This window comes from Squalius cephalus, assembly GCF_949319135.1.
Source record: "Squalius cephalus genome assembly, chromosome: 15".
NCBI classification, from domain to species: Eukaryota; Metazoa; Chordata; class Actinopteri; order Cypriniformes; family Leuciscidae; genus Squalius; species Squalius cephalus.
Genome location: NC_137136.1, coordinates 37,361,148 through 37,425,335, shown reverse-complemented (window position 1 = coordinate 37,425,335; position 64,188 = coordinate 37,361,148). Strand labels below are relative to the sequence as shown.

The window sequence follows — 64,188 nt, the reverse complement described above, 5'->3', positions numbered from 1 at the left end:
TAAAGTGGTGAGTGTTATGGAACCAGAAGCAGGAAATAGAACTATGGAGCAAGATCTATTTCAGTATGAAAAGAACCATCAGCTGATCATTTTCAGAGCACCTCATTAAATACTTGCATGGTCAGTTGCAATCGTGGACAATTCTTGAAGTGGTTGAAAAATGAGTCCGTTGGTGGGTCTGTGAGGGTCAAAAGTCATGGTGCAAGTTGCCATTGTGTGGTTCCGACGCTGTTGTGGGTCGGAGCTTACATGGTGGCTTCGAGCACATGGCTGTGGTGAGTCGAAGCCTGCTGTCCTGGCCTGCTGAGTGCACGCTGGACGGTGCGGCCTCCTGAAGTGCCGAGAAGGCAAGGAGTTGATCGTTGGACGGCGCGGTGATGGTAGGTTTGCAGTTTTGCAGTCTCCCTTTTTGGAGCATGAAAGCATGGCAGGCATTGCTTAGGCCTGTTGGATCCAGGGCCCTGGGCCCCAGTGGGGGCCACCGTGAGGAGTACAGTGGAGGCCAGCAGCACAAAACACAAAAAAGTGGGCTGATCTAGTGAAAAGGCCTTTTTAAAGCTTGACAAAGGATAGCCCTATGCAGGCTGGTTCACCCAATGAGAAGGGTAGAATTTCTGGCGGGAGTTTCCTCTGTCACCAGGATTTACAAGCCTTTGTACTAAGCGTGCTCATTTGCAATGGCACACTGGGTTGGTTTCTGAAGGTGAAACTAAGATAGATTCTTGTAATTCTAATATGTTGTACAGCTATCGTCATATCATGTACACAATCATTTCGATCTTCAAATTACCAATTTATAGAAACCAAACATGGTATACGTGGGGTTACATGGGCAGTGGGTCCCATAATAGATATATAGTATCAACAGATAGCAGTATTATAAGAAACAACACAAGACAATCCTTTACCAATGTAACTCATTCACAAAATGTTCTGGAATGCATGTTCATTTCATGTTAGTCAGTTCATCAATAAATGAATGCAGGAGAGCCTGTTCTAATGTGTTCTGTGGGTTTTGTAGCAGAGGCTCTGTCCGCATTGCTAAAAGTCATAAAACTCCTTATCTGATCGTTGTCCGGGTAACTAGGACCGTCTTGTCCTGTGTGGGGGATGGGACGCAGATCCCAGAGAAGTTTGAAAGTTTTTATGGTACATGTACCAAATGTGTGTCTGATTTGGTCTTATTCGTTACAACTGTTAAATCTTGAGTAATGATGAATTGCTTTGACTTGTGAAAGTGAAAACTGATAAACTTATGTTAATGTAAAAATATTTTGCCATGAGTTATTGACCACATTTTTCCCGAGTGTAGTTCATTGTGATGACATTGTGTTTTCCTCTTTTGTGCACTTTTACATAATACACACTTGTATCTGTTCCCAAGAAAGTGGTGGCTGAAATATGTGCAGTAAGTGGACATTTTCTAACTTTCCAAAGGAAAGAAAGTATAAGACTTTGTAATGTCCATTTGTTTCCATTGCACTGGACAGTGAATAAACCCTCTCAGATAACTGTCATATGGAGGAACTAGCCTACCTGCAAGTGCATAAATAACTTTACTTCATTTATACTTGTATGCTTTATGGCTGCAATATAAGTTGCAGGATTCCACATCTACAGAAAGGCCTACAGAAGAGTCTGCACAGACAGAGGAGACATAGGCCTACAGGTGGGCAATGTATAGACAACTTTTCCTTTTTATTTGTTGCATGAGGCATATGTCTAATATCTGTTGTTGCAGGCACTTGACCACTGGCTTTTCTTTACAAAGAACAATTGAAATAAAACTCAAGGAACTAAGCATATTTGTCTTTTATTAAACATTTAATGAAAAGTGTTTTTTTTTTTTTTTGGCAATGTTGTGTAATATGGCACATGCAACAATGTCACAGGCCCTGTCAGGTGTGCAACCCTCAGACTTTTCAGACACTGAAATCTTCCCTTTAGTTAGCCAAAGTTCATTTCATTGTGTGCCCTTGTCCAGGCTAGAGCTGCATTGTAACTGGTTTGGGTCAGGGAATGGGGTCATAAAACACCTGTCTGCAGGCAGGAACATGTCATTATCACCTATGAAAAAATGCAGTTCTGTTAGGATCAGCATAAGTGTATGTAATACAGTGAGCTTGATATTTAATTGTGGAACTTTCCTTACCACTTTCAAATAATGTGCATAAATGTGAATCTCTGAAAATGCTTAAGTCATGTACAGATCCTGGCCATTTTGCTTTCAACTGCCTTTTTTTATTTGATATAATATTACTAATCTGGAATATTAAGAATCACAATAGTAACTGGGCTGCACATTTACATTGTGAACCCCCTTTCTGTTCACATAATCCCCTTCATTAAGGCCTTGATGGCAGTCTATGGTAGCCTATAGTCTATGGTACCAGTCACGCTAGTGAAGCCTGAGTGACATACTATAATCGGCATGGTCATGATTGCATGATCTTCATAAAAAATTATGATAGCCTAAAAAAAAAAAACTGTTTTAAAAAAAAACTGCTTTACAACATTGGGTCTTAAGTGGCTTGGAAATGCCACAAAAAACCTAAAACTGTTTTTTAAACCTAAAAGCGCCAGGTAAACTACGAATGACACGACAGACAGCACTTTCCATCAAGTTCTCCGCATCTCCAATAGTGTAAAGGAAAGAGCCACTCGCAAATAATCTTAGGGCAATGCAAACAGTTTGTGCTGTAGTTAAAGCCCGACTCCGACAAGTCGAAAATAAATGTGCGTTTCCAACAAATTAATAATGTAAACGACAATCTCACGAGTCACGAGAAAAAATATATATCTCAGAAAGTGCACTATCGCGCTGCGCTGGACTTCCCGTATCAGCTCCGCTTATGAAGCCGCAGTCTAATCCTGTTAACATGAAATAAGCTGCTCCCGCGCAGGTTTAAGTTTGCGCACATGTTGCTATGACAGCAAGTCCAGGATGAGCGTCGAAGAACCAAACAATCCAAGATCATGCCAAATCGCCAACAATCAAATCCAGCTAACTGAGTTAGCGCCGTACGAAGAATGGGTCCCAGATGTTGGACCTGCGCCTAGACACGACCACAACACATGATGTAGTCAGCAGAGACAGTGTTAGCTAGACTCTCTCCTATGAAGGCCTCATCGACACGACAGGCATCGGCACTGATCCTCAGCAGAGACACAAGAACCAGACCTGTCCTCTGCACAGACCCTATTTTCTTCAAGAGCTGCTTTACAGCTTTACTGACTCAGAATGTGTATTCATGTATGAGCTAAATAATAAAAAGATGGTAGTCACAGCAATCTTAATGACAAAAGGAGCCAAAATGAAGGTGACTCATATTTTTCAGACGTACAGTTATTTGTTTTCTGATGTTCCTTCTCATACTTCGTTGATAGATGATATTAGGGATGCACCGATCTGACACTTAGTATCGGTATCGGCTCTGATACTGCCATTCTTGGCCGGATCAGGTATTGGTCAGACGAGACCGATCCAAATCCGATATTGTGCGTACAGAATATACTATTTTGTGTTATTGTTAAGCCCCACAAAAGGCACAAAAACATTATAAAGCACCATAACGTTTTTGTGCACTATATTATAAAGTGTTCTGAAGCCATTCTATAGTATAATGTGACGTAGAGATGAATATTTAAGTCGTTAAATTCACGTTAACTCTTCCCTCCGCTGCGGCTGTCAGTCATTCTCCATTCAGCATCAGGCAGCTTGTTGTGTTCGGTTACGACAGTCAACAAGATCAAACTCTCCAAGATGATTCAATGTTACTATTGTTATACTTGATCGGTAGATGAAGGTCTCTGGTTTCGCATAAAACAACTTGTTTCCTGGTCCAAGAAATCTAAATGAAGTCTTAATTTATAACAGTGAAGTCACTGTATCTTCAGTCTCTGTTGATTCTGTTGACTGTGAGTCTCTGTAGTGGATCCTTATTCACCATCAGAGGATTATCAGAAGATCACACTGTCATCTATAACCTTAAATAAAACACACAAACAGTCACATATGCAGTATGAGATATTACATCTGTCACATCTTTTCATAAGAAAACGAACTAGATAATCTATATTAATTCATTCTCAAACATGATCATATAGCTTCTATCTGATGCTCAAAGTCACTTTACAAAATCAAAAGCACATGAAAGGTCACTTTCACACAACGGACAGCTGATACAGAACCAGCAGAAATGATCATTACACTCACTACACATTTAATATCAGTTAATAACAACCCAAATCTCAGATTATCACACACATAAGGCGTCTTTACACAGAAACCAAATCTGAAGCGGCATAAAATCACAAAATGTGCATTTACACAGAGTGTTTATTGCTCTTCTGACGCGGAGAACATAAATGCATTTACAAGGGAATTAAAATCACGGGAAATAATACTTTGAACATTACCATTTTAAAACTACAGTTTTAACAAAGTGTTATAAAATGAATTTAAAAGTAATTAAATCGTAAACAAAGAAATAAAGCTCGAGATAAATAAAAATACAGAATTTTCGATTTCCTTTGTGTGATATAACGATCTCACGCTCTGATGTTTGTCATAATTCTGTGGTACTGATAAACAACTGAAAAACTGATCAATTTCCTGATAAAATTGTTCCAGATGGAACAAACGCTACAAATATATTATGAATTATTACACCGGGTCGATCACCGCAGGTTTATATTCTTTTCTTTTTTTCAAAGAGCCAGAAAGAACAATTCTGCTATCGTTAGCGTTTCAGGCAGGTCGTGTGTGGGTGAAATATCATCCTCAAGAACACAGGCGGACTGGCCATCGGGAGCACCGGGACATTTCCCGGTGGCCTGACGGTCGTTCTAGCCTGCCGGCTGCCGCTGTGCAGACGATCAGCCTGGCATGTGATAGGCTGGTGTGCAACTACGAATTAATTGACGGATCTCTCAATCGACGAATCAGGCAATGGCGGAGTGAAAATGACACTCCCACCCAACGTCAGCGACGCACTGCCTAATATCTGGCTGCTATATCCAGAGACAGGGTATATCTGACTAAATCGTTCAAAAAATGGAGCGTAAACGCAAAGGAGGAGCAGAGAGGGAGCGTATAAAAAGGAAAAAAGCCCTGGCCACAGACGCAGCAAGCTGCTGCAAAATCCCAGCCATGTTCGCCAGTAAGAGAACAGGTCGGTCAAGATTACATTTACATTATATTTATAATAATTTGGCAGATGAACGCTTTCATCCAAATCACTTAGATAATCACAATAGATAAAATTAAACCAACAAACGAGCAACAATATGTCAGTGCTGCTGTGCTGTGTCAAGTCTTGTTTCGTTTACATGTAGCATATTTTTTATATAATAAATAAAAATGAATAAAAAGTAGACAGAATAGTGTTAGTGGGTCAAATTGTTTAAATAATAAATACATCAAGTAGATGGTATGGAAAAGAATACAGTGTTAGTTATTTTACAATATGTAGCCTACAATGTTTGTTTGTTTATTTATTTTGAAAAGGTGACGAAGGAAGCAGCAGTAGCACTAGTGCTGCAAATGCTCCTGCTGTTGAGCTAGAGGTGGTGGACAGTTCAGCGTTTGAGTCAGAGCAGGAACCTTCAGGTAAAGTTTAAGATAAGCAAAACTAAACATGCAGGCAGCAGGCTATACTTTTTAAACAACATGTGCTTTTTATGATTTATAAGATCAGTAGTAGGACTGTGATTTTGGGGACATACAACTGATGGCTGCACAATTATAAATACAGAATATTGAACACGCTTATTTCATATTGCAGAGCAACTAGATGTGCAGAGTGAGAGAGAGAAGGATTCAGGGAAAGATGAAGGAGACAGTGAAAGCCTTGATATGCCTTTTGATTATTTTGCCCGTCCACAGTCTAAGGATTTAGATTTTTTTTTTAAGTATCACCCAATCCAAACATCTGAAAGAGCCATTCCTGATGTATTCCATTCAAAAAATGTCACAAACAGAAAATGGCTGACATACAATGAAAGTAATCACTCCCTATTCTGCTCAGTATGTCTTGCATTTGCAAAACCTTTAGGCAGTGACAGTGCATTTGTCAAAGGAGGTATGCAGGCCTGGAAACATGCCCATCAGAGAGTACAGGAACATGAGAGAAGCAGTATCCATAGAGAAAGTGCTGAAGCCTTTTTTCTTAGAGTCAACAAAGCAGATATCCATACCCTTCTGACTGATAAGCAAATGACCGTCCATCGAGACCAGGTTAGAAAGAGGAGGCAGGTCTTGGAACGTGTGATTGATGTAGTGAAAGTTATTGGTAAATGTGGGCTAAGCTACAGAGGGCACAGTCATGAAGCTACAAATGACCTTGAAAACACGGCTATCAATCATGGTAACTTTCTTGAGCTCATACTTTTGCTGAGCAAGTATGATGTCTGCCTACAGGAACATGTTAGTGATTGTATTGAGAAGAAAAAGAAGCAGGTGAGAACTAAAGGAAGAGGGTCCATGGTAACTTTGATGTCCAAAACAACAGTAAATAAAGTAGTTGAATTAATAAGAAATATGATTCAACAGACAATTGCTGTTGAAGTGAGAAAGGCAGGGATGTTCTCAATACAAATTGACACAACACAGGATTTAACATCCAAAGACCAGTGTGCAGTAGTTCTGCGATATGTTACTGATGTTGTCCACGAGAAACTCATTGCAGTCATTGACTTAGTCATCAACTGGACAGTACTTTGTGGAGCTTGTGAAACAGACCCTAGAGAAGATGGACATAGACATCAAAAAGTGCATTGGTAATGCAACAGACAGAGCTGCAAACATGCAGGGACAATACAAAGGTTTCTCTGCATTGCTCACAGGAGCATCACCTAACCAAGTACACATATGGTGTTACTCACATGTCCTCAACCTTGTTCTAGCTGACACTACAGGGGTTGTTGTGGCAAGTGAGTCCCTTTTCTCACTACTGAATGACATTGCAGTGTTCATTCGTGATTCCTACAAGCGCATGAAGCTATGGGAGGAAAACAGTGAGGACAAGAGACACAGACGGCTTGGTGTAATTGGTGAAACGCGCTGGTGGGCCAAAGATGAGGCCTTGAGGAAAGTATTTGGAAGGTTTGCAAAGCCTGACAATGCACTTTACACAGATCTGGTCATCACTATGGAAAAAATTGAAAAGGATGTGACCATGAAACCTGTCATCCGAAACAAGGCCCAAGGGTACAAGGCTGCTCTCCTAAAGTATGAAACCATACTGACAGCTGAGATTTTCCTCAGGATTTTTGAGCAGACAACCCCTCTCTCTAAATATTTATAAACAAGTGGCATGGATATTGCTTCAGCACAGCACTTGGTGACAGGAACAGAGGAGAGCTTGAGAAAGTGTGCCCGGGACTTTCAGGGTGTAATGAGGGCAGCAGATGACTTTGTTGAATGGGCCAATAGCATTCTGGAGAAGCTTGAGGACAGTGAGGCTGAAGTTCAGACTTCTCTCCCAGAGAAGAGAATTAGAAAACACAAGAGGCAACCAGGTGAGCTGGCACAAGATGAGCCTATTGCTAATGCAGACACTGACTACAAAATCAACATCCACAATGTGATCTTGGACACTGTTATTGAAAGCTTTCATAGCCGTTATGCAGAAAATGCAGTGCTGTGTTCAGATGTCTCCTGCATGGATCCTAGGAACTTCCCTGAAATCAGAGAAAAAGGCCTTCCAGGGACAGCCATGAAGGAGCTCAGCAAATGCCTACTGCAATTTGATGAACGTGCCAGTCTTGAGACATTGCAGGCTGAACTGATCAGCCTTGCACAGCACTGGGAAAGATTGAAACAATCACTAATGGAGAACTACAACATTAGGGGTGCTGCCTCTAATGATGAAGCAGGGGAAGGCTCTGAGGTTCCTGATGAAAGTGTGGAGTTTGTAAGCAGAAGTTGTTCCACATGCAAAAACTGTCCAATATGCTGCTATCTCCTCCTGTCTCAGTACAATCTGCTTACTGATGCTTATCACATCATTGGTTTGGGCTACAAGTTCTTCCTCACACTATCTATTACTCAAGTTGCCTGTGAGAGGACCTTCTCCACCCTGAAGTTAGTGAAGAGCCGTCTGAGAACCTCCCTGAGTCAAGATAACCTTGAAGCATTCCTTTTGATGGCAACTGAGAAGGAGATTCTTATGGAACTTGATAAAGATGACATAATTGACAAGACGGCAGAGAGCAGTGAGCTACTGCGTCGCCTACTGGTGTACTAGTAGTGCTAATTACTTACTGTTTACTCTTACTGGTCTGTTCCACATAATGCCATAATTGAGTAAACATTGTTATCTTTTACTTACGCTGTCATAGGTTTTGTTAAGTTTATTTGTGTTTGTGTTTCTGATACATTTGATATACTAGAGTTGAGCACTGAAAATACATAAAATGTAAATATTTCAACATGTGAATGTGTCTCTTATTATCTCTTTTAAAAAGCCAATTTTCTATTTGTCATTGGTTTGGTAGTATAAATGGTGTATTCCTAGTGAGTTTTTAAGGGTTATTTTTTTATTCATTTATATTGCATCTGGTAGTCTACCTGTTACATTAATAGGGTTAGCCTACAAGTTTATCAGTCCAGTAGATTACATGAATAGGGTGGTGGTGACTGCAGCAGCAGAGGTGGCCTGGCAGTGGAGTCAAATTCCTGGCCTGAATTATTGTCCCAGTCCGCCACTGCTCAAGAAGATGATTTTTGGAATATAATATAACACAGTGACGGCGAATAAGCATTTAAGTTAGTGTATCTGAGAGAAATGTAGCGGCGCGTTGATCTGCCAGTCTCTTCAAAGGAAGATTACAAACGGTGAAAGCCAATTGATTACACACGTCGACGACTCTGTTATTTTGGTGGTTTGCTTCACGATGTGAGTACAGGACACTTTTACTTTATTGTCCCTTGTTGGTTGACATTTTTTAATTTGGCTAAGACAATATGGAGATAGGCCGATATATTTAGTCTTCTGCTTCTTGATACTCGCGCCGCGCATTTGGTTGTCATGACAATGACGTAGTTTAGAGTGGCACAAGATCGCGTTCATTTACACTGAACCAAAACAATATCAGAGTCATCTTTGATACTAGGGGCTGAGGTGGGTCAGACCCGTCATATTTTAAGTCTGCTTTTATGCGGCATTGTGTCTTTACACAGAACTTTGAGCAGACACAGAGCCGCTTTAGAGCAGCCTTAACTCGGCTGTGTAAAGATGCCTATAGAGACAGTTAAATGGGAAAAGCTGAAAATAACATTAATATTATTTTCACAATCAGTCACAACAGTATGAGCAGAATTAAACTCATATTAAACACAGTTTAAAGTTCAGAGACCTACAGAAACTGAAGCTGAATTTAAGACTCATTATCTGATGATCTCATCAGACAAAATTCACACACATGCACACACACACACACACATCCTTGTCTTTGTGGCATTGTGTGGCCACCTGACAGGATCATGCATTCTGGGAACCACCCTTTCTGAAGGTTGTACAGCAGCAAAAAAAAATCAGGAAGCATACTGGAGTGGTCATAAACACAGATGTCACATCAAATGATGATTCAGACCAAGTAGAGTTCCGTGACCTGACTAGGAACCGATTCCTGGGGACTTGTCAGGTATTTAGTTATTAATGGGGTCCACATGTACACACTATCTGGTTTTTCAGTCTTCTGGGTACCACTTGACACACATTCAGGTTAAACTTACTTTGAGAGCCAATTACAACTGTCATGTGCCAAGATATTTGCTGGAGCATAATTTCTGGCAAAATTGGTGTTATGTAATTGTACAACCTAATTATATTATATACTGGTAAGGTTGAAAAGGTTGGCCGGTGGAGTATTATTATATTATTAGTCAACATGCTGTTGTGTAGTTGCTAAGTGCAACAGAAGTAAACTGTTTCCATACTCCCTTTGTCAGAAAATAAATCCCTTTCTTCAGGATGTCTGAGCTTGTTTGTGATTAGCAATAGTGCAATATGAAGCCTTGTAACACAAAGGTCACAATTAAGGTCAGTATTTTACAGGACACAAATCCCAACAAATAGTAACAACGAATAGTAACAACAATAGACTGACTGCAAAATTTTAATTTCAACTGCTGGAATATTGAGTCATCTTAACTCCATTAAACACTCACAGGCTCTTTTTACAAGCAACAGCTTAAAGGTTTAGTTCACCCAAAAATGTAAATTCTGTCAGTAATTACTCTCCCTCATGTTGTTCCAACCCCGTAAGACCTTCGTTCATCTTCAGAACAAATTAAGATATTTTTGATCAAATCTGAGAGCTGTCTCACTCCTCCATATGCTTCTAAGGGAATGAAACTTGCTGGCCCAGAAAAGTTATTAAAGAGATCGTTAATATAGTCCAAGTGACTACAGTGGCTCAATCTTAAGTTTATCAAGCGACGAGAATACTTTTTGTGCGCAAAAACAAACAAAAATAACGACTTTATTCCACTATTCATTTCCTTCTCTCTGGGCCTTGAGTGACTTCACGTAGTGTTTAAGCGCAGCGCATCTGTGTTATACGTCACACGTAGGCTCACTATTGGCCGACACTGGTCATGTGTGTGATGTGTGTGACGTGCAACACAGAAGCGCTACAATGTTATACTACGTGAACTCACTCGAGGCCCAGAGAGATGGAAATGAATAGTGGAATAAAGTCTGGGCTTTTTTGCACACAAAAAATATTCTCGTCGCTTTATAAACTTAAGGTTGAGCCACTGTAGTCACTTGGACTACATTAACGATCTCTTTAATAACTTTTCTGGGCTGGCAAGTTCCAATCCCTTAGAAGCATATGGAGGAGTGATCCAGCTCTCAGATTTAATCAAAAATACCTTAATTTGTGTTCTGAAGATGAACGAAGGTCTTACGGGCTTGGAACAACATGAGGGAGAGTAATTACTGACAGAGTTTTCATTTTTGGGTGAACTAAACCTTTAAGGTTTCTTAGTGCTGGGTACCACCTATCTAATTCCAACATTCAACAACGTCTTAAATGAGCAACACGTTATAATTTAAACGTGACATAACAAGCATAACAAGTGCCAACAGAAACATTTTAAACTTTGTTCTTGAGAGCTGTGATTCGATTCTTAATGTAGAACTTAATGGCCAGCCAATTTCTGTTTTTAAGTGCTACTTTCTCCAGTTCAAGACACTTATCACAGTCACTTTTTCCCGGAACACGGCATGAAGTGATGAAGGACATCATGTGCTTCTCGACAGCAAGGATCTCCTCTTTCTCCCACATCTTTCTCTTGAAAGGCTGACGACCTGTACAGGTTGGTTATAACAAAAAGAATGTGGCACATAAACATTACAGTTTTAGCAGTCAATCTTTAAGGTACAGTAACAAAGTATGATATGAAACAGACAAAGGGCATATTGATCAAAATGTAAATAATTTTGAGATATCTAAAAAGTTAACCTTTATCCCTCTTTTGGGACTTGCTATGACTGACATCTGGCACTGCTGTGTCATTCTCTTCCCTCTGAGTAGTTGTAACCTGACTCTCTGAAAACCAGAAAAACACAAAATGCAGAAAATAACAATTAAGACGTATTAGTCATACAACAGTAAATTAAAAGATTGCCCAAGCAGATCCTAAATATATAATCGCTATCAAGGCCAATCTGGGCATTTTTTAAAGGAGATTTCAAACTCTGACACTTTCATAACTGTACTGTGTTTGTTGACTGAACTCTGTTTTGTCCACTACAGTCTGCTAGTGATGCAACACTGTTCTTCTTTACAACAGCCACGCTGTACAGTACAACATTTGTCTGCATATGAAAGTGAAAAAATGTATGTGAAAAATTCACATTCACAATATGGGCACACCAGTGAGTGACACTCTGTGAGGAAGCTCCACTCTAAGACAACTGTACCATCTGAGTGTTTCTGTAGTTCCAACAAGGTGTGAGATGTCTTCATTGTAGCTGAACATGTATATTTCAGTAATGACATTCTCCAAGTTAATCATTAATATTATATCAGTAATTACAGTTTATCAAATTAAGATTTTTGAACAAGGACCTTAAGTATTTGGATCAAGTAGCTAGAACAAAATAAGGTGTGAGAGTCAAAATCTACAGATGTCAATCTTTAACCCCCTGAGGTCGGCTATCGCGCCGGCGTGATAGGCTCGTTTTTTTCCTTATCAGTGAAAACAAATAAATAAAATAAAATATTACTTTTTATCTTATATGCTTGTGTTATACATCAATCGATCCTGTTAAGTGTGTATTATTTTTGTGTATACTCACAATAAAAACAAAGTGTTGTGCTTTTCGCCAAATAAAGAAAAATAAACATGACGCGAGTTCTGCCTTCACTCTGTCAGTGTAGTCCATTCTGAAACGCGTCCGAAAATGAACCATAACTCAGCGAATACTCAGTCAAACAGACATACAGGCACACAGGCATGAAGCTTGAATTCTCTTCTTTTAAATGAAGTAATTTATATAAAAAACAAATATTCTCATCTTGTGAAATCTGCATTAAAAGAGAGCGATTCCAGTCGAGCTAATTAGAGCTCATTCAGATGTAATGTGACTCCGCCCACGGAGAGCGCGCGCTATTCAAACGCAAATGTCTGAGGCAATCCACGCAAACTGTGAACGCCCACATCAGCTCGAGAAAACACATCAGATCATTGTACTTGTTTACACAGTCTCGCAGCGCTGTGAGGAATAATACTATAATGGAAAATTTACCTCAGAAGTACGAGGAGCAAAAGATCCGAGGCTATGGAATAATGTAGTAAGTTTTTTTTTCATTCTCAAGTGCGGCGCGTATCTGTGCATGAATGAATGAATGAACGGCAGAGATGCCGCTGTTTACCACAACAGGCAAAAGACGGTTTAAATTTGAATCGTTTCTGTCTGTGAATGTTTCGCTTTTAGCAAACTGTATTGCTATAGGCTACTGAGTAAAAATCGAGTGAAATATGTTGAAATAAAATGTATTTGTATAAGCAACGTATTAAACTGCAAATTAACATTTATATTTCTTATAATAAAAACGAAAGTTACTATGTTACAGACATATGAAGGACAACATTTCATTGATTAGTTTTGGATAGATTATACATTTTTACTGTAAAATATCTGCCACCTCAAATAAGCTTTTGTTTGCCAATTTTTGCTCATATGTTAAATATAGTATGTTTTGTCAAAAATAATCAAATAATATGTTATAGTGTTTATTCCAATGTAGCCTAGGCTATATTCAAGTAATGAATCCTTAACTTTGAAATATGTATGATAAAATGTATACTTTAGTTTTTACAAAGAAAGATTACACTTGAATTGTTGTTGTAATTGTAACCTTTTTAATAAAAAAAACAAAACAAGGTACAGTAGATGTAAACAAACTAAAAAAAGGTAAATATAAGCCTTTTCTTTAAAATAATTTTTTATTGTGTTTTATTAGTGACAAATTTGGGGAGAGGATAAATATTCCAAAACTGAAAATACAGTATGAGAATTAACTGCACAATTACTAGACATGTTTTCCTTTTGATATTATAGGCCAATTTGCAAGCACAATTTGTGGAAAAATAAAAAAAACACGAGATGCTTCCAACTGTTGCTCTTGCATTCTTTCTTGTGACACACCTGAATGAATGGCTCATTAAGTATGTGGGCCCCATTGTCTCCAGGTGCGAACCACTAAATATGCATGATCGTTGACGCCCACTCCGCATATTGCCTTTCCAGACAGAAAGTGTTTTGCAAAATTTAAATCAATGCATTGTGTTATGTGAATGATTAGGCAGGATAATTTTCACATCATTTTGAAGAAAAAACTCTAGGCGATGAAGTCTTATTGACACATATTTAGAATGTGTTTTATGGCCTTATTTCAGAAACTTTAGTTTTTAGTTTTTTCAATAACCATGCATAAACATTATTCTCTCAAAAATACAAACATGTACATGCATGGTGCTCACATATGATGGTAGCCCTGTTTGTGCTATATAGAGTGAATTTACACCTTTGCCATTAATATGTTTATAAGCAACTGAAAAAAGCAAAAATGTCAGGGCATGTCAGAACATCTCAAGGACCCCAAAAACACCTTAGACCCCAGAGGGTTAAAGACAATACAGTAACAAAGTTTGATATGAAAGACATCTGGCACTGCTGTGTCATTATCTTCCCTCTGAGTAGTTGTAACCTGACTCTCTGAAAACCAGAAAAACACAAAATGCAGAAAATAACAATTAAGACGTATTAGTCATACAACAGTAAATTAAACGTATTAGTCATACAACAGTATATTAGAGATGGCCCAAGCGGATCCTAAATATATAAACGGTATCAAGGCCAATCTGGGCATTTTTTAAAGGAGATTTCAAACTCTGACACTTTCATAACTGTACTGTGTTTGTTGACTGAACTCTGTTTTGTCCACTACAGTCTGCTAGTGATGCAAAAGGGAAAAAATGTATGTGAAAAATTCACAATTTGGGTGAATGACATTCTCCAAGTTATTCATTCATATTACATCAGTAATTACAGTTTTTCAAATTAAGATTTTTGAACAAGGACCTTAAAGGGATAGTTCACTTTGAAATTAAATTTTGGTATGTTTTAGCTTACCTCAAGGGCATCCAAGATGTAGGTGTCTTTGTTTCCGCAGTAGTTTCAATTTTGATATTTTTAGGTCAAACCGTTCTTGTCTGTCAGTCATATAATGCAGGAAACACGAAATATAACACGAAACGAGCGGTTTGTGTGAGAAAACGAACAGTATTTATATCGTTTTGACCTCTTATACACAGCCACGTCCAAGTGATCTGAGGGAAGACATCCTGGTGTGTGACGTGTGCGCAGACTGGTGCATAGATAGCCTATATACACTAGATGCCGCCTTAAAGACATTCGTTCCAATGAACTGCCGTAGACAAGGCGACATCTAGTGTATATATCTATGCACCAGTCTGCGTGTACGTCACACACCAGGATGCGCGCGCACCCTCAGATCACTTGGACGTGGCTGTGTATAAGAGGTAAAAACGGTATAAATACTGTTCGTTTTCTCACACAAACTGCTCGTTTCGTGTCTTAGGCCATCAATGTGTACTTACGATGGGGAATTGTTTAATTTGGACGATGGGGAATTGTTTTAATTTGGACACTGTGCATGCTCTTTGAGACAGTGACCACAGACCTGCATTATAGGACTGACAGACAAGAACGGTTTGACCTAAAAATATAAAAATTTAAACTACTGCGGAAACAAAGACACCTACATCTTGGATGCCCTTGAGGTAAGCTAAAACATACCAAAATTTAATTTCAAAGTGAACTATCCCTTTAAGTATTTGGATCAAGTAGCTAGAAAAAAAGGTGTGTCAGAGTCAGTATCTATAGCTGTTATTTCCCATTGTTTCAGATACATATTTAATCAATATTTAGGTAAAAGTATCAGATTGGACTAGACATTAGCAGATAATATTTAAGAGAAAAAAAGCCTGGTTTGGGACATCCATATAGTAAATTGACATTTGTGGTTATCCATTAACACATAAACATGGTCAGATTTAGGATCATATGTAAAATACGTACCTGACTCCGACTCATGTTCGCTGTCCAAGAGCACATTTTCTGTGGAGGGTTGGGGGGAGGGGAGGTAGGAGAGAAAAGAATTACAGGATCGATTAACAGTCGTTAGTGAAAGCACAATGTAATTCATTCAATCCTGACGCTCCCAATTACGCCAAAGAAAAAAATGTATGAGACATTAAGTGTTCATGTTGAAATCTGTGAAGAAAAATTAAATAAGTAGGGCTTTCAAAGTTAACGTGATAATGAATTAACGGAAATTTATTTTAAAGGCACAATTTTTTTATATACATGTACGTTTATTGTTATTGTTCTCCGCCTGGTTGGGCGGTGAGTTTGTGTTGCTGCCAAGCAAAAGTATTGTACGATTACTCGACAAATCGATTTAATAATCTGATTGTAGTGGGACGTATATAGCCCACTGTAATTAAATTAATGTGCGTGGGGTAGTGCGAGTCCAATCACAAACTTGGTGGTACCGTATAAAAGAGAGGACCTGTAGTCACTCTTGTGTGTGTGTGTTTGCCGGTTTGGTGTCGCGTCATTGCCCGTGGGACCGCCCCTCTTTCTCCTAGTGCTTCCGCTTTCAGGTAGGCACTGTTTGAACCAGGTGGTGAACACTGATGTGGGATTGTGTGTAAACTGTTTTATTCACTACTTCAGGATTGTTCGCGGCCGTTGGCGGCTCCGGCTCTCCTGTTACATGCCTCTATTGCAGTCCCGTGTCTCATGATACTTTGAGGTAGCCTTATGTGTGTGCGTTGGCTGATTAGTCAATACACAGGTAACGTTATGCAACTGGTGGTAATGACGATGTGATTTATAGCTGCGGGGATCGTTCGCTGTGTGAGCCTTAAGTGGCGGCTGCTCTTCTTCGCCGGCCTCTCTGGCATTCCCATGCTTCGGAGGGATGTTGTGTCCCGTGTCCTCTATACACCGAGTTTGTGAATGAAAGGTATGTGAAACGCCCACTTTGTACAGCGCTCATTATTTTATATATTGTAAGTTGCTGATGTTTTTATTCTTAGGACGAATAGATGTTCTGTGATGCCTGGTGGGCAACGCTGACTTGACGCTGCTGCTTTATATATAAGTTATCCCACGATCCTTATAACAAACTCTCCCTCCAACACACGTGTGTATGTGCGTGCGCACTGCGCAGCCTAACGTGACGCCCGTTCTCCAGTATTAACCATTCCAAACGATGAGTGTCTTCCACACTATACATTCAAATTTTGCAGTATTTTCATTTATAATTGTTTGTGTGTATTGAGTGATCTGATTTGTTTATTTTGAGTGTTTTGCAGTGTTGTATTTATTTTGATTTGTGAGTTCCTTCAAGAGGTGCTGGTAGAAGGTCAGCGAGAGTAATACCCAATGCCAGCACCAAACTTTGACTTTCATATTTTCATTTTTTTGTAGTATTTTCTTGTTTGTTGATTTAAATGTTTATTATTTGTGCATGTTTGAGTGAGGGTGTTGTATATTGAGACCATAAATAATTTTACACTCTTGTTACAGGAGCTGAGGCTTTGGGGCAGACCACTAGTAGGCCCGTGTGTGGTGGTAGAGAGCTCGTCACAGAGTGCTGTGTGATTATTTCTTGACTTTATTGCAGTGTGTGTGCTGTTACTTGTACACGGGGTGTTGAGAGTGATATTGAAGCCTTGGGCGTGTGTCTGCCATCAAGCCTCGGCCTCCTTTGGATTATGGTCTCTCCTGCATGTGTTTGTTGATGATTCTCAGCTTTTATATATTTTAAAAATGATTGTATTTAAATAAAAACTTTTGTATTATTGGTATCCACGTCTCTAGCCCTTTCTTGCTAATTACGTTCCTGTGTATCCTTTACCAATTCTTAGTAGTAACATCTATATTTCCCTATTAAATAGGGTGGCGTAGTCATGTGACGCTAGAGGCAGTGTTTCTATATTTGCCCCAAGTGTGAAGGGCCAAGGTCCCGCTACATTCAGAATACTCGATTACTACAATTATTTTAGCTGCAGCCCCACACATGATTAATGCATGTGCGTTCAGTAATTATGACCGTCGAAGAGGTGCAGCAGTACCGCTGTGTATGGCGAGCAGAAACAAAACTCCTTGAGCAGAAATGGGCCAGTTCACACCAAAGATTTGTGACTTGCAACTCCCGGCAACGTACCAGTCTGCAACTTTCTAAAACCTACACCGCTGCAACAGTACCAGACAGTGTATCGTTTCCATAGCAACGACTCTTCATGCATCTGTTCTGACCGTGGCTTTTTGTATAGAATCAGAAACAGAGTTTGTGTGCAAGATAACTTTGTGACTCTTTTGACAAGCTGAATTGCTGTTGAAACAGGTCACATCTTTGTTCTAAAACCAGCTGCTAGCAACTTGACATGCAGAAACATAAAACATGTCATGTTGAAAAATATCCCTTTAAGGTACATTTAGAACAGATAAAAAAAATGCACTATTAATCTGCGAATAATCGCGAGTTAACTATGGACAATAAATATTTTAATTAATTGACAGTCCTAATAATAAGTACCTTCGGGATCAATGTTAATGTCATCCAGTGTCTTGCCCTTGAATTCTGCCAGGCGTCCCTGATCCAGAGCCATGAGGACTTTGCTAATTTTTGCAAGTTGGAGGGTGCCTTCAGGAAGTCTATAGAACTGCCGGTGCACTCTAACGTCATGGCCAAGAAAATCCGCTAACTGATCCAGCTCTGTATTACTGAGGTTGAGAACTTGAGACAGTGTTCCTGTTTGTTTGCGTAGTTTTGTAGAAGTTAGACTTTTAGGACTTTTTGCACCACAGACCTTGGCAAAGTGTCGAAGGCAATCAGACCCACGGTAACAGGTCAAAGCAGATGGTCTTGCAAATAGGTATACGTTCTCCCGAGGAACCTCACATTCCTGCCGTGTGCCGACAAGCAGATCCAGTCCTTGCTTCATCACTGGGGTCAAAAGCACAGGAACTTTTCTTCCCCTTTTTCCTCTTATCTCAATCCTGCTGAAATGCTGACAGAGTTTCTTCTCTAGATCTGAGAGGGCTTCATTCACATCTTCATGTGGGTCTGATGGATTTTGACATACATATGCAGAAAGGGTCATTTTTGACACCTCCCCAGCTCTTCGTCGATTGATCAAAATTACTTGTGCCAAAATGACCTTTGCCAGTTTTGCCCACGTCTGGGGGGATGCCTCTGTAGACAGTTTACTGTGAAGATCTTGTTGTTGCACATCCAAATATGAATGGAGAGTCTGGACATCTTTTGTGAATGGAAACAACAGAGGAGTATTCCACTTAGACTCCTGAAGTGTTCTCAGTGATGCGGCTGATATCAGTTCATTCCATCTGGTTTCATACACTCTGCGGAAAGTACGAGCATCTTTTGCAGCACTGTAGTCGTTCTGTACGTTTGCGCGGCTTTCAAGAAGCATTGAAATCTTTGTCAAGTTGTGTCCAATTTTGAGAGCTAGACTTGGGCACCTGTATGCATGGGTTTTGCTGTCATAGCCTGCTAGGTGTTTTACTGATTCCACAACTTGCATAAAATTGGCAGGTTTGATGTGATCTTTAACCCTCTGAGGTCGACAAACGCGCGGGCGCGTTTTGCTGGATTTTCTCCACATTGTAGCACTATAAACTTAACCCTCTGAGGTCTGAGCTGTTTTCTGGGCCCTGGAGGTGTTCTGACATGCTCTGACATTTCTGGTTATTTCTGTTACTTGTGACATTTTCATGGATAAAGTCTGATTACACTGTATTCAGCACAAACTCTGCTACAATAATATATCAACAGCATGTATGTAAAAGTTTGTAGTTTTGAGATAATGACATTTATGCGTGGTTTGTGAAAATACAAAAATAAATTCTCACTGAAATAAGGCCATGAAACCCATACTGATTATTTCTTCACAAGACTTTTGAAAATTGTATCACGTAGCCTAGAATATTTGCTCCAAAACAATGTGAAAATCACCCTGACTGCTCATTCAGAGAAGACAATATATTGATTTAAAAATTTTACGACGTGTTTTGTGTTAGAAAGCCTTATGCGGCAGCTCATTAATATGTAAGCTTTTCTCACCTGAGAAAGACAAAGAACCTCCCCAACGGCCCTATTAGGAGCTATCCTAATATAGCTCCTAATAGCCCTGTCATTCTGAGCAACCTTGCACAATACTGTAAATGAGGAGATTTAAAAAAGAATGGCTTTTAAATTGTTTGGATTTATTTACAACACAACATAACCCAAAGATACACAACAAATGCCAGAAAAAACACTTCAAAGACAGACCTTTGTGCCATTCCTAAAAACATTGTAGGCTACATACCTTTAATTTCCAAGGTGTTTGATTTTCACTTTACCATGTTCATGTTCCAGAGACTCATGTGAATGTTGAAGTCGGCAGGACTCAGTGGCATCTGGGCCCTGAAAAAAATGAACATACTGATATCAAGAGAAAGGCCTGCACGATTTTGGAAATAAATATTAGATTTTTCTGGTTAAAATTGCTTTTTAAAGTTCACAAAATACACACACACACACACACACACACACACACACACACACAAATGTTTCCAACAATATATAATATAATGAACACAAGGTTTGTTGTGCCTTGTAGGCATAAGCTATGCGCAGTGCTGGGTAAAATAATAATAACAATAGATAGCAGTATAAATCTTCCAAAATATTTCAGTAACAACCAAGCTAGAGAAAAATATATTGATTATCATGTTACTTCAAATGTTTCCATTCGTTATGATGATATGAAATGAGATAATAGTAAAAACATGAAGCCGTTTGGTGCGTTTTGCTTTTCAAATGTTCAAATGATACATTCAAACGCGATCGCGCTGCAAAATCTGATACATTCAAACGCGATCGCGCTCAAATATAAAACATTATGGTTACCATACATATCTACGTTTGACCAGATATCCACAAACACAGTAGGCTTAACAGTAAACACGGGTCTAAATATTATAATATTCCCCATATATCTAGCAACAGTTCAACTGCAATGTGACATTTATGCAACAATAACAAACTAATATGTAAAAATTTCTTACCTTAAATCTTTCTTGTCTACAAATCGCGTTCTTCTTCTTCTGAGGTAGCCTAAATCCAATGTAAGCTCTGGCGCGTCTTTCAAACACAGTAAGGAGTAAGTTACGAAGTCTCTGCTTCTTTGTTTTGAGGTGATGAGGGCGTTTTACAGGTCTGCGTTTCTCCGCATGGATCATTTGCATGTCAATCGCTCGTGCGCTCGTAGGCGTGTTCAAATTAAATTTAATGAGGACGCGTTTGAGAAACTGTACATGCCGCTGCTTTCGTATGGATTACTTAAAAATAGAATATTTGTTTTTTATATTATTTACATACTTTAAAAATAGAGATTCCAAGCGTTGTATAGACATGCGTTTCAAGTCTGTGTGACAAACATTCGCTGAGTTACAGGTCATTTTCTGTCACGTTTCAGAATGAGTTTCACATTGAGAGAGACGGCAGAACGCGCATCATGTTTATTTTCTTTGTTTTACGGAAAACACAACATTTTGTTTTTATTATGAGTGTACACAAATAAAAGACGAGATTTAACAGCTTTGAATGATGTACAACACAAGTATGTAAAATCAAAATTAACAGAGTATTTTGCACTGATAAAAAAAAAAAAACGAGTAGATCACGCCGGCGTGATTGCCGACCTCAGGGGGTTAAATTACTCAGTCATTTATAGTCATACAGAAAAAAGAAATATAAAAAAAGAATCTGTGATATTTCTCCTTTTGTATGTGTCCACTTACAATCAAACCAAAACATTGTGCTTTTGTAAAATAAATAAAATAAACAGGGTGTGCGTTCTGCCTCTCCGTCACGGTGAATTTTTTTTTCTTGAGCACGTCTATAAACTGAAACAAAACTCAGCGAATACTTGTCACACATTTATGAGCCATATACCTTTATAAACATTTAAGTGTGTACTTTTAAATGATCGGATTCAAAACGAAAACAAATATTCTCTGTTTAAGTAATTTGTATAAAACCAACAAGATGTCCAGCTTCTCAAACGCTTCCTAATTATTTTTAATTCGGCCACGCCCACTCGCGCAAAAGAGATTCACATGCAAATCTCCACATGGAACGCGGACTCTCATTACCTCAACAACAAAACACTTCACTTTTCGTCGAGTTTGAAAGACGTGCCTGAGCTTACATTGGATTTAGGCTACCTCAGAAGAAGAAGAACGCGATTTGAAGACAAGAAAGGTAAGGTAAGAAATTCTTACATATTAGTTTGCTATTGTTGCATAAATGTCACGTTGCAGTTGAACTGTTGCTAGATATATGGGGAATATTATAATATTTAGACCCGTGTTTACTGTTACTGTGTTTGTGGATATCTGCTCAAACGTAGATATGTATATGGTAACCATAATGTTTTATATTTGAGCGCGATCGCGTTTGAATGTATCATATTTTTGATAGCGATCGCGTTTGAATGTATCATATTTTGCAGCGCGATCGCGTTTGAATGTACTGTATCATATTTTGGATGAAAGCAAAACGCACCAAACGGCTTAATGTTTTTATTATTATCTCATTTCATATCATCATAACGGATGGAAACATTTGAAGTAACATGATAATCAATATATTTTTCTCAAGCTTAGTTGTTACTGAAATCTTTTGAAAGATTTATACTGCTATAGGTTATTTATTGTTATTATTATTTTATCCGGCACTGCGCATATACCTTATGCCTACAAGGCACAACAAACCTGGTGTTCATTATATTATGTTGGAAACATTTGTGTGTGTGTGTGTGTGTGTGTGTGTATTCTGTGAATTTTAAAAAGGAATTTTAAAAAGCAATTTTAACCAGAAAAATCTAATATTTATTTTCTCTTGATATCAGTATGTTCACTTTTTTTTTTTTCAGGGTCCAGATGCCACTGAGGACTTCAACATTCACATGAGTCTCTGTACGTGAACACGGTAAAGTGAAAATCTTGGAAATTAAAGGTATGTACAATGTTTTTAGGAATGGCACAAAGGTCTGTCTTTGAAGTGCTTTTTTGGCATTTGTTGTGTATCTTTGGATTATGTTGTGTTGTAAATAAATTAGTGGTGGGCCGTTATCGGCGTTAACGCGCTGCGTTAACGCGAGACTCTTATCGCGCGATAAAAAAAATATCGCCATTAATCTATTCTCCAAGTTGGGTTGGGAGCTGGCTCAAGCTACACAAGCTATGATGACGCAATCTACCCGCGGCCGCGAGGAACACCCGGCTGCAACGCATCATATTCGTCGTCATCTTATGTAAACACGGCTGAAAGTGAAAGCTGGTGTAAAAGATCCGTGCAACATCCATTATTTGGACTTGGTTTGTATTTAAGCCGTCCGACGTAGACTGTGTGGTGTAACAGTTCGGTAAGTTAACACACGACCGTAATCCGTTCTACCACCTCAAATTCAAAACGAAACATATCACTGAATACCAGCGCGCGCGTATTATTCCCAATATATCTTAGTGAGTGGTGTAGCACATAATCTCTTTTTATTAAAAGCGCCCGATTTTAAGAATCGTTGTTGTGTTTCTTTTTAACTGAAAAGACATCAGTTAGACAATAGGCTATTCTAATTTTTAAATTTGGGGTTTCATAAGCTCCAAGCCATAATAAACATTAGACCTACTTAAGTCTCTGCAGCTAGTGTACTTAAATTTTATTTATCTGCAAAATTATGTTGTATACTTACAGTTTTGCACAATATATGTTCTCAAAACTACATACACCCTTTCAAAAAAAATAAATACATTTAGCAGTTGTTTAGCAGGGTCTGTGTAACCTGTTCTGAAATGGTTTTATTATAATATCGTTATCGCAAGAGGCTGCAATGTATATCACAATATGGATTTTAGGCCATATCGCCCATCCCTAATTGATAGCCTATAGTAGTTGATAATAACATAGGCCTACCTAATGTTGCCTACGGACGGTAACAGTACAGTAGTAAACTTTTACAGTCTATGAGTAGAACAGCTTTCTCAAGCAGTTTGTGATGCATTTTGGAAACAGGAGATGAGCACCTGGTCTAATGCGCCACCTGGCTTGAGAAACCCGTTCTCAAAGACTTACTTTTATAGTCATTATTTGGGTAGCACACATACTCTGAATGCCTTCGGCAGAATTCAAATGAGCCATTTTAATCTAGATTAATCTAGATTAATTTCAAAATTAATCTAGATTAATCTAGATTAAAAAAATTAATCTATGCCCACCTCTAAAATAAATCCAAACAATTTAAAAGCCATTCTTTTTTAAATCTCCTCATTTACAGTATTGTGCAAGGTTGCTCAGAATGATAGGGGCCTGATAGCTCCTAATAGGGCCGTTAGGGGAGGTTCTTTGTCTTTCTCAGGTGAGAAAAGCTTACATATTAATGAGCTCCCGCATAAAGCTTTCTAACACAAAACACGTCGCAAAATTTTTAAATCAATATATTGTCTTATCTGAATGAGCAGTCAGGGTGATTTTCACATAGTTTTAGAGCAAATATTCTAGGCTACGTCATACAATTTTCAAAAGTATTGTGAAGAAATAATCAGTATGGGTTTCATGGCCTTATTTCAGTGAGAATTTTTTTTTTGTATTTTCACAAACCACGCATAAATGTCATTATCTCAAAACTACGAACTTTTACATACATGCTGCTGATATATTATTGTAGCAGAGTTTGTGCTGAATACAGTGTAATTAGACTTTAGCCATGAAAATGTCACAAGTAACAGAAATAACCAGAAATGTCAGAGCATGTCAGAACACCTCCAGGGCCCAGAAAAAAGCTCAGCTTCCAAAATTCCATCTTGACACCAGGTGGTGGAGGTACAGCAAATGCGCAGAGGGCCTGGACACGAGTTTTGCCAGGTTTTTGTGGAACACTCGGCTTGAACTTGCAGGTCATCATGTGCCGCCAAAGAACGTTCTTTGTGAAGAAACCATGACAATGTATACAATGCAGGAAATTCTGTGCTTGACAATCCTTCCTTGGTTGCTTGCGAGGAACAAGATTTCCAACACCAGCATTTAATACATCCACATTGTGTGCAAAGTTGCCCCTGTTTCTCAAATATTCCATATGCGTTCGTCAGAGCCTGTGCAACCTCTGGTTTATCTTTATGAGCACGCTCCAAATGCCTTGCCATTTTTACGAATCCCTCCCTACAGTACAAACAGTATTGCTTTTTGTTGTACATTCTTGACCCATTCTCCTTTTTACAGACAGCAGGTATGGCAAGTGAACCATCAGCTACTTCTTCTGTATGGAGGGAAGAGGCACTGTCATGAAGATCTTTCTCCAGATCAGGTGTTGTATTCTGTAATACAGATTCAGGGTCTCCCCTTCCACTCCGTTTTGTTGAGTGATCACTACTTGCTTGTGTTGTAGGGTAGGATGCACGTCTTGAACTGCTTGAACATCGCCTTTTACGTCTCATACCAGAGTTGCCCCCTCTTCTTGAAGGTGAGCGTCCTCTGTTAAGGATTTGCTTTGAAGACACATCGTTCAGTTCTCGGATGTCAGCATGCTTCCCTAGGATTGGAAATCTAAGCATGCTCTCTTTCTGATTGACTGGTTGAATGACTTCGCTTGTGTCTGTACCTTCAGATGTTGAATCCTCACTACTCTTAGGAATATATTCCTCTCCACTGCTGCCTGAGGTGAGGTCAAAAAGCTCATCTGAAGCAAACTCAACCTTTCCGTTCATCTTCAGAAAAGAAAAAGTGAAGTCAAAGTCAGCACACTGATTAAACATTACTTTTCTGTTACATACAAGATGCTAAGTATGTTAAGTATGTACATCCATCTTCTACATTGTGAGTTGCTTACCTGTATGCTTTTGGTCCTCCTCAGCCTTGGAATATAATCTCTGTCCTGGTGGGTGAGGCTTAGTTCGAACTCAGAAGTCGGACACCATGTCTAGAGTGTTGAAAAGATATGTAATTAACATTTAAACCCAAGGACAAGGGAAAAATAGGTACTGAAAGCAGAACCAATTATATCTGAGCTTATTGATACTATATTTCGGTACCCATTCCTGTACAAATACATGCAAATGCTAAAAAAAAACAATACCTGGCAGCTTGAATTAAACTGGTCATGATTTGTGCTTGGACTCTGAGATTCATTAGAATCTGTGTAGTCCACCAGGGAAGGATTCATTCCAACTTTGTTCATTGAAGGTAAGGGTTCTGGATCGTGTGAGCACTATAGAACATCAAAGAAAGACATAAGATATGAATGACAACACACATACATAAATGTATACCTATGTACATCAAATGGTATTTCAAAAACATTGGAAACCCACACTTAATCTTCATATTTTTCAATAAAACAGACATGTGGCATAAAAATGGTTTAAATATATTATATAGCAAGGACAATACTGTACTTTTAGAAGTGGAAATGACTAGGACTGAACCTGAATATTTCATTGTTGGGTAAACATTCGATTTTCAAATTGAGATTCAAATATTGGACGGTTTTTTTTCCGCGCGCCTGACCTCCACTCACAGCAGTGAACGTAACGCTCCAGTTTGCATCAAAGGGAAAACAAAATGAAGTCCTCAGCTGTGTTAATTGCTTAATTTCATTTCAGATCAAAACAGTCATATAGCCTACATTTTAACATTAATCAATAGGCTAAACTGTAGGCTTCAACAATATAATGAACACATTTAAATAATTATATTAGGCCGATTGTAGAGGAAGAGCATTTACTTGCTATAATAAAAGTTAAAAGTGAATTATGCATAATAACGCATTGTTTAGTTAAGTGTTAAGGATCCCGTCTGCTCTCTGCCTGGACCCCCGCCCAGCTAAACTATTCCCGGATTCTGCTCTGGATCTACTGGATCAGACTCTCACTCTGGACTCTCAGCTACGGTTACCCCTGCTCTGAACAGCAGCAACCAACCCGGTTCGGCATGCATCTATTTTCACTCTGCCTCGCTCTTCACCCAAACAATATTAGATATTTTTAACCCTGCAATAAATATTGCTCTTTTGTAACTAATCCCGTTCTTAATCCTGCACTTGGGTCTGCTAGCCTTGCCATAAAGTTTTGGTAATAATCACTTAGTTTGCCTTGCTATGAGAATAAATAAAACGAGCGCTCTCTCTTTTTCTCTTTCACACACACACGCACCCATGCCTGCCGTAATATCTCTCTCATCCAATTCTCCTTCACTCATGACACTGGCAGAACTTCCTGGGCATTTATCATTCTTCTGTTGTTATATCTATTAAATACGTAGCTGTAGCTGGTGAAATGACAGCATGCTTTTAACAGACGTTTAAACGGGACCACTGACAAAAGCACAGAAGATGTTCAAAAAAGACAAAAATATAACTGCAGGACAGCTACCTGTGAAAAGTAAGTGCATGATGGGATTTCATATCGTTTGTCCAGTGCATTCAGAAGCTTCCTGAAGCCTTCTCTTTCTACTGTGCAAATGGGCATATCTTTGGCCAAATAGAATGTAATAGCATAAGTGATTTAATTATGTCCCTTTGAGCTTGCGTCATACAACTAGGACAAGAACTTGCTAGTGATGTTTATTTGGCTAGCTCTGGGATATTAACAGCGACAGCTTTGAAGAGTTTTTGTTGGAATGGTATTACTAAAGTCTGAACCAGTGAAAGACCGTAAAAGAGAGAAACTAGTACCTGTGTCTTGAAGCTGGACGACCTCTGAGGAGTCTGCTCGGTTGTTCTGAAGATGTCAGCCTCAAAAGACTCAGTGGCATCCGATTGTTTGTCCTCCTGAAGAATGAGTTAAACATTATTATTGAGTAGATGGTCAGCAGTAGCATTACTTCTGTGCAAACACAACATAAACACATGTGAGAGACAGGAGACATGCATGTGTTGGCAATGTTTACATGTTTCCTGTATCTGAGGCTAAATCCAAGTTACTTTTGATGGGTTCAAGTTGGCTGTGATTTATGTATGTTGCCTGCTATAAGACAGCTGTAACCATTACAGTTGTGGAAGTAGTAACAGTGAAGTGTGGCAGGACTGAATTCACCTGTAGCCAACAGCTAGTATGACTTGGAGAAAGCAAACGGATCTCAAGTTCAATGACACATGTTGTAGAATGGATATGTTTAGACTTATAGACAGAAAAGAGTCATTAATGTGGTCCAGTGTCTACAATAATTTTTAGTTAGCGTGGACCCCACAATGACAAGAGACCTGACAGGTGTGTGTATCACAGGGAGAGGTCACCACTAAACACTGGTCCTACTGACTGGTCCCCATGAAATCACAAAAACCAGAATGTGCTTAGCAGCTTATATCGGACTTAGGATTTACATTAATGTATACAAATCTAAAATTGACTTCCATGAACAAATTAACAATTAGGAAGAGGACACCTCAAAACTAAACAGTAGAAGGTTAAAACCTTAAGTCTGAACCAGTGAAAGACCGTAAAAGAGAGAAACTAGTACCTGTGTCTTGAAGCTGGACGACCTCTGAGGAGTCTGCTCGGTTGTTCTGAAGATGTCAGCCTCAGACTCAGTGGCATCCGATTGTCTGTCCTCCTGAAGAATGAGTTAAACGTTGTTATTGAGTAGATGGTCAGCAGTAGCATTACTTCAGTGCAAACACAACATAAAAAACATGTGAGAGTCAGGAGACATGCAGACTTATATCGGACTTAGGATTTACATTAATGTATACAAATCTAAAATTGACTTCCATGAAAAAATTAACAAGTGGAGATAGCCTAATTGGACCCTCTTCTATAGCCTATATAAAAAATAAAAAAATAAAAAAAATAAAAAAGATTTGCGGACTTGTGTTCCGTTTGCAGATGCTATTACTGGCTCTCGTAATAAAAGTAAAAAGAAAAACCATATGTAATTACTATATATAATATTTTTTCAAAATGCTGTGTAAATATGTACCCGATTAAGGTAAATTAAAATGCAGCCTTATTAAAGTCTGCGTGAACCGGAAGTGTTGTGACATATTTCCAAGTGAAACAGAATATTGAACAAAGGGCAGGGTTTTAGTGTCAGCGCTCCTCCTCTCCATCTCTCGCTCATAGCAGACTAACGGTTTGAGGGGAGTGGTTAAGCGTTTTTCAACCCAAGCCGTCAAGCCTACGTCATCAGAAAAGGAACGCCATTTCAGTCACAACAGTTATTTGCAACTTCCGGTTCACGCGGACTTTAATGAGCTAAACGTTCGGATGTTAAACGCACTATTTACGCGTGGCTGGGAGCAGGTGTACATTTCTTTCGTACCAACCAACATTTGGAAAATACGAACATTTTAATGAATCCAAAAATTACGCCAGAATCACTTTACACACGATTTACACAAAAATTCGTTCTGCTCGTGTTTCATGAATGAGACCCAATGTATATCTATGACATGTTTTAAATTGATTTGGTCTTTTAGATGATGATTTGATGATTCAATCTTTTAAACATTGTTTACAAGTTATCCTGAACTACGCAAAACTAATCTGAGGCAGAAATACCAGTATTGGTTTAAATCTGGGTAAAATAAATATATTATTCTGACGTTTTTACAACAAAGCCAATATTCACAATCAGTTTTTACCGGAACAGCAACACATTTTTTACAAACCTGTTTCCTCCAAGGCCAATCAGTTCCACCATAGTCATATGTTATTTCTTCTCCTTCATTAATGTCCTTCAAAGCAAATAGGCAGAGGTGTGGTTTGCCCTCTGTTATGACCCTCTTCATTTTGCAGTTTGGATGCTTGTGGTCATCATTAACCAGACGCCCAAGGCTTACATCTTCTCTAGCTGCATCAACACTTTGGAAAGGTGACAAACCAAAAAAGTACAGATTAGGCTTAATAAAATTACATTTGATTGCAATTTTTCATCAGTCCTCAAAAAGAAAACTTCAGATACACAACACAAGCTGCTAAATGATGGCTAAAGTTGCAAAAAACAAGACAATTTTTATCACACATTTGTTTGCGACATGAACTCAATTGATAGGAAAAATTCCATCTAAGCCTTACCACCATGTTTTTTCTTGCCAGTAGAAGTCAAACATGAAAACACCACATCTATTGTGATATGTCCTCCTCCTCCTCTGAGATTCTTCAGAATTGATTAATTCTCCTCTGTACTCCATCACAAAGTCTCCTTTTCTGAAACGGGCCTTGGCAAACACCCCTCGACCTAGTGCACACACACAGATACCATTACACTGTTGCAGCCTTTACACTTACAGTATACAGACCTGCCAACCTTGAAATATTTTTTTAAGTAGTCTACCGGGGGATGGGGGGTGTCATATATTTTTGTAGAGTGCAAGACACACACACAAACACATGCCCAGCTTCATAATTCTAGTTTTGAATTCGACCCAAATCCAAAATTTCACTTGCACTGCTCTGCAATATACAGTGAAAGTTCAAAGTTTCAATACTGCTCAATACCATTTTTTATTCATGATTAATATTGCATTGCATATATTGTGTGCTGGTCAATAGTCTAAATACAGTAAAATATTATTTTTTACTATCCCTATAAGCTGCATATACAGGAGCTATTTTTTCTCATCACATTAGTACTTACATGAAATGACATCATTGATAAAAGGTTATAATAACTACAGTAAACATCATTGATAAAAGGTTATAATAACTACAATAAACAAAGGTGAGTAATCATTTTTTAGCTTTGGTTTGTGCATCTGTATCCAGTTACGCCCACCAGACCAGAACTAATGTCATGCCTTTATCACTCCAATTCAAAGACAATTATCAATAGTCGTGAGGATGGGAGAATGAAATACACTGCCATTTCTATAATTTCCATTTATTTTCCAAACTAAACCCCAGGGTATAGGCAAGGGGTTCTGCTAGAACAGCAATTTATTCAAAACAATTCATAACAAAGGCACATACCTTTAAAAGAGTTAATGTATTGCACTTCTAACTCTGCTGTCTTGTCAAGGGCCTTCACAGCATGTTCTATGGCATCCTTTGTTGGTGGTTTCCTTCTTCGTGTGGCCATTGGAAATCCTACAATAAAAAACAGTGCAGTTTTAGACCAATAGCCCCATAAATCTTACACTTAAAATTATTTATGTTATCTTAACATTAGACAACCAAATCTTGATCACTGGAGTGTAATTTTAAGAGGTAAAAAGTACTAGGTGAGCTATAATCTGTCAAATAAAACTCTTCTGATTGATATCAAGAATTATAGTTTTTACTATTTGAAATTAAATTGTTAAATTGCATTTTAACTAGTGAAAATTGAATTGTGGATATCAAGAATTAGCATTGTTACTAGTGGAAATGTAATTTCTGATATCAAAAATTCCCATTATTATAGTAGAAATCTAATTCCTTATATCAATAACTAATATCATAACTAATATCAAAAAATATAATTTTAACAAGTAAAAATTGAACTATTGATATCAAGAATTAGTATCCTGGAAATGAATAAAAGTTAAAATGGCTTGCCATAGGTACGTGCATGCTCGGCACGTGCATGCACGTGAACGCCCAGGTGTTTTGAGTTTCAGTCAATTTGTATATGAATAGAGAACAATTCTGAAACACAGCTAAAACGGCTGGTTACTGAATAAATTTAGTAAAAAGGTTTAACGTCAATCTACTCAAAATAAGATAAAAACAACTTTTAACCAGGCAGGTGCCTGCTGCTGCTAAAAAGAGTTAATTAGTCAATTGGCTTAATGTTAGTTAGGGAAGAGTAAAACATGCAGTATGCTAGGTTAACTCTGTTGCTTTTTATCATTTTTAAAACAGAATTACTGATGTTATTTGTAAGAAACGTGACGTTTATTTTGATGAGCACTAAGGTACATAAACTTTAGCACTGACTCAAGTTCAAATGTGAGCTTTTACCTGGTAAAAAAAAAGTTTCATGCTTTTGTCACGGTGTGACAAATAGTATGCGGAACTTATTTCCCCTAAAGTAGTGTTTCCGCTGGGACACTTTTGAGTGTAACACCGCCCCCAGGCCTGTGTGTGCGTCTGTTGCCATGACAACCTCAAATGACAGATTGACAACAGGTGTGAGGAATTTATTCTGAGAGTTTGGGTGAGGCTCTGCCAGCGTTTGAGAGAGTATAAAAAGGAAGAGAGAGAGGCTGTTGGTGTTGGTCTTTCTCCCCCGTGAGAAGTCGTTTTTATTGGGCGGTTGCAGTTATTGGAGTACCGGTGAACGAAGAGGAGAGTGTGGGCTTGATGGGAGACTTGAGGACAACAGAGGGAGAGTGAAATACCCCGTTTGCATTGGAGAAGAGCTAAGTAACTGAGAACTGAGTCTCGTAATTGCATGTATTTGACACTGAATTGGATGTGGCTGGGAGTGTTGGGATCCCGATCATAAATATCACTGAGTGGATTGCATTGACTCATTACCAGTCTTTTATCTCTCCCTCCATTAAAAATGGTGATGTAAACTCTGCCTGTGTATGTGAAGAAAAATATCCCAAAGCATCCTCAGCAGTATTGATGATCACGCCCCCCCCCCCCCCTCGCACAAAACCCAAGGGTGAGTGCTGGCTTTAAATTGCACTTTGTGAAGTGAGTTTGCAGTGCCTAAGATTGACGTTTCCCCCACATTATATGCTTGAAGTGGAATTGCCGTGTGTGTGGAAGATACATTCCCTTTGCCGTGCACTCTCCCTGTGCTATGCTGGTCTACTGTTAATAGTGAGAGTTCTGTGACATTGATCTGTTCTAACTGTTTGGATGTTGAAGAATTATCAACTGGGATTTGAATTAACCCCTCTGTTTGCACTAATAGGAGAGGAGTTGTTCACTGTCTGTCTCAGTAAAAGCCTCGAGCAGCCTGTCGATTTCGAGTCTGCTGTATCCTTGTAGCCCATCTGTGTTGGGAGAAGTGACTGTTCCTCCGTCACGAATGTAAGGCTGGCACGCTCTGTCTGAAATATCCATTCTGTCTGTCTCAGTAGAAGCCCCGTTCAGCCCGTCGACTTCGAGTCTGCTGTAGTTCTGCAACCCAGCTGTATTGTGAGAAGTGTTCGCTTCTTTCTACGCATGTGAACTGTATACTTTGTTTGAAGCATCCATTCTGTCTGTTTCAGTAGAAGCCCTGTGCAGCCTGTCGACTTCGAGCCTGCTGTATTCCTGCAACTCGGCTGTATTGTGAGGAGTGTTCGCTTCTTTCCACGCATGTGAACTGTTACTTTGTTTGAAGCATCCATTCTGTCTGTTTCAGTAGAAGCTCTGTGCAGCCTGTCGACTTCGAGTCTGCTGTATCCTTGTAGCCCACCTGTGCTGGGAGAAGTGATTGTCCCTCTGTCACGAACGTAAGGCTGGCACGCTCTGTCTGAAATATCTACTCTGTCTATGTCAGAAGAAGCCCCGTTCAGCCCGTCGACTTCGAGTCTGCTGTATTCCTGCAACTCATCTGTATTGTGAGAAGTGTTCGTTCCTTTCAGCGTATGTGAACTGTAAACCTGTCTGCAGCATCCATTCTGTCTGTCTCAGTAGGAGCCCCGTGCAGCCTGTCGACTTCGAGTCTGCTGCATCCTTATAGTCATCTGTGCTGGGAGAAGTGGCTGTCCCTCTGTCACGAACGCGAGGCTGGCACACTCTGTCTGGAATTCCACTCTGTCGGTGTCAGAAGCAGCCCTGTCAGCAGTCGACGTGGAGTCCGTTACCCCTTTGTAACCCCCTTGCACTGGAGAAGTGTCCGCCCCCGCTGCAAGCGAGCGTGGGAACAGTGTGCCGTGTGGAGCCGCCATTCAGTGTGCCCCCCTACCTAGTTACTTACCGGCTCGCCGTGAACCTGCTGGAGGCCCTGCTCTGGTGTTGTAAAGGAAGTAGAAGAGCCTGATCACACCTTACCCAAGGAAGACTCCCCTAGCCACCCCACCATAAGACCGTGTACCTGCCGTATACGTACCTGACTGATATCCATCTGCTCCAGATCCCGTACCTGTGAAGGAAGGAAAGTTGGAATACTTACCCAAGGAAGACTCCCCAGTCACCCCACCATAAGATCGTGTACCTGCCGTATACGTACCTGACTGATACCCATCTGCCCCAAATCCCGCACCTGTGAAAGAAGGAAGGAAGGTTGGAATTATTTACTTACCAGAGGAAATTTACCGGACCGCTCACTTGCCAACTGCATCTCCACCTTAAGGCCGTGCACCTGCCGTATACGTACCTGACTGATATCCACTCGCCCCAAAACTTCGCATCTGTGAAAGAAGGGAGGAAGGTTGGAGGTACCTACTTACCAGAAGAGACTTATCGGACCGCTCACTTGCTAACCGCATCCCCACCTGTGAAAAACCTACCTGACCTGCCCGCCTGTTCGCCGCCCATCCGCTGCAGGGTCCGCACTGAGGAAGAGGGCGGGAGAGACCCTGGCTGCTGCACCGTTCACCTCCGATCCCTGAGGGCAACAAGGAAGAAGATTTTAGATTAGGATTTCCAATTTGCTTTTACTTCAAAATAAAACTTGTTGATTTTATTCTCTGTCTCCGACTCTTTCCTCTGACACGCTCCTCGAGGTGGTCCTGGTTCAGGGGTGGGCGCAGTCTGGCTTGGCCCATCCCGACCTGTGACACTTTTAACCGTTTTCATGTTGCACTTAAATCATATTAAATTGGCTCCGTACACTGGAATAAATCTTTAAGTCACATAGGCATAACTTACCTTTTTTATTTAAACCAGTTTTGCCTGCTGACTCCGAAATGGCCTTCGAGTGCTGATAATCCTTTCTCTCCTCGTGTCGTCGTGTAGAGTGGGATGGGCGTATCGATACTGACGTCGAGTATCGATACTCAAATAAAACTAGGCCTATCGATACTACAGTGTTTTTTAATCTGTGATTTTTGTTTGTTTTACAAGAAATTTAATGCGTGCAATATACAATCCTGCTCATCTGACACTGATCTGAACACACGCAAATGCTGCAAGTCAGAACCAATCAATTACAGAGAGCGTTCAAACCTATTTTTTACAGTCTATGGTTCAAACACTGCCGACAATGCATTCAAACAGGGCTGTGTTTCCCAAAAGTCTCATAAGAAACGCAGCCCAGAACAATGCTTAACATAAGACTAAATTATTATTTATTACTAAATAGTAATATAAATAATAATTATTATATTATTAATAACTAAATAATAATTATTATTATATGATTATTATGGAAATATCTACATTATAAAATAGATCTTTCAATGAAAAGTGAAAATATATATAATGTTATCATTATTCAGCACTTAATAAAAAAAAAATTGCCTGTGTTAGCAATTCATTGGTTAAGTTTCCTTAAAATGAGCTTAGCTTTAGCAATTAATTAAGTCATAGTTAGTGTGTGTTGAGGCTATACCATCCTGTGGCACTAGGGGCCAGTACTGAGTTACCCCCTCCTAAGCACACCTAAGCACAAACCGTTGGTTTTTGTGCATTGTGAGGTTACCCCTGAAAATTTTACAGGGCATGTCATTGACCTTCTTTTCACTGAAAATTAGGTTATTTTTGTGGGGACCAGGTTTTTGGCGGTCAGCTGATTCATCAGAATAAAGCCGCAGAAGGATGTGGGGTTCAGTGCCTGTAGCATGATTGTAGTTTGAATAAAGCTTTGTTTCATGTGTTGACTTGTATATGCATTTGTTTATTGTGTGATGGTGACCTTCATTCTTTTACTAATTTATTAATATTTCTCATTGTTGTCAGTAAATAAAATATTATTATTTCATTAATTAATGCTTTAATTAATTGTTTGAATGAAAATGTAGATATGTTCACTATATACACATCTAGAGTGTATTCATGCATAGCTATGTCGTATGACATCCGTTACATTTTGTTTGTTTTATTGAATTATATCATTTTCAGTAAAAAGTAATATAATTAATATTGGTCAGCATTTATCGTTGTTAGCTATTATTGTATGTTTTTGGGTGGGATAGCAATGTAATTCATTCTGGGGTAATATAAATGTTTAATATTAATGTTACTTAGATTTTTCAAATATAAAAATCAACAGTTTTCTCACTCCAAAGGCGAATCTTCACACAGCTGCCCAACATCTCCTTTGTGCAGACATTACAAACACTGAGGAAAACCGTTCTAGGTAGGGCTGTCGAGTTACTGATGTTATGAGGTATATATATATATATATATATATATATATATATATATATACACACACACATATATACATATAAATATATCATGGGTTTGCATACAAAAAGAAGAGGTTAATGTAATGAACAATAAAGAGTCATGAAAACCCTCTGTAAATGTGTGTGTGCGGCTGTTAGAAGAAGAGAGGGAGTGTATGTGGCAGAGCAAGACAGAGGAGAGAGAGAGAGGGACGAGCAACTGTCATCTGTCAGATTTTACAGCGGACAGTTAAATTCCTACCAGATCATTGAACACAATCTGTATTTTCCCTTTAACAGTATAAATGTTTATATACATTCACTATAAATGCATAAATGTGATAATTTTCTCATACAAATGTCCTAAAAACCGGTTGTCATCACAAATCTATGCAAGGGTGTAACTTTGGTTTGAGAAGTGGGGGGGGGGGACAAAATTGGGGAACATTTTTTCGATTTGAATCCCATTTCCTGCATTTACATACATTTAGAGACTATGGTGATGAAAAATCCAAGAAATAATTAAGTTGATTATAATGATAAATTCTGCCAAAATGAATAGTAGGCTACTAAACTATGTTTAACAAAAAGATGTCTTACTTTTTTATTGTTTAATAGGGGCTGATTGCCAAGACTTGAGAATAATTTTCTAAAGTCAAATTTGTTCACCATTAATGTTTTGTGTGTAAATAAAACTGAAATAACGTGAGACCCAATTTCCACTGTAATGTAAAAACAACATAAAGACAGTATATTTTAAATAATTTTTAATAGCATCTTTTTATGAATGAAGGCCAGTATCACTGATATTAATATAGCTACTGATGTCTCGATGAAAATTATTTTTCCCCCAAAATTTTAAACATTTATTAGGCTTCAAAAATATAACAACTTTTATTTTAAGTGAACTTTAAACAATCCTCACATAAACCCATAATAAATGTCATATTTACCTGTGCCCTTCCTGTCTAACAGGTACGAAATATACAGAAATTGAATAAGGTTTTCAAATAGTCTGCACTGCATAAATTATAAATTAAATATAGATTAATCCTTATTAAAGCAAACGTTATTTAGTCAAGATCAGTGAGTAATTTGCTCTGTTCCCTTTGTTCTTTGGTTAACTTTACTGACAGAGAGAATTAGTGGCTGCTGTCAGTTTAAGATCTGCCGCTGCAGACAGGATCTCAAGCATTTAACCCTCTGAGGTCGGCAAACACGCCCGCGCGTTTTGCTGGATTTTTTTCACATAGCAGCAACATAAACTTTAAAAATGTATGGTCATAAATAAAATAAATACATGATTATAAACTATAGAGGGTCTTCTTTTTTTTGTGTACACTCACATTAACATCAAAACCTTGTTTTTATTTTTAAATAAATAAAATAAACAGGGTGCGCTTTCAGCTCACTCTGTCTCCGCAAAAATCTTTCTGAAACAAGTCTGGAAAATGAACTGAAACTCAGCTAATACTTATCACACAACCATGAAACATGCATCTAAAGAAAGCTTTAAATTTCTACTTTTAAATAAAACAATTCACATTCAAAACAAATATTCTCCTGCAATGTAATCTGTATGAAACTAAAGAGAAGTACAGTTTCTCCCGTCTCATCTAATTAACTGTAATGAGTTCACACCCACTCGCAGAGCGCGCTATTCATAAGATAATGTGCTGAGGTGATCTATGCAAAATAAGGTAAACGCCCCCTGAAATGCCTTAAAACCAGCAAGTTTCATTCATTCACTTTCCTGCGCCGTTGGAAGATGACACGGTTCACTGGTGAAGAAGCCCTTCAGCTAGTCCTGGATAGTGATAAAGAGTTCACATTTTCCTCAGAAAGAAGAGCGGGACTCTTGACGACGAACGTTTGTATTTTGAAGAGCGACTTGATCCAGCCGTGGATAATATTTCGGATGAGTAAGTCTTTTTAAATTTACTTGCATAAGTTGACAAGCTATTTTATATAAACGTAGGCTACATATTTTACTGGTTGGACCATTTCCATACTTGTCATTCAGAGTAATTTATATTTAAATGGTCTAGGCTATGCTGTATAAAGTAGGAGAGAGGCTTCATGCAGTCTGTTTTCTTTCGTTTTTAATAGTTTTGTTTAAAATAACACATTTCGAGCTTTCTATATATTTCTCTGGTATTTTAGGCAAAGCTTATGAGTTTGGGTTCATTTATGAGACGAGCTCCAGTTCACATGCCGACACGGAGCTCTATTGCCTGCTATTTTTAATTCTTATGTATTAAATACAGGCAATTTGTTGATGAAACAACGATTAAAATTAAGATACAATTAATACAAAACGAAATTCACTTTAAAGAAAGGCTTTATACAAAAAATAAACCTAATGAAATGGTCAAAATCTTGTCTGCCCACTCCATTTGTCTCGCGATTGCGCATGATCTTAGATCATGGCCTGTATGAAAGTTAGAATTTTGAAATTAATTTAGAAAATATTATGTATGTTTAGATTATATTTTGACTAGTGTTTATGCTGCCTCATTATCATCAACGAAGAGTGCTTGCAAATATCTATTGCAAATGTGTGTATGTGCTGAAATGTGTAAATATGCCCAGCTGATGAATTGCAAATGTGTTAATGTTTGCGTTGTGCTATCTCCGTAATGGCCCACTGACACGCAATATATGCCTACAGCACGTGTCTACAATTATTCGCATCAGTTATTCATATAGACTAATGGTAATATAGCCTACTTTGAAATATTTATGTTATAATACTAGTTTTCAACTTTTTTTAAAAAAAGGAATGTAGCTGCATCACCTTCATCTGCAACTCGGAGGGCGCGCAGCAACACAGTCGAACATCAGAACGAGTAAGTATTTACTGTTTTTGTAAAGTATTTACTGAGTAAGTATTTACATATTTACCCATGTTCGTTCAATTTTTTTTTACAATATGAGCCTGTATGACTTTATTTTTGGAGGTTGGTTGATAATGTTACATATTTTTTCTTTGTGTTATCTTATCAGCATGCTAATGTCCATCAGTTGTGCATGTGCTGGAATAGTACTCTAAAATATATGTTAATAATAGTTTTCAACTTTTTTTGAAAGGAATGATGTAGGTTCTGCAACTCGCACTAAGAGGGCACGCAGCAACATAGACAGAAATCAGAAAGAGTAAGTACATATTTACCCACTATTTTACAGATGTTAGACCTGATGTTGTTTTATCAACATGCTGACTGTCCATCAGTTATTCATGTGTACTTAGTACTTTGTTCAACCTTTATTAATATTAATATTATTATTTTTATAGGAATGTGGTAGCATCAGCCTCAGCCTCACCTGCAACTCGCACTGGGAGGGCACGCGACAGGTGTCGTTCAGTTTTGAGAACAACTGAAAAGTAAGTACACTTATTCCCTTTCTTTCAGATATTAGTATAATTCTGTTTACATATTCTGGTTTTACATAGTCCATACAAACATTATGTGTCTGTATGGCTTTGCATCTGGCCAATGTTACTTTTAATGATTGAAATGCAGTTGTTATATTTTGTGTAATAAACATGCTCACAGTTGTTTGTTTGTTTTACAGCTATAAAGGTGATGGTGATCATCAGACACCTGTTGCAAAGAGGGCCAAGACAAACATTCAGACAAGCAACAAGCAGTCTACTCTGTCATGGAAAACAGAGACTGACAATGATATGGTTGATATGACATTGATATGACTTTTCTGTGTACACAGGAAAGAACAACTTTCCCACAGGCCATGGACTGTCACATGATGCTGTAACATCTCTTTTGGACTGTAAAGTTTTAGGCTCTGGGTACCATGTGTACAAGGACAATTTCTACACAAGCCCAAAGCTCCTCAAAGACCTGTTTGCAATGAAGTTTGGTGCATGTGGGACTTACAGGGACAACATGAAGGATTGCCCACGTGATGCAACTAATTCAACGGGGCATAGGCATTTACTGTGAGATACCTGCAAATTTAGAACATTTAGTTCCTCCACATAGAGAAATTACAATAAAACAGATTGAAAAACAAAACCTTTGAATCTCCTCTTCTTTGTTCAGGCACTTGATGGCCCATTAGCCACTGGGGGAGTGTATGTCACACCCCTGGTCTGAATCTCATTAATATTGATGGGCCATTACCCCTCCCATGCATAAACCTCTTCTGACAAAAAAACTGTTTTACAAGGTTTAAATCAATGTATTGTTTTATGAGAACGATTAGGCAGGATGATTTTCACATCATTTTGAAAAAAAAACTCTAGGCGACAACATCCATTAGTCAAAAGTCTTGTGGACACATATTTACTATATGTTTTGTGGTCTTATTTCAGCAACTTTCATGTTTATTTTTTCAAATAACCACGCATAAACATTATTCTCTTAAAAACACAAAGATTTACAAGCATGTTGATCAGATATGATGGTAGCCCTGTTTGTGCTTTATAGAGTGAATTTACACCTTTGCCATTAACATGTTTATAAATAACTGAAAAAACAAACAAATGTCAGAGCATGTCAGAACACCTCCAGGGCCCAGAAAACCCCTCAGACTCCAGAGGATTAATTTTCTCAATTTCTCTTGACTTTCATTTAAGATTTTGTTTAACTCATTTAAGACTGTTCTTGTGAGGATACTCGACAAAACGGGCATTTTGGCATAAATGTGTGTTATTGTTCGTTCAAGCACGAAAGAGAACTGGATTCTGGCGCATCAGGACATTCACAGACAGCACGATACCTGCTCATTAGAACCTTAAGTGAGCTATTTTTAGAGTGTGGACGCGACGTTCCAGGACGCGCGCATTGGCACAGGCTCTCCTCAGAAAAACGCTTGTTACACACACACACACACACACACACAGTTTGATTGTGTCGGTAGTTTCTGGCCAACCAAATGCCCGCAGTGAGTCTCGGCCTGACAGCATCACGGGGGAAGCCTGCAACACACTCAACTCTTGCTCCATGGACACACACACATTTACGACCCATGAACGCCTCTCTAAACTACTGCCTGATTTTACAGTTTGAAGCGTCTGTCATAGAAAAACACCATGTGCTGTCATGAATAAGAGAAATGTTTTCTCATAGGATAAGAACACGCAGTCTCATTAATAATACAGACACTGACGTGTCATTGATGTACTATAGTGTTTCTCCAGGTCATAATCTGTGACATGATGTAGACTTTAAACCTGGAGAAAAATCTCTACAGTTTCCAGTTTCCCCCTAAAATTAAAATGAATGGACTGTGTTAATCCTGACTGTGCTGAGATTGAGTGTGCTTAAAGTAAAGGGTGTTAAATGTATATCACAATGTCAAAGTGTGTTTTTCAGTGTGAGTATCAGCACTGCAGAATCACCTTAATGAGGAGCAGCTCATGTGTTCAACCATTTACAGATCAAACACATGAACTCACAGCGGAAGGAGAAATAGAGCAAACACTATAAAAATATTCATTTTCATACATCATATGAACAGACGTAAAAATAATTTGATGAATTTGATCATGTTGTTTTAATAGCTTTGCTTGTAATTAATGAAATAATAGTTATTTCCCTGCATTTTATTCCATTTTGATTATACTTTATGAATTCACAGTGACAGTTTCATGTGAGAGTCACGTATGATCTTACCACAGTTTCTCCAGTTTACAGTGAGGATTTGCCAGTCCAGCAGAGAGCAGCTTCACTCCTGAGTCTCCTAGTTTATTCTCAGACAGATTCAGTGTTCTCAGGTGTGAGGGGTTTGATCTCAGAGCTGAAGCCAGAGCAGCACAACCTTCATCTGTCACACCACAATCCTTCAACCTATAGAGAACAATGACACACATTAAGCCTATATCCAGAGATAAACATGACACTTGAAAAATAAATAACATGATGCTGTCAATATGAAATATATACAAATATTCATTAGAAAAAAGTTGTTAAATTACATCAGTTAGGATTAGGGGGTTCAATATACAGTTTGTACAATTTTTATACTGTACAAACTGTATATTTATAATCCCCATAAAACATGGAAACCCAACGTGTGTGTGTTATTGAGTGAGTGTGTGTATGTGTGTGTGTGTGTATGTGTGTGTGTGTGATTAATGTATTTGTAAACATTTTAAGGAACTTGTGTGTGTTAGGACTCGGAGAAAAAAATCGACTCCCCAAACTATCGCAATTTTTTGGTTCACGATTTTAAAATAGATTTTATTTTATTCCAGAATCAATATTGATTCAAATTAAATTGCTTTAGTTTTGTCCTTGCTTATAGACGAGGTTGACAGAAGTTAGCCACTTTCGTTCCAGCAGAGGATGAAATGTGTCGTTATCTTTGAGTGTCGTAATATCCATTTCAAGTGGACGTGTGGAAGAGACGTGAGACTGAAAGCACTGAAAGCCCTCGCGCTGCTCATATGCTGAGAGAGAGATAAGACAGTAGAGCTGCACGATTCATCTTTAAAACACTGTGATCTCCATTCAAACACACATACAATCTTCTTCCAGTTCGTCTGTCTATTAAACCTTTGACAAAATCATATCGCAACATTTTAAATCTGTGTTGCCGCTGCCGCTGAACCAGAGAGAGTCGTTATGGAACAGCTTAAATAGAAGTACTGAGATAAAAGTTTAAAGTTCAGATATAAACACTGATGTCTATGATAGCGATCAAAATAGAGTAAATCAGCTTTTGATAGAAACAATCGCAAATCGCAATTCTTAAAAATCGCAATACATATTATATCGGCACCCAAGTATTGTAATAATATCAAATCAGGAGATTGGTTCATCGTCCTAGCCCTAGTGTGTGTGTGTGTGTGTGTGTGAGCTTAATGTATCTGTAGACATTTTGAGCGAATTGCTTAAAGTTATTGAAACTTTAGAGTGATTAAGAAGCACGGATAAATGAACAAAATGAGCTTGATGATTTAAAAACACATGAGAACTCAAATCGGCACTCACACAATGGCTTCTTGTGCCGCCTGACAGTGTGTTCCGCTTCGTGGCATTTTAATGGTCAAATACACACAAAATGACGTTAAAATAAATAAATAAATAAATCACCCTTCTTGCTACTTGCTACTTCTATTCATCAAAGAATCCTGAAAGAAAATTGTACACGACTGTTTTCAACATTGATAATAATATTGTTAGATTGTTTCTTGAGCATCAAATCATCATATTAGAATGATTTCTGAAGGATCATATGACACTGACGACTGGAGTAATGATGCTGAAATTCAGCTTTGATCACAGGAATAAACTACATTTTAAAATATATAAAAAATTAAAAACTGTTGTTTTAAATTGTCATAATATTTAATAACATTACTGTTGTGTTCAATCATTTACAGATCAAACACATGAACTCACAGCGGCAGGAGAAATAGAGCAAACACTTTAAAAATATGAATTCTCTTACATCATATGAACAGACGTAAAATTAATTTGATGAATTTGATTATGCTGTTTTAATAGCTTTGATTGTAATTAATGAAATAATAGTTATTTCCATGCATATTATTCCATTTTGATTATACTTTGTGAATTCACAGTGACAGTTTCATGTGAGAGTCACGTATGATCTTACCACAGCATCTCCAGTTTACAGTGAGGATTCTCCAGTCCAGCAGAGAGCAGCTTCATTCCTGAGTCTCCTAGATTATTCCCAGACAGAATCAGTGTTCTCAGGTGTGAGGGGTTTGATCTCAGAGCTGAAGCCAGAGCAGCACAGCCTTCATCTGTCACACCACACTCCCTCAACCAGTAGAGAACAATGACACACTCTCCACTCTCTCAGATCAAAACAGAAATCTTTGTTTTTCTTAATTGTGTTTATAATATAATTTATAATCTCTTTTTTAAACAATTAATTCAGTATATCAGTAAGTTTAACTGTTATTCTAAGTGATTATGTCTCTATGTGAGGGAGAAAGATTATATAAAACTGATAAAATGGTCGATAAAACGGTCAGCAGCCATATCACCCTGAAGCCCAAGACTGGTTGCCCACTGAAGCTAAGCAGGGCTGAGTCTGGTCAGTGTCAAAAAAACAGGTTTCTGCTGGAAGAGTTGTAAGTGAGGCCAGTAGGGGGTGCTCACCCTGTGGTCTGTGTGGGTCCTAACACCCCTGTATAGTGACGGGGACACTATACTGTCAAAGAGCACTGTCCTTCGGATGAGACGTAAAACCAAGGTCCTGACTCTCTGTGGTCATTACAAATCATATGGCATTTCTCGTAAAGAGTATGGGTGTAACCCTGGTGTCCTGGCCACAATCCCTCCAATGGCCCTTGCCAGTCATGGCCTCCTAATAATCCCCATCCACTGAATTGGCTCTATCACTCTCTCTCCACTCTCCACCTATATCTGGTGTGTGGTGAGCGCACTGGCGCCGTTGTTCTGTGGCTGCCGTCGCATCATCCAAGTGGATGCTGCACACTGGTGGTGGTTGAGGGGAGATCCCCTGATATGACTGTAAAGCGCTTTGGGTGTACAGTAGTAGATATGAAAGCGATATATAAATGCCTCATTCTATTCATTCATTCTATAAAATGGAATACATTACATACATTAAATATAAATGTTTATATACATACATTATAAATTCATATATTTGAAAATAAATATCTCACACAAATATCATAAAAAACGGTTAAGTAGATCACAAATCAGGTCAGATAGGTGGAGGGTTTAAAAGCTGAAGTGTGACTCATATTTTTTGTTAAACCATTAATTTATAATGTTTAAGTAAGAAATGTTATAATGTTTTAACAGTGATGCTTGTCCTCAGTGTTATTTACTCAGCGTATCTAGTTGCTGAAACCACAGGCAGCAGCTTCTGAAGAACTTCATCTCCAGTGTTTTGTGTGACACTAATTGAAAATAAAAATAAATAAGTTAATTATTAATGCTAACAATAATAATAATAAAAATAATAATTCATATCATAAGTAAATAATACATTATACCAAGAAAAAAGTATTATTGTACCTGCATCAGCAAATTATTAGTAGAAATTAAGCACACAGGTTTGTTTGCTTGTTATTTGTTTATTTACCTACTTGTTTATTCAATACTTTACTTAGTTTTATTGTCACAGGAAATTATGCACATAAAATGTGAATCATTGTCCATCATTTTGCCAGCAACTGGTGTTAAAGAAAAATGATGATGACATTAATCTAATTTATTTTCTTAATACTTCTCTTGTGGCCCCTAGTGAAAAAATTTGTATTTTCATGAATCAAGAAGTGTTTTGTGTTCAACAAGTTGTCTTTGAAATGAGAAGTAAGCTAATCTAATATTTTATGCTCACAGCGCGTCAGTTATGCGGTGATGCGCTATGAAATTATTGTGGGGCAAATGAACTGTAATATTAATGATAAAAGTAGCCTAATAATAATAACAACAGTAATGTAATATGCCCTGTGTGCCCGTCCGCTACGCCACTGTGAAGAGCTAAACGCCACCAGGAACGGCATCAAGGCCATTAACTGTTTTATCAAGTATACTTGGCGTCCGCGTGGCGTTTCATCATCAGGAGGATCCGCTTTCAGCCCAATTTTAGTGATGGCGCAGACGGTGCGCACACAACGCTCAAATGAGTTTACTTTGAAAGGCTCGCGCACTCAAGTGTAAATGAAGTTACACGGGTCCTTCTGAGGCTTGTAGACTCGAGTCCTCAGCATTAAACACTAGAATGAGACGCTCTAGTAAGTGTGCATGGCTACGTCACACATGTTCCCGCCCCACGGTCACGCCACAATACTATTAAAACTTCATTTAGGAAAAATACTTCCTATTACATATCTTTATATTAACTGGCTTTTTTATGAATGCAATACAGTGAATGACAGCTGTCTGTGTCTCCCAGTGTCTTACATTATTGTTAGTTTAGTGTTCAGTGATTAATTTACACAGAAACAAAAGATAACATGTATGCCTTCATCTCCGAATACATTATCTGTGTCTTACATTTCATAATGAACTCAAATAAACTCAGTGCCGACTCGTTTTCCATCAGTTCTTTTACATGAATTAGAATGTGTGCAAAGGATTGTGGGAGATTGAAGAACACGAAGGATATACTTGATGCATCCTTCAAAATGAGCTGAATTAAAGACAAAATGAAGTCTGTCTTCAAAACATCCTTCAAACTGAGACGTCTTCAGAGGCGCTTAATGACGTGGCAGTCGAGATATGCAGCCTTACTAGGACACAGCCACGGTTTGAGAAACACCCGCAAATTATGTACAATATCCCAGAAATCAATCTGTGCCCCGTGATTTAAACACCTCTGATCTCTGAGTTTCTCTTTGTTCATAATGTTTTAGACTGTAATGATTGCACTCAGTGTTACTTACCGATCATTTCTGTCTCCAGTTAAGTCCCTCAGGTCAAATTCCTGCAGTGTCTCCTCTGAGGACAACAACACAAACACTAAAGCTGACCACTGAGACGAGGAGAGTTTCACAGCACGTAATCCTCCATAGCTCATATGAGGTTTAGCTTCGTTCACTAGAGAAAGATCACCCAGTTCATTCAGACAGTGAAACAGATTGATGTATTTATATGGAGAGGGATTCTCACTGATCTTTTCTTTAATATAGTCAACTGTTCTCTCATTGTTGTGAGAGCTGTTTGCTGTCTGTGTCTTTAGTTCTTGTAAGAGACTCTGATTAGACTCCAGTGACAGACCCAGAAGGAAACGAAGGAAAAGGTCCAGATGCCCATTTTTACTGTGTAAAGCCTCACCCACAGCTCTCTGATGGAGATCAGATAGGGGAACTTTGTCTCCATTAGTTGGTTTGGTAATCTGGTCAAACACATTTATGTTATTGTTGATAAAGGAGAGATGCACATATAGAGCTGCTAGATGTTCCTGAATGCTCAGATGAACCAAGCTGAAGACTTTCCCCTGATACAAGCCTAACTCCTCTCAGAAGATCTGAGTGCACAATCCTGAGTAAACTGATGCTTCTGCCTCATCAATGCCACACTCACTCAGGTCTTCCTCATAGAAGATCAGGTTGCCTTTCACAAGCTGCCGATAAGCCAGTTTCCCCAGTTTGACAATCATGTCTTCATCTTTCACTTTCTTCTCATAGTCTGTCTTATGTCTGATGTTGGTCTGAATGAGCAGGAAGTGTGTGTACATCTGAGTGAGAGTCTTGGGAATCTCTCCTCTCTCTGCTTCACTCAACATCTCCTCTAGAACAGTGGCTGAGATCCAGCAGAACACTGGGATGTGGCACATAATAAAGAGGCTCCTTGAGGACTTCAGGTGTGAGATGATCCTGTGGGCCAGACTCTGATCACTGATTCTCTTCCTGAAGTATTCCTGCTTCTGTGTGTCACTGAAGCCTCGTACCTCTGTCACTCGATGGACACACTCAGAGGGGACGAGATCCGCTGCTGCTGGTCTGGAGGTGATCCAGATGAGAGCAGAGGGAAGCAGATTCCCCACAATGAGGTTCGTCAGCAGCTCATCCACTGAGGCTGATTCAGTCACATCACACAACCTCACATCGCTCTGAAAATCCAGAGACAGACAACACTCATCCAGACCATCAAAGATGAACAACACTTTATACTCATCACTGGATATCTCCATTTCTTTTGTTTCAGGGAAAAAGACATGAAGAAGATCTGAAAGACTGAGTGTTTTGTCCTTCATCAAGTTGAGCTCTCTGAAAGCGAGTGGAAATATGAGCTGGACGTCCTGATTCTCTTTCCCTTCAACCCAGTCCAGGATGAACTTCTGCACAGAGACTGTTTTCCCAATGCCAGCGACTCCCTTTGTCAGCACAGTTCTGATGGGTTTGTCTTGTCCAGGTAAAGGTCTTAAGATGTCACTGCATTTGATCGGTGTGTCCTCTGTTTCCGCTCTCCTGGACTGTGTCTCAATCTGTCTCACCTCATGCTCATTATTGATCTCTCCACTTCCACTCTCTGTGATGTAGAGCTCTGTGTAGATCTCATTCAGGAGTGTTGGGATTCCCTGCTTTGATATTCCCTCATACAAACACTCAAACTTCTGTCTCAGATTTGATCTCAATGTGTTGAGGACTTCAGCAGGTTTAGAGTCATTGCTGTAAGTTTAAAATACCACATTATTACACAAGTCAGACAAGTAAATAGCCATAAATCACAAAACTATTTATGGGACACAGAACATCATTAGGTTTCTTACATGTGTTAATCATTAATCATGTTTTTTGAGTGATTTGTGAAGTGAATTTCAGTACCTAAAATTAAACAACAACAACAACAAAATCCTACATTTTACCTGAAACCAGGACACATGCTTTCATTAAATTCCTGTGGTTGAATCACAGGCTTGTACACAGTTTTGTTTTTAACTGGTCTGGATAGAAGGTTTGACCTTAAATCAGAATGAAGAGGGTAAAGAATCAGACACATTGATACTGATGTAATTGTGTCATTAACTGAGTAACAGACCAACAGCTTTTACAGTGTGTGAATGTATTAACAATACAATACATAGAGCTTTACACAAGAGCACAATGATAATCATTCATTTCAAAGGCATGACATTTTGTAGTCATTTTAAATGTACACAAATAAAAATATAAATGTTACTGTTTCAAATGACAGAGTATTAAACGACTGAATATTCTGTTATTTCCCCTGCTGAGCAACAAATCCAAGTGATGGAGTCGGCACATTGCTCGCTCACACAACATCTAGGCTATTATCAGTTCACTTCTGGCATTGCTAACTTGATATCGCAGCCTGTTCATTATGTAGCACAGTGCTAAAAAGCATTTAAGTTATCTAAGTGCTAAATAATTTAGATTAATTAAGGTTCATAATTATACGTTAGAACTAAAGAAATTATCTTAAAGATATACAAAAATTAGAATTTAGAAGTAAGCTCAAGAAACAAATTTATTGTAGTTCATCTCCATTCTATTCATTTTGGGTAAATGAAAGGGATTTGTTTCAAGTATGTGTTTAAATTCATTCTAAGAGTTTTTGTTTAAAGGATTTCATTGGTAAAGTGAAATGTATAATGTAACGTAATATTTTGATGTTTGGTGGTAAAATATATTTTATTGTATGACTTTTGCATGCATGGAATTACATGTGAGGTTAAAGGTCGCAAACCGCGGGAAGAGAGAGACTGAATAGCTGAGCAGAAGTTGCGTTGAGGACGACTTGCTCCATGCTTTAGTGTTTAAACTGTAAAATAGAATGTGACAAACGTTGTATATTTGCCAGTTGGACTTTGTTTAGGTTTTGTGCACACAATCGGACTGAATTGTGAACTTGGAAACCAAAGACTTTGTAGTTATTGACGTTTTGCCAAAGCTAACATCTCGCCGCCGAGAGGATGCCTGTCGTGTGAGTCATTTCCAGTCCATGGTCATCGCGTGTGAGAGACTGCCTGCTGGTGACGGTGCGGTAATTCGAGGGAAGAACTATCATTTGGGATTAAGGTATCTTTAATTTTTTTTCTTGCTCCAAAGGGAGTGAAGGGGTCATTTTGTTTATTGGCCACGCCGAACACAAGCGATGCTCCAGGCCTGCAACGGTTAACTGTTATGTTTTAGCTCATTTGCCGGCTAGGACTGGGGTGGGTGAATCACGTGTGAGTGTGTGTGTGCGCACGTGGGGCCGCATGTATGTTTCATGTTGATGCGTTATATACTATATTTTAGCCTACTGTTGAATGTTAGCTAAAGTGAGGCTAATGTAGCTTACAAGTTTCTAAGCTCTTACTATATTTCGAGGCTAATTCAAACTTGAGGTTTGAGGTGATTTAATTTTATTCAATTATTTTTTGTTTATAGTGAGAATTCATTCTTTTGGTGAGTTTAATATTTTATTTATTCAGTAAACTCTATTTTTATTTAACATTTTAATAACTGAGTCCGGAGTATTTATTTAGTGTAAGATATCATTGGGTAATAGATTGATTATGTAAATGATATTTCATGTGAATATGGTTTAAGTCAGTTACACACAAGTAAGTATACAGGGTTGTGGTTTAAAAGTTTATTAGTTATTCAAAGCACGTAAGTTACACAAACAGACATTTAAACAGAAGGTCAGCATGAATTCTATATATTATATACAGTTTACTGGGATTAATTTAAGAACTCAGGAACGCCCTTTAGTACTAGGAGATAGGCCTAGGGGGCGCTACAATTATTAATAGACTGAAACTAGCAAGATTGTAACTCGTTAAACTTGTGTATATTAATAACAAAATATAAATATAATAAAATCAAATATAATAAGCATTACTTTTATAGAAATGATATACCTGAGATCAGGCCGTTTGTCTCCACTCTTAAAGTATATTGGATGATCCATAGAGCGGTTACTCTTCATAGACACACAGCTGGACTCTGGGTTTGAGCTCTTCTGCTGGACTGAACTGGAACAGAGAACAGATTCAGTTTAACCCTCTGGGGACCAAAAACGCGCCGGCGCGTTTTGCTCGTTTTTTTTTTTAGCAATGAAAAATAAACACAAAATGCTCTGTTAATTTTGATCTTTAATTTTCGTGTTATACATCAATCGATCCTGTTCAGTTTCTATTTTTTTTCTGTATACTCACAATAAAAATAAAGTGTTTTGCTTTTTGACAAATAAAGAAACTTTAACATGATGCGATTTCTGCCTTCTCTCTGTCAGTAAACTCCCATTTGAAACGCGTTCGAAAATGATCTATAACTCCGCGAAAATTCAGTCAAACAGGCAAACAGACCCACGGGCATAAAGCTTGAGATCGCATCTTTTAAATGAAGTCATTTATATAAAAAACAAATATTATCAGCTTCTGTAATCTGTATAAAAAGAGAGCGATTCCAGTCGAGCTCATTACGAGCTCATTGACTTTAATTCGTTCACGCCTACTCACGGAGCGCGCTATTCACAAGATAATGTGCTAAGCCATCTATGCAAAACAGGTAAACGCCCCCAAGCAAATGCATTAAACGCTTCAAGTTTCATCATTTCGTCACCTGCGCGTTGGGAAGATGACACGGTACACCGGTGCGGAAGCCCTTCAGTTCGTCCTGGATACTAGCGATGAAGAGTCCAGATTTTTTTCAGAAGAGGAGCGCGACTACTCTGATGACGACCGTTTGTATTTTGAAGAGTGACTTGATGCAGCCGTGGATAGAATTTCGGATGAGTAAGTATTTATTCTTACTTGCATTAGTTGACAAGCTATTCAAAACATGAGCTTACATATTATACTGGGTGGACTTGCCATCCAGAGTATTGACATTTGATATCTACCTATATTCAACACGATCTAATGAAAGTGCATATCTATACCATGAATTTAATATCTCGTACCATTTCAACGTCAAAAATGTTTTGTTTTGTTTTTTTGTGTACATATGCTACACCCCTTGGTTAGGAAATTTGTATTTGTATGTGTAGCCTAAATGATATGTTTAGATCATTATGTATGAAAGATAGAATTTAGAAATTATTTTAGAAAGTAGGCCTAGTAGGTGTTTAGATTATATTTTGACTATATAAATGCTGCCTCATTATCATTAACGGTGCATGCTCGCAAATATCAGTTGTAAATGTGTGTAAATGTGCTGAAATGTGTAAATATACCCAGTTAATGAAGTGCACAAATGTGTTAGGCTAATGTTTGCGGTGTGCCTCTCCGGTAATGGCCCATTGACACGCATATAGGCTTATTGCACGCGTCTAAAATTATTTACATCAGTTATTCATTATAGACTAATGCTACTATAGTTATATTTATGTAATAATATTCTTCAACTTTTTTAAAAGGAATGTAGCTTCATCACTACCTCCGCCTGCAACTCGGAGTGCGCTTAGCAACACAGTCAGAAATCAGAAAGAGTAAGTACATATTTACCCACTATTTTACAGATGTTAGTTCAATTTTGTTTATACTTAGTGTTAATAATATGAGCCTGTATGACTTTATTATTTATTTTTGGAGATTGGTTGATGTTACATATGTTTTGTAACTTTTTTTAAAAGGAATGTAGCTTGTTCACTCTCGCCTTCCACTGCAACGAGGACACGCAGCAACAAAAATCAAAAAGAGTAAGTACATATTTACCTACTATTTTACAGATGTTAGTTACATTTTGTTTATATACTTAGTGATGATACAAATGTAGCCTATATGTGCCTGTGTGGCTTTGCAACAAATGTGTTGTTATGCATGCACAATATAACAATTATAGAATAGAATAGAATAGAATCGGGCATTTATATAGCGCTTTCATATGTACTACTGTACACCCAAAGCGCTTTACAATCATATCAGGGGATCTCTCCTCAACCACCACCAGTGTGTAGCATCCACTTGGATGATGCGACGGCAGCCACAGTACAACGGCGCCAGTGCGCTCACCACACACCAGCTATAGGTGGAGAGAGGAGAGAGAGTGATAGAGCCAATTCAATGTAAGGGGATTATTAGGAGGCCATGATTGGTAAGGGCCAATGGTGGAATTATTGATTGGTAATGTTAATATAAAAGAGCTTATATTGTGTTGCTTTATCAGCATTGCTAAATGTCCATCAGTTATGCATGTGCTGGAATAGTACTCTGTAAAATATATGATAAAAATAGTTTTCAACTTTTTTTAAAAGGAATGTAGCTTGTTCACTCTCGTCTTCCACTGCAACTCGCAGGACACGGAGCAACGGAAATCAAAAAGAGTAAGTACATATTTATCTACTATTTTTTTACCTACTACTGTGGCTTTGCAAAAAATGTGTTATGCATGCACAATATTACAATTATTGATTGGTAATGTTAATATAAAAGAGCTTATATATTTTTTGTTTTATCAACATGCTGATTGCCCTGCCCTGACATGCTGATAGTACTTTGATCAACCTTTATTAACCTATTAATATTATTATTTTTATAGGAATGTGGCAAAGAGGGCCAAGACAAACATTCAGACGAGCAACAAGGAGTCCACTCTGTCATGGAAAACAGAGACTGACATTGATATGGTTCCACAGACTCTGAGCTTCCTGCCTGCCCGGGAACTTGGACCACAGCTGAGTTCTGCTGACACACACACTCCCAAGACTCTCTTATATCCACCTTTCCAAACTTCCGCTACTAGCCTTAGCCCGCTAGCATAGCAGGCGTGGTCTGCGAAGGATATTTGCTTAGATTTGCTTAGAGCCCGCATCAACGGGGCATAAGCATTTACTGTGAGATACCTGCCTTTTACTTTTGTTTATTTATCGCTATAGCCGACTGATTATTTATTTTGGTCACATTTGATTTGCTTAGAGCTCGCATCAACGGGGCATAAGCATTTACTGTGAGATACCTGCCTTTACTTTTGTTTTTACAAAATTACAATAAAACAGATTGAAAAACAAAACATTTGAATCTCCTCATTCTTTGTTCAGGCTGCCTCACCTGATGGCCCATTAGCACTTCTAGGAGCGTCTATGTCACACCCCTGGTCTGAATCTCATTAATATTGATGACCCATTACCACTCCCACGCATAAACCTCTTCTGACAAAAAAACTGTTTTACAATGTTTAAATCAATGTAGTGTTTTATGTTTTATAATTAGGCAGGATGATTTTCACATACTTTTGAAGCTAGAACTCAAAGGGACAACATCAATTAGTCAAAAGTCTTGTGGACACATATTTAATATGTGTTTTGTGTTCTTAAATCAGCAACTTTCATTTAATTTTTTTCCAATAACCACGCATAAACATTATTCTCTTAAAAATACAAACATCTACATACACGTTGCTCGCATATTATGGTAGCCCTGTTTGTGCTATATAGAGTGAATTTACACCTTTGCCATTAACATGTTTATAAATAACTGAAAAAAGCACAAATATCAAGGCATGTCAGAACATCTCAAGGACTCCAAAAACAGCTTGGTCCCCAGAGGGTTAATCCTTCAGATTACTGTGATTAAATTCATCCTGCATCAAAAAGTACTTTGAGGAAACAATAATCCGTGTATCATTCGTTCAGTCATTTTTTAACTTTTTTTAACGCGTTTATTGCAACTACATTTCATCTTTTTTCCATCAACCAGACTAACGAATGGCTCGACACAACCTGTACTGGGGAACAGACTAGACAGGGCTTTCTTCTGTGTAGACCAGCAGTTCTCAAGTGCCAGGGGTTTGCTATTTTCCTGTTTTCCGAACTTTAAAGTCACGTTTTTTTTATCATGAACCACGCTGTGTTTTATTCTTAAGTGACTATATAATGCATTTTACTTCAAATAATCTAAATGTTGACTTTGAAAAGTAGGCACGTCAGAAGGCTATTCACTCTATTTTGGTTCATTTTTGGTGTGCGCCAGAAAGATGTTCAAGGAGACTGAGATGCGCTAAAGCAGCGCATCATGTTGTTTTCTTTATTTTTCAAAGGCATGACATTTTGTAGTCATTTTGAATGTACACAAATAAAAATAAAAATATAAATGTTACTGTTTCGAATAATAGAGTATTAAACGACAGAATATTCAGTTATTTCCCCTGCTGAGCAACAAATCCAAGTGATGGTGCCGGCGCATCACTCGCTCACACAACATCTAGGCTATGATCAGTTCACTTCTGGCATTGCTAACTTGACATCGCAGCCTGTTCATTATTAAAATAAAACACAGTCAACCAAACATATGAAAAGTTGTTCTGCTTAATTTAATTGGTCTGTTGTACAATATAAAGGCTGTGCCGCACAGTCCTAGGCTAGTTGCTGTTATTCCAAACTCATTCCCCTTGCTGTGAAGATGCTGATTAGCCTATACGTGTATATTGGGACTCGAGTGAAGTTTAAAGCCTTCTTTACATTATTAGTTTGCATCCAAATGTTACATTGCAAATATGGAAACTTTGGACCGAACGAGAGATGCGCGAAACCAACGTCGGTAAAGTTTAAATTCTAATAAATTCGTTTAGGCTTGGCGTTTAAAATAGGCTAAATGTTGAGATCGTTGTGCACAATAGGCTATTTTTATAGGCGACTATGAATATTTTTATTATACATAGCAACTTATTTTTCATTCTTGTCATTTTCTGAATACCATTAATTTAAGGATTTGACAGGCTACAGTATGGGGAAGTGAAATACGCATAGTATAGCCTATATGTTATTAATAGTGTTTATAACGTTCATTTTGTATTTTATTTACTGGTCAAAGGTTTGGGCTGGATTCTGGCAATGTGTGCTCTATATAAACTGAGAGTCTATGACTGCCTTTCCCCTGATACTCTGATGGACCTGATGAGGGGATGATATTGTTAATGAGCTGGGTGATGAGTAGACAAAAGTTGTAGAATAAAACTTTAAATCTGGCAACCCCACTTCCAAAAGTTTAGTTAGTTGTATTTATTATGACAGTGCGCATGTAAACAGACACATTGAGTTGACGTATTTTAACCAGGGCAGAAAAAATATCAGTTATTGATCACAACATCCAACATTACATTTTTTTTTCTTCATGTTGTTCAGTTTTATCCAAACAAACTAGTCGTTAAAACCGATATCTGGTTTCTATTTACACATCTTTTGTGCTGTATCTCTGTCAAAATATATACACTCAGTCCATAATATTTCATTGTTTTTTTTTTCTTTCTTTTCTGCCTTTTAGACGCTTTCTTGACATCAATCCTGAACGAGGACAAAAAACAAAGAAAGGACAAATAACTTCAAAGAAAACTTTGAAAAAGGCCAAGTTGTGTAAAAAAAGAACACCACTGTAAGCCTACAGGTTTCCTCACTTCGGCGAAAACTTGCAGACTTTCAATGGGATTTCGTTTGCACTTTAATGGGCTTCAAAACAGAAACAGAAATTCACTGCCATTATAAAGCTTGGAAGAGCCAGGACATTTTTTAATATAACTCTGACTGTATTCGTCTGAAGGAAGAATGTCATGTACACCTAGGATGACTTGAGGGTGAGTAAATCATGGGCTAATTTACATTTTTGGGTGAACTATCCCTGCTAAGTGTTACCTGTTTGTTGTTAAGTGTTAAAATTGCATTTTATGTTTTAAAAAACATGTTCACAGAAGGCAATTTTCTGATCTTTGCTTTTAACCAGAATAAATGTTTTAAAACCCAGAAATTTTTGTTTTCTTTTTCCTAGTGTGACTACTCTTATGAAACTTTAAAGTATAATATTTTAATTATGTAATAATAAAAGCAGTTTTCCCTGTAAAATTACAATTTATTGCTGTAGACAACAGTTTAATATTGTAAAAGTATGTGGTATATAATGTATTTGGTAATTACAGTGGAGTACTGTAAATGCTGTTTACTGTACTAGTGCTGTAAAAATACAGTATGTGGCTGGTAACCAGCTGCCAGTATTTTACAGGAGAATCTGATGAGCTTGATCTCATCCACTGACTCTGAATGAAGAAACATCCAGACACTAAATTAAATGATTATAGGTAATTATGAAGGTTGTTTAAACCTTCATAATTTAGCTGAACATATGTGGAGTGTGGGAGAAAAGGATCACGTGACTGCGTTAACTCAAGCTCATTGGGCCTTTTCACACACAAGTCGACCGTTAGATTTAGAATTTTCTGAAAAATAACTGACACAGAGAAACACTGATTGATCATGTTCTGGTGAACAAACCACGAAACAAACCACGACACACATCGACACACACTGATCCGGTAAAAAAAAACGTGTTTGTTGTTTGTGTGAAATGGCCTATGTATGTTTAGATTCATATTAATATGAGAGAGTCACACATGAACACTAGGGTTGCCAACTGTCCCGAAAACTGTCCCGGGACGTCACATATTTTGGGTCTAATTTATTTGTCCCGTACGGGACATCCCTTGTCCCGATTAAATGGACTGCTACGCTGATCTAACCACTGACTGATACAACAGCAACACGACACTTGAGAATGATCACGACACCACATCATCCAATCACAGCCCACACTCATGCGCATCAGACCATACGAATAACAAACTCTAAATTGAGATTTAAATATTCTTTTGGGACAAATTATTGTTTGATTTGAGAACAGAATCATCTGCTGTCTGGTCGCTCCCGGTTTGTTCCGGAGGTTCCGGAAAACCCTTTCACTGTCCGGCCGGGTTTTGATTTCGGCAAATCAGTTTTGGTGAATTCAAACAACGTGATTATTGTTCATGAGTCCAACATCCAGCCTACGACGCAAGAAAACATGAAATCTTCCTGAGGGAAAAGTATGCTAGTATTACTTTCTTTAATTTCTTTAAAATAGTGTATAATGTTACAAAAGCTTTCTATTTCAGATAAATGCTATTATTTTGAACTATGGTTTTGTGTGTAGGCCTAATGTGACTTTTTTGTGTGACCTTAAAATTCGTTTTAGAATTAAATTGTACATAAAAAGGTTAAGCAAAACAAATGTGTTTATATCTGAGAAAATGTTATACGAACCTGAAATGACATATACTGTGTGACAGTAGCTACAAATATTTTGAGTGTCCCTTATTTTCGTGTAAAGAACCACGATTGTCCCGCATTTTTCTTTTCTGAAGTTGGCAACCCTAATGAACACTCACCTTGATCAAACTTTTACAAGATACAGGATCTCAAATCCTCCAGCTTTAACATCATAAAACTACACGTAAATTCCTTTATAATGGTTGATAAACACTTTGATGCTCTGTTTTTATCGTATCGTATTTTGCACGACAGGAGAACTTACTTTCACTTCCTATGTGTGACGAGAGAGAGAGAGAGAGAGAGAGAGAGAGAGAGAGAGAGAGAGAGAGAGAGAGAGAGACACGCACGTGTGTTCACGAGAGCACCAGCCTTCCGTTCCTTCCTGATCTTCACACAGAGATTGAGAGGGCGTGGAAGAACCCATACTCTGCCCGTATTCACCAACATCAGCGGGCTAGTTTCACTGATGTTGAGGGGATCGGAGAGCATGGGTATGTGTCGATGCCGCCCATTGACAAGAAGTTTGCTTTGATAGTGATTTCAGACACCTGTCACGCCCGAGGCGTTCTCCAAAGCATCATCCAGTGCGAGTTCCCAGTTAAAAATGTTTTATTTCAGCGCAAATATGTGAAAACACCGACAGCATGCACATGTGTATTACGTGTTTAGTCTATGTATGAGCATTTTAATATATATATGAGCAGGCGTGTAGTCTTTCTCTACAAATTGACCTCAACACACTACCTGTCTGACCTTAAAAATTCACCATACAGAATTTTATTTTTCTTCAGTAGAGCCGTCACTGCTCAGGGATCAGCTATTAGGAGCCGGAGTCGACTGCCATCAACTCTCTCACTGACAGACCACAGTGTGTGAGGCTCCAGCGCTGTGTGTGTGATGTGTGTGTTTGCAGCACGGGGTCCCACAGGGCTCAGTGCTCGCTCCTTTTCTTTTCACCCTTTACACATCAGACTTCAGATACAATACAAACAGTGGTCACCTGCAGAAGTTCTCTGATGATACTGCCATCATTGGACGTGTATCGGAAGGGAACGATCTCTTTATAACAGCGAGAATGAATTGTGTATATATGGGATATTGGAAACATTTACATACTTTATATACTTACCAGTTTCGCCAGACAGTGGGCCTGCGAAGATCTGTTGTCTCACAAGCGACGAAGATAATCTTCATGGACTCTGAGACAGAAGAAATGCTTCTGACGACTGGTTTCGTTGAAGAGCCTCGCAGCGGATCAAGACTGACTGATCTTTCCGGCGATCTCTAAAAGAGCAAATTTCCACACGCCGTTGTTTTCAAATGTCGCAGCCGTATGTGCCGCTGGAGTGAGCTCAGCCTGGGATGATGGCGAGTTAATCCGCGTTGGGGTTTGAGTGGTCTATCCCTGAGGAGCCCACATGCAGCCGCCTGAACAACTGGTTCCCTCCTCAGAGAGCAGCGCCGTTCTTCCCAGAACATCACGACTATGGGTTCTTCTCAATATCCTCCTCGTCTCCTCGCTCCTCCATCCTATGACCCGGAGTCCAGTCGAGCTCAGCCATCTTGAAGGACATCTCAGTTCTCTAACTGCCCCGTGAGGAGGCGAGGATTGAGGAGTGAGGAGCTTCATGAGGAGTGATGAGCGAGGATGCACGGGTTAGACATAGACATGGGTGTATTTTGTGTGGAAGAGTTATATCGACTAAACGTGACGCACGTGTAAATTCTCCTCCCTCTTCACATCGGCCACAATCATTTGAATTTATACTTTAACTTTGCAGTTTAAATAAACCACACATCTCATATATTTCAACAGGGTATCTTGCTTTATTATTATTTATTGTGAATTTCTTAAAAAACCAAACTTCAACAACATAAGGGCAGATCCTTTGAGCGCTGCTGATGATGCTGTGAATTGACGCTCGAGTGATCAAGTATTCCAATGTATAAAAAAGCTTTCATTCGATTCCTCCGTCCTCATTTTCTTCCCTCGCTTCCTACAGGGGGTCTGAGACTACTGAGACGAGACGCGAGGAAAGGAAACGAGGATGCAAAAATAAGAATAGAGAAGCACCCAAACTCACCAGGTCGTGGCTCGGGCCTCTACTCGACTCGCTTACGCACTACAAGCTCGCCACTATTGATGCGCTGAGCAAAAGGGCTACGAGTAAATGTGTCCCGTGGACGAAGCCGTGGCCGCGCAGCTACAGGAGGGAAGGCCAAGGTCGCTCCTCATCCAAGCCCTGCAGGACTTCAGCTTCGGCTGCTCAGGCCTTCACACCATGACGGTCCTACAGGTTTCTCAAGCCAGACTCCTGCGCCTCCTGGACGAGGGCTGAAGTGCTCCTGCCGTGTTCAGAGAGCTGTGCAGCGTCACTATTACCCCTTCTCCACCGAGGCAGTTTGAGTGCTGGTTCAGAGCCAGAGTCTAGTTTCAAACCAGTTCTGTGGTTTGCACCCAAAGCACCAGCTCTGAACCAGGAGAAGTGGCTCTTAATCAGCACCAATACATGCTGGTCTAGAAGTAAGAACCGCTTGCGTCAGGGCCGGGTTTACCGTGACTTTTGTTCCAACAGAGGATGAAATGTGTCGTTATCTTTGAGTGTCGTAATATCCCAAGTGGACGTGTGGAAGAGACATGAGACTGAAAGCACTGAAAGCCCTCGCGCTGCTCATATGCTGAGAGATTAAGGCCGTCCTCGACTCCTCAGGCTCTCACACTGCTCTCTTCAGCCCTGCGGAGGATGGTTTCGCCGAGCGCTTCACCGCTGCACACAAGTCGTCACAAACTATGAAAGAAATTAATACTTTACATTAATCAGAAATTAATTTTGATGAGCTGTTCATGCCATGAATGACTGGCATTAAGAATGAAGAAGTGGCTTTTCTCCCACAAGAGCTTACAGTTAACAGCCTTCAGTGTAGAGCTGATCAGTGGATATACAGTTATCCTCCCACACACTGTAAAATGTATTGTTGTTACTGTTGTTATTATTTTAATTTATTCATTTTATTATTATTATTTTTAATTTACGATTTAGTTTATTTTTGTGTTATGTAAAAAAAGACAAACTGAACGCCATTGAAAAATCCCAATAGCTCTGTTTTGAAATGCTGTTGTCTATGTGTGTGTGTGTGTGTGTGTGTGTGTGTGTTTGTGTGTGTGTGTGTGTGTGTGTGTGTGTTTGTGTGTGTGTGTGTGTGTGAGTGAGTGAGTGTGTAAAAATGAAAATCATTACAATCCACTTCACACTGTCCAATGAAACTTGAGCTGGTGAACTTGTGCCGCATCACCATTACTTGTATTATACGTGACAAACGGCATCAATTCAATATTTTTAAATGTGTTTTTTAATTGAATGGCCACACTATCAGTCACTGAGAGAGCCATATGTCCCTCTACATCTCTTCTGTAAACAGACGGGTCACAGTTATAACTGACATAAACTAGTGTTTTATTTTTACAGTAAGCAGAATAATTACATAAAAGAGTGAATAGTGACTAATAGTGAGCAAGCAAGAAGTGTCAGAATGCCAGTCTGTCAGTCAAACCCGTAGCAGCGCTTTATGGCCACGAGATAGATGAGGAATTAACAGAAATGTTCAGACTTTTAAATGATGTGTTACTGTCTCATTAATCATTATTTATTGTCACAGATTATCACATTAACCATAACTGAAATGCACTTTGTTTTATTGACCACAGTTATTGTTGCTGCACAGTTAATCCTCACTTCTCATCTCACTGCATGAATGTCAAACGAGCCTAAACTCGCAAAGTCACGTGATTCCAGCCCTCGGGGCCGCGCCTGCGCTACGTCACACTGTTGCGTTATTATTCACCTTATCTCGGGTCAGTTTTTGAAATGTTATTATTTACCAGATCTCGACTCAGTTTTTGTATTGTAAGTTTATTATTTACCAGATCTCGGGTCAGTTTTTGTAATGTAAGTTTATTATTTACCAGATCTCGGGTCAGTTTTTGTAATGTAAGTTTATTATTGTGTATAACAAAAATGAGAATGATATTTAACTTCTGATTGATCAAGTCTCCCAAGCCCAGTCTAATAACACACAAAACATGCGCTACACATTAATACAAGAACACACATTTTACAGGTTCTAGATTACATTTAAAAGATCAGCCTACACTGAAAACATCTGCAACAAATGTAAAGGTGTGTTTGTGTTGAGTTTCCGCTGCAGTTATACACCAAAGTGACCAGCAGATGTCGCCAGCCTGTTGTGTTTCAAACAGTGAATCATGTCTGGAAAAGCTTCGTGTCTCTGCGGTGAATGAGGAGGAGATTTCGGGCTCAGCGATTGGCGCACGTGATCAGAATAACCCGCTCTGAGGTTCCCATCTCCTCCTTCAGTCAGAAGATCTGGCTGCGCTCGAGCCTCTGTGACGTAACAGCTAGCAGACTACGGTGCGCCGTTTGTGACCAAGAGCAGAACGCGCGAAGTGAGAGAATACGAGCGACATTTCAGGTAATGACATTCAAACAGAACTTTTATTGACAACGCGAACCCATGTCTGATATTTAGAAGCATGATATATGGATGTTAACTCGGTTCCCGTCGCTTAGTAGCGTGTAATGTGAAGGATTTGTACGTCGCATTTGATGCGCTTTTGGGGCCTCCGTGCCGCCGTCGTTTTCAGTGCTCACGCGAAGACCCGCCTCTCCCGTGTTTCCATTGGACGAGCGCAGTAAACTGGCCTTCTGACTGGACGAAACTGACGCCAGTCAGCGACAGTCACGGAAACAGGAAGTAAAAATGAAACAGTTTCATGTCTGAGAGCAAATATAAACATAGCCAAAAGAACGAATTAAAGTTTAATATTACTGATTAACGCTTTTCCACCGTTTTCACGGAGCAAACTTTTGTTTTAGCTTAGAAGAACACGTACATGTGAAACTCTTAATAGCGACACTATTGCGCGCACGCGCTAGTCGTATAGCATAGTAAATGATATTAAATGCAGTTTTACAACAAGTTTCTGTTGTATTATCAATATTTCATTATTTGGAGTGCTTATGTATGAAGAGGTTTATAGCTTATTATAAGAGAAGCTATATTAAGGAGACTGGATTCGAATAACTTACTGAACACACAATATGAAAAAAGAGTTTACACTTTAAAGTCTTTCTGCTTTATATGTTTATAATGTGTATCTAACGGTGTATTTGCAGCGTGTGCCTGTATGAACTCAGATGATGAAGATTAAAGCAGTGTTCAAGCAGCTTCAGTTCAGTGATTGTGTTTTACAGTCATTTAATTTACAAGATCAACAGAGTTCAACTGGGTAATATGAGCTGCTCATTTATGTGTTGTGTAGGCTAATTATTTATAGGGGTGTCACAATATATCGTCATACAAAAATGCATCAATATGTATCGTGGATGGTGACTGTATTGTGTATAATTTACCCAAATTGAAATTTACAGTGAGAATTTTTTTTAGATTTAGTGTCAGAACTACATTAAACTACATATATAATGTTGAATATAATGTATAATAATGCAATGGGGGAATATTAGTGGGTCCTGATAATGCCATATTACTGATGTTACCAGTAAAAGTGGCCTACATTATTATAAATATATCTAATCAGTGAAAGAGTGCAAACATATTCATCAAAAATAATTCTGTATTTTCAACTTTAGAATCATGAATATTGTTATTCTGGTGTCTCTATTGTCCTGCATTGGGTTTCAGCACCAAGTCCAAGAGTATTCATTTACACACACAGTGTAATAGGTTACTAAATTTAGCATTTTAATCAAAAGTACATTTTTTGTTAACCTTTAATAATATATCTTAGAGTATCACAATAATATCTTATCGTGAGTTCAGTATCGAATCGTGACATGAAGGTATCCTTCCTTACACACCTAGCCTAATTATTTATTATATAAATTTTTATGATATTATTTTGATTAAATACCAAAAGTACCTTCTGATATTTCAATATTTCAAATATTGTTTAGTTAAGTAAGCATTCCATTAAAAAAATTTAATGAAAAGTTAGTATTCAATTCAAGTCACCTTTATTTATACAGCGCTTTTTACAACACAGAGTGTTTCAAAGCAGCTTTACAGGGATAACAGGAAAATAATGCAACAAAGATTGTTTCTGTTGTACAGCAGATCTAGAAGAAAATAGTGTCACAGTCCAGCTTAAGTAACTTCATTGATGGTTCATTTTTGTTGTTAAACAGTTATTAATTTAGTTCATTTATATATATAGAAAACCGTGGAGAAAACCGTGATGTCATCGTCCAGCTCAGTTCAGTTCTCATATAATGGTGTCAATGCAGGAGATCAATAATATTGTTGAATATTAAATGTTGAATATTAACCAAGCAAGCCAAAAGCTAAAGGCGACAGTGGCAAGCAACCAAAACTCCATCAGGGACAGAATGGAGAAAAAAACGATCAAGTTGTGTTTTTTAATAAGAGGTTTAATAATAGTCAGCTTAAAAGTTTTAGTAATAAATAAAAACAAAGAAACACATTGCAGGTAACAGAACAAGTTGCAGAACAAACATAATTTCAGATTCATTCCAGCATGAAACGATTGATTCTTGCTTCTTAACGCTCATTGGCGTTCACGAATCACCACGACACACTTCGCCAAACGGATCGTGCAAAAATCAGGCTGATATTGTGTAGCGTGAGCCCGGCATAAGATTAAGACAACTTGTATCGGCCTTTATAAATTAGTATTGTTACACCTGTACCCCTGTATATATTTCAACTTGTACAAATACAATATTAATATAGCCTAGTCAGTGTAATAATTTACAAGGATTAGCCTATTATCATTATTTTATTTACATGCATATTAATAATTTTCACAGCACTGTTTTCACAGAAAGGTCCATGGACCCCTCACATGAAGCCTAGTGATTATTGCATGTGAACCGA

The 64,188-nt window shown here is 38.5% G+C and overlaps 3 protein-coding genes, 2 long non-coding RNA genes and 1 pseudogene across 8 annotated transcripts in view; 2 read left to right on the top strand and 4 right to left on the bottom strand.

The window, feature by feature from the left end:
* Positions 1-10,942: 10,942 nt before the first annotated feature.
* Positions 10,943-19,099, bottom strand: LOC307172741 (uncharacterized protein). The gene is made up of 4 exons (XM_079895321.1): positions 18,154-19,099; positions 15,624-15,662; positions 11,476-11,562; positions 10,943-11,321 (listed from the first exon to the last, which is right to left on the bottom strand). The coding sequence occupies exons 1-4, from the start codon at positions 19,049-19,051 to the stop codon at positions 11,107-11,109; spliced, it is 1,239 nt and encodes a 412-aa protein (XP_079751447.1). The 5' UTR covers positions 19,052-19,099; the 3' UTR covers positions 10,943-11,106.
* Positions 19,100-24,585: 5,486 nt separating this feature from the next.
* LOC307173072 (uncharacterized protein) lies at positions 24,586-28,927 on the bottom strand (the record flags this gene model as incomplete). Its single annotated transcript, XM_079895873.1, has 7 exons — positions 24,586-24,607; positions 24,739-25,388; positions 25,511-25,600; positions 25,757-25,888; positions 27,353-27,448; positions 28,138-28,230; positions 28,904-28,927. The coding sequence occupies 7 exons, from the start codon at positions 28,925-28,927 to the stop codon at positions 24,586-24,588; spliced, it is 1,107 nt and encodes a 368-aa protein (XP_079751999.1).
* Positions 28,928-29,296: 369 nt separating this feature from the next.
* LOC307172743 lies at positions 29,297-34,666 on the bottom strand. 2 transcript variants are annotated; one of them, XR_013823756.1, is made up of 4 exons: positions 34,353-34,666; positions 30,588-30,704; positions 29,694-29,856; positions 29,297-29,480 (listed from the first exon to the last, which is right to left on the bottom strand). It is a non-coding gene; the product is annotated as an uncharacterized lncRNA (long non-coding RNA). The 2 variants fall into 2 exon arrangements; XR_013823757.1 differs by lacking the exon at positions 34,353-34,666 and adding an exon at positions 31,518-31,589.
* Positions 34,667-37,671: 3,005 nt separating this feature from the next.
* On the top strand, positions 37,672-40,381 carry LOC307172744. The gene is made up of 5 exons (XR_013823758.1): positions 37,672-37,734; positions 38,593-38,661; positions 38,903-38,968; positions 39,108-39,197; positions 39,389-40,381. It is a non-coding gene; the product is annotated as an uncharacterized lncRNA (long non-coding RNA).
* A 1,066-nt stretch (positions 40,382-41,447) lies between these two features.
* LOC307173071 (NLR family CARD domain-containing protein 3-like) lies at positions 41,448-58,817 on the bottom strand (annotated as a pseudogene). Its single transcript has 8 exons — positions 58,741-58,817; positions 50,105-50,218; positions 48,101-48,196; positions 46,176-47,903; positions 44,613-44,684; positions 43,400-43,516; positions 41,612-41,625; positions 41,448-41,518 (listed from the first exon to the last, which is right to left on the bottom strand). The product of its transcript is annotated as an NLR family CARD domain-containing protein 3-like (transcript).
* Positions 58,818-61,645: 2,828 nt separating this feature from the next.
* Positions 61,646-64,188, top strand: part of znf407 (zinc finger protein 407) — a 24,857-nt gene continuing 22,314 nt past the window's right edge. Inside the window, exons 1-2 of one of the 2 annotated variants that reach the window (XM_079894250.1) lie at positions 61,646-61,746; positions 64,136-64,188. The exon at positions 64,136-64,188 is cut by the window's right edge and continues 3,161 nt beyond it. The gene's annotated coding sequence lies outside the window, so the exon portion shown is untranslated. Of the gene's footprint in view, positions 61,747-64,121 lie in introns of both variants that reach the window. The other variant, XM_079894251.1, reaches the window with a different exon arrangement.

Excerpts from the sequence above, each read along its gene's own strand:
- LOC307172741 (XM_079895321.1), bottom strand. The coding sequence starts at position 19,051 with ATGCTTCTTGAAAGCCGCGCAAACGTACAGAACGACTACAGTGCTGCA. Across the intron at positions 11,563-15,623 it reads CGAACATGAGTCGGAGTCAG|AGAGTCAGGTTACAACTACT; the intron begins GTACGTATTTTA and ends TCTGGTTTTCAG. Across the intron at positions 11,322-11,475 it reads GTCCCAAAAGAGGGATAAAG|GTCGTCAGCCTTTCAAGAGA; the intron begins GTTAACTTTTTA and ends CAACCTGTACAG.